Genomic DNA, 72,089 nt, shown 5'->3' on the forward strand with positions numbered 1-72,089 from the left:
AATTGTTAAGTCCTTTACGAAACACCCATTATTCGCACTTTTCAACCCGTTCCGGACGAACCTCTGACTGGCTTCTGATGTAGCAGGAGAGTTGAAGCGTATCTGTACTGGGTTGTCCACATGAGTCAGTGCGTGAGTGAGCATCCTTGTCAGTGCGAATGTATGTGTGTGTGTGTGTGTGTGTGTGTGTGTGTGTGTGGCTGCCACGCAAGCGGCGGCCCGTGCGTGCTCCGGAGCATCGATCACGGCCGGTGCGGGCGCGCTGTGTCGGCACCATATTGGCTGTCCTATCGCGCACAATATCTGCCGCCTTCCGGCTGGCCGCGCAGCTCTCGGTTTTTATCCCCGAAGGAGCCATCAATCAGGCTCGCCGATTGGGCAGCGCGGCCAGGTCAGCCCCGACACCAACCCACCCTCCGCCACACACTCGCACGGACGCACACTGTTGTCCGCTCTCACTGTGCCACTGTGCAGCTGATAAATCGCCGGACCGCTTCCGGCCCGCGGGAGCTCAACGTCGCCTCCTTAGTCTAGATAAGGAAGTGCCCCGTTGCTCTTCTTGCATCCGGACTCTTTGCTGACACCGTTCGCCAAAACTTTGTCTCGAAGATATAGTTTTGTTTGAGACTAGCCATTGATACTGCAATTCTCGATTTACTCCTTCCGGTAAAAACACTGATGACCGCACAGGGAAACTATGATACAGCTTGAGGATATATTTTGGTATGATCTTATTCCACCAATGTCTGATATAGCTTATTGACATTCTGAAGGTATAACGGCAAAATTAGACTTCAGTGTAGGTTTGATTTTTCTCATTCATCTCAGTAAAGCCTTCTACCACATCACACCGTGCTGCAGTCAACGCATCAGTCAATATTGCCATGAGGTTCATCAGGCGTATGATATGTACTGCTACACTACTGTCGGTACAGCACTACCTGTCCTGATACATAAAAAGGGTGTCTACTGATGAGAAGAGTCTGGGGAAACTAGGGGACTAAATTTTCGCATTGATAATAGTATCAGTGTTTACTCTTTCGGTCGATATACGTGAATTATAACAAGGATATCCCTAGCATGACTACCTGGTGCGTGTATCTTGACTTTGAGATTAGCTGCGAGTATGGTATGCTATAGCATAGGCTTCGGTAAAAAAGAGTATGAATAAGTTATCGACACTCACCAATGGAAGCGTGATCTGCGCTCTCAGAATAGCAATTTCTATTAAGATTTTTGACCTTTTGTAGCAGAAGAATCAGCGTCTTTTTTTTGTTTCATTGTCTTTTCGAGGCTAATGTTCTATCTGACAGACGCTTGTTGTTCACGGTCTGTAACTGACACATTTATCTGTAGTAACAATAGCATTTTGTTCAATATCAATGAAATTTATTATGGTTAATGTTTTCTTGTCAGTAGCGAGTACCTATATTGCATATGATTCAGTTACGTAATAATTAAATGTAGCTCTGGCCATTTTGTGTAGGTTCATTATTGAAACAACGCCATTGATGACATAAATCATATAAGTTCCTTTAACAATCGCTTGATGCTAACAGTATTAAAAAGAATAATCTCAGTAAACTGAAAATTGCGTCTTCTAATATTTTCCAATTCATATTAGGCCAGAGGTACAGTTTTTTTTATTAATAGTGATATCTATATATGCGTACGCTGCCATTGCACATAGGCAGCTATCCGGGAGCTCAAGGCCCACAGAAAAAATATTAAGCATTTTGCTTAAAGGATTCTAGCATAATATTAAAGAAAGATTTTTAGTCCATCGTGAGTAAGACGGATCTTTTCACGTTGGGATAAGTATATTTCTGGCAATAGCGCCCTGAGAAAAATTAGCAATGGCTTTTAACAAACATTTCATACATTAGGAATAACGGCACTATTATCGTTGTATGAAGCAGTACTCAATTTAAATTTATTTAAAAAATTACGCGATAATGGCTGCTTGTTTAATGTGACTGACACATCCAGAAATATCTGTTGACTGCGGAACGTCAAATATACCTCACGTAATACAGGAATCAAGACGTGAGAGAACAGTTCATTAACGGCAGAACGTGTTTACGTAGGTAGAAAGATTTTCCCCCTCAGGGGATCCATACATCTGTGGGGACGTTTCCTACATCTGTATCACACGGTATGGCTCCAATTGAACTCGTGGAAATCTGGAATCTAGCACGTTGCGTTTATTAATTTCCGCTTAGTGACAGTAGAATTCTATTGTTGTACAGCTTATGCACAAAATTAGATTCCACAATTGTTTTGCATATCACATTTCCGTTCTCTTGAATTCGACGAATGAAATACATTGGTAACCAAATCAGCAATAAGATGGTCATCTGCTAATATTTGTAACGGAAAATTAGACAATGGATAAGAGGTAGACAAACGAAACATGCATTTTCCCGTACCAACATTTAAGAAAAAATAATAATGAGATGCCGTTGTGTAGCTATATACGGACAAATGATGCATCGTTTCATGAAGGTTCCGTGTCTCAAATGCTGTATAAATGCAACGATAATATGAAACCACGTATTATGAGTCCTCGTTAGTAGCAGATGCAATGGAAACATTACAATGAAAATCAAGACGTGCTGCTGACATGACTTTGAAAGAAAATGCAAACATTCGTACATATGTTTTGTCACCAACGTCTTTCTGTTACTGGATTTGAGAGACACTTTCAAAATCTCTCAGGTTCAATACAGTATACGATTCCATCAGTTTACTACGTGTAATGTATGAAGTGTTCCTTACCTATATTTGTCCATGTTAACGTATGACGCAACATTACCATGAGTGCTATTTACACAGTAGCTAGATATTCCAAACATCTTACGACTTATTGCATTGGAACATTTTCAAACTTACGTAGTGTTATACGGCAGTCTCCTTTGGCAACTATTGGCCAGAAAACCTCATCAGCTGTTTACCTTGAGGCACTCCTTGAATTCCGTTTTAAATTTTAATGCGAAAGTTGAATCTTTATTGGTAGATAGTATTCTATCCCAGAGTCATTTTACTAACATTTGCTTGTTTCCTCCATTGTGTATATTGGTACTCCTAGAATTACTTATGGTTTCAGTTATCCTACTAATGTGTTATTACCTTCGAACCCTCTGATCAGCAACATTTTTCACTCCCATGATGTCTCCGCAGATATCGTAGATTAATCCCCTGTACCTTCACCCACACGAATCTCATGACTATATTTATCACAATGTCAAAGGCATTATGTAAGGTACATAATGGACAAAAATACTGACTTTTCTCTATTCTCATTTCTATCGCTGGCAGCAAGTAATTCTGAAGCAAATTGAACTTCCTTAAATACCAATTTCAACTGTTCACTGTATTTCTACAAGCCAAATACGCTAGATTCATTATTTGATGGTTTTCACAGTTAGGTATTAGTTCAATTTTCCTCATTGTAATGAAACCGTTTTCCTATAATCCTCATTACGAGATGTAAATTAGACTTTATTATAACAGTATCTTAAATAACCACTTAGTTCCTATTCCTACTACAGATCTCGGTAGTTAAGGAGACATGTAATCGATATCTACAGAATTGTTTGAGCTCAGTTTTTCTGTCACTTGTAATTCTTCCTTTCCTTTATTTACAGAAAGCTTTCCAATCTGCACGTCGATGTTACACAAATATACTTCATGAACTGGATGAGTTCTTTTTCGTCTGAGACAACGAAATATCTCAAAACTAGACATCGGATTAACAAAACGAAAAAATACGGGTTCAATATTCAAAAAAATGCTGTACGGCGATACCAATGTTGACTTGCCTACCCCACGCTCTGCAGATCGGGTGGGTGGCCACTTTGAAACATTAAATGGGAACATCACATATTTATAGTAGACTTAGATTCTACAGAAAAATATGTAACTTTTCTGCGTAATATATTTGACGTCACCCGAAAGATGGCGCTGTAATCGGCAAATAACACAGTTCAGTTGCTAACTGGAATTATGTAGAGAAAATTGCACTGGATCAAAACTATAAAAACAGACGTTTGTGACACGTGATGGTTTTCCTCTTCTCTTCGTGCAGCTGTTGTGAAACATACGTTCCTTCATTATCTCACTTTATCTCATTGCATGCACGTCACCCTCATATCTTAAATAGGTCCCTTCAGCGCTTGAGTGGAGTCCTAGGCAGCCATTGCACCCAATTTTAAAGAGTTTGCAAATGTAAAAACGCATTACGTAGGCTTTGTGTGCGGTCGATTGTAGTTCATACATTGATGTGCTTGAAACGTAGATAAGATATCGTAAGATATCGAAATTTTAAATAATATTGACAGAAGAACGACATCTCCTTTTGTTCTCACGTTATTGTTTTCTATACCCAGCTGACGGAAGCGCGCACCATCCCCAACTCAATCCATGTGCACAAGGAATGATTTGGTGGTAAACAATCATTGTTGAAGATATTGAGAGGATTTTTTTTCAAATGACTGCACGCAAAGAAGTCAGAAACCTGTATGATAAATACTCAAAATATTTTGATTCGTCAAGATATGGAAGTAATTCAAGCTCAGCAGTAAGAGATTTGGCAGAACTGGATGCGTAAACACGGCAAGGGTGCATAAGGACGTATTCAAACATGTCCTCAGCACTGGGGGAGTGGTTAACGATGGCACGTTAGTTCATCCACAGCAGTCAAACCACTATTGTCATGCCAATCGTTTCCGATCACCTACCTTACTGTCCTGGTTAGATTGATAGCGTTGCTCTCCTGCGCCTGGTATCAGTACAGTTCCTCTTTCTAGTTGTACCTTAGAGACTTCTGTGTTTGTGTATATGCATGTGAGTTCATGAACACTTTACTTTGTAGAGCGTCGTCATTGTCGGCACCGCAGCCTTGCAATTTCTCAGTGCCACACATTTGCATCGCTGCCTTCATCTTCACTGCTGCAGCAGTCAACTCGGCGCCTCACTCCATCACTAAGTGCTCGATTTAATTGGAAGTGACAACCAAGTGTTCTCGTCACCAACACAGTACCTCGTCGCCATGCACCCCATCCCCAATATCTCTCCAAAAGAAAGAGGAAAGCCTTAAGGTAAACGGATCCTGGCTTCCCGTACTGCAGCGAACGACCGTCGCAGGTAGCAAGATGACCGCGGAGAAGCCCTCGGACGTTGCCGCGCCACGTACATGTAATCTGCGGCCGCGACCTCGGCTCCAGTTCACCACCGGCAAAGGAGGGTAAAGCTTTGACAATGCCAGCCACTCTTGCTGGCGAAACGTCAGAAAAATCATTAGATAGTCGTCGGCCGAAGAACCCGAGACAGAAGCCAATAGGCAGTTTATCAGAGACCAGTTTGTTGATATCGTATCTGTAGAATGTTTGACTTTGTTGACGAAGCGAACCCTCACCTCAGCTTGCACCGCTTTATTACTGCCAAAGCGGAATACTCGAAGGTATTCTTGAAGTTTTGGAAACAGCTGAATATTGGATGGGGTTAAGTCAGGACAGTATGGAGGACGATGGAAAATAGCTGACCCAAGGCATCGGATTGTTAAAGATATCGCAGCACTTGTGTGGCAACACTTTTCACCACGTTCTCGTAGTTTGGCGACTTTTTTTAGAGGGCTTACTCGAAGAGCGACGTTTATGATGACGTGCCAACAACACGAGATAACGTGATTCAGCGAATCCCCACTGAAGTCAGCAATCACAATTTCTCAGTTTTCTCGAATCATTTTACTAGCGGATAAATTATAGATTGAAGCTGGCGGCGCCATTTTAGAGCTCTCACGCTGAAATAACTCTTACAGACGAATACCCCGTTGGTGAGAAGTGAGGCCGGCAGGTGTGGGCGAACGTTTCTAGGCGCTTCAGTCTGGAACTGCGCGACCACTACGGTAGCAGGTTCCAATCCTGCCTCGGGCTTGGATGTGTGTGATGTCCTTAGGTTAGTTAGGAATAAGTACTTGTAAATTCTAGGTTACTGATGACTTCAGACCTTAAGTCCCATAGTACTCAGAGCCATTTGAACCATTTTTTGAGAATTGAATGGGAGAACGTACCTCAAGCAACCTTTTTCTTTCACAGTTACCAAACATGTCTGTTATTATGTTTTTGATCCAGTGCGTGTTACTCGAGATAATTCAAATGGCTCTGAGCACTATGGGACTTAACACCTGAGATCATCAGTCCCCTAAAACTTAGAACTACTTAAACCTAACTAACCTAAGAACATTACACACATCCATGACCGAGGCAGGATTCGAACATGAGACCGTAGCGGTCTCGCTATTCCAGACTGAAGCTCCTATAACCGCTCGCCCACAACGGCCGGCTTTACTCGAGATTTCTCCCGTTATTCCGAACCTACAGCAAAAATGAGATGTCTCTAATTAAGATATCGAAATTAACCCTTGCCTCACCCTTGGAGGTGTGCAGGTAAACATTGCTAATGTCGGATAGCACTTTTAAAGTACTGAACACGTTTCTTTTCGTTTTTCAATCATATACTTAATTTATGAGATTTTACACTGTCTCAAAATAAAAAACTCACCTTGTATGTTTATCATCTCCATTTTTCCATGAATTTGTTCTGTAACACACTCATGTTTCTCACAACCACTGAGGTTTTATATCTTAGCTATTCGATTTAATTTCATTTCTATGGAAACTCTAATGTTCACTTTGTAAGATGTAACCTTTCAGGGCCAGAAATTTCCAAATCAATTAAATGTATGGGCTGTTATGACATAGTATAATGGATTTCAGCTTAAAACACAACGTTAGGTCCCCATCAGCGGAGGATATTTTCAACGAGGATAATAGCTGCTTGGACTGTCCGATGCAAATCCTGGCTCGCCACTGACTGCAAAAAAATTGGCGTGTTTTCTAGTAGCAGCGTGACGCGACTTGTACTCAATACGCGAACGTAATTGGCCGTTGTCGACTGTCGATCTCCGCTTTTCCTGTCACCCGATGGTGATCCAGGTGTTGTTTGGTTTCTCGCCCTCCGCCTACATGTCGAAATTCATGGAGTGTTTTTAATCTCTTTGGTCTCTCTATATGGCCTTTCATGGTATCCAACTGTGGCTGATTGTACTTGAATCCTATCAAAATAAGTAAAAATGAATATAGTGATCTCCTGGCTTCAAAGCATGTTCAACAACAGATGATCTGTCAATCTCCCGTCTTCTGCAGTGCGGTTAGAGGCGTCATGTCGCGGACTGCGGGTCCCTCTGGAGGTTAGAGTCCTCCCTCAAGCGTGGGTGTGTGTATGTTGTTCTTAGCATAAGTTAAACTAGTGGGCCGATGACCTGAGCAGTTTGGTATCTTGGGAGTTCAGACGAATTTGAACCGTTTTTTTTTTTTTTTTTTTTTTTTTTTTGCAGTTGCACTTGTGCTCGTCTAGTCGCTTTTTGACCGTTCTTTTTATAGTACCCAAGTACACATCCCCTGAACGGAGTCCTATACATTACGGTCTTCCCAGCATTTGGCGAGCATCCGTGGCCGATTTTAGGTGATCTTGTATTTTATGGGCGGGTTTGTAGATTATCGCCATGTTCGGCTTTTCCAAGGTTTTTGCCGGCCGTTGTGATCGAGTGGTTGAAGGCGCTTCAGTTCGGAACCGCAATGCTACTACGGTCGCAGGTCGAATCCGGCCTCGGAAATAGATGTGTGTGATGTCCTTAGTTTAGTTAGGTTTCAGAAGTTCTAAGTTCTAGGGGACTGATGACCTCAGATATGAAGTCCCATAGCTCTCAGATCCATCTGAACCATTTTCACGGTTTTTTCCTGTGCCGTCTGTAATACCCTTAATGAAAGGCAGGAAAATTGTCGATTACACCGGCATAATAACCCGGAAAATTTTATTAATTGTGAATGTTCGCTTAACCTCCGCTCTGGTGTACTGTCAGTAAGACCACTCATGAGACATTATGATACCCTACCGCGAAACTATGTGTTGCGGGAAAGTGTATCAGCTGAGTAGGTGGAAGTGGGGGAATCATTGCAGAGACAATACCTTCCGCAAAGAGGGGAATCCACTGAGGTAAGCGTCTTTGACAACGGACAAATTGTTATGGCCTGGCGACTGGGAACGGAAATGTCGGAAACAGTGGAGGTGGTCGAATGTTCTTATGCTACTGTCGTGAGCATGTATGAAAAATGGCTGAAGGACTGTGAAACGACGAGTAGACGACAATATGTTGGATGTTTACGCCTCATCACTGATCCTGCATGTCGGAAGCTTGCCCTCTCTATAGAACAGGATAAGCGGCTGTGTGTGGCAAATTTGTCGACAGAGTACGGTCCTGGTGCATGTAGAAGAGTTTCCGACCACAGTGTACATGTTTCACAGGAAGACAGGATTACTTGCGATTAGGCACAGGATCGTCATGATCAATGGAATCGTGTTACCTGTTCGGATAAATCCTAAAACTTGTTCAATGTGTAAGTAGGTTGTTTTTTTTTCTTATTGGTAACGCCACATAGCGCTCTGTATGAAATATCACTGGCTGTGCTGTGCGCAGTCTGTGGCTGGTTTGCATTGTTGTCTGCCATTGTAGTGTCGGGCAGCGGCAGCTGGATGCTAACAGCGCGTAGCGTTGCGCAGTTAGAGGTGAGCCGCTAGCAGTGGTGGACGCGGGGAGAGAGATGGCGGAGTTTTGTAATTTGTAAGACTGGATGTCATGAACTATCATATATATTATGACTGTAAAGGTAAATACATTGTTTGTTCTCTATTAAAATCTTTCATTTGCTAACTGTGCCTATCAGTAGTTAGTGACTTCCGTAGTTTGAATCTTTTAGTTAGCTGGCAGTAGTGGCGCTCGCTATATTGCAGTTTGTTTGAGTAACGAAGATTTTTGTGAGGTAAGTGATTTGTGAAACATATAGGTTAATGTTAGTCAGGGCCATTCTCTTGTAGGGATTATTGAAATTCAGATTGCGTTGCACTAAAAAATATTGTGTTTTTGTGTTTCAGTTTAAGTACAGTCGTGTATAATTGTTCAAAGAGGACGTTTCACATAGACCAGTCTTGTATAAATTGTTCTAAGGGGACGTTTCATATGTCTACCCTTAGCCGAGGATACCTCACTGGAATCTTCTGATTTTTTCTTCTAGTTTGTGTAATTAGTGTAGCTTTTGTTTATTGCTGGCGCGTAATTATAGAGAGAATTTCCTTTGTAGTTGTAGTTTTTCATTGTTGTACAGTATAACAGTTGTGGAATGCATGTAGATTTGCAGGAAGTATTTCGGAGCTGCGCTTGCAATTAACGAGATATTATTTTCAGTGCCACGTTAATGAGTTCTCTTATTTTTGCTCTTCAAATTGTGCTTTTCTGTGTTATCGTGTGAAATATTGTGACAATAATGGCGTGTGAAAAACGTAATACTAGGCTCCAAAGTAAACTGAGAAATGACAGTGAAGACGAAAGCAGCGTGTTAGCGCCACCGAGTAATGAATTAACTAATGTTCCAAGTAGTAATTTGGTAATGGTACATAGTGAAATGGAGTGGGCTGCAAACAATGGTGTAGACAGTGAAACAATTAGTGAACGGGGAAGCATTATCGATCGATCGGTCGGCAACAGCTTGCCTCACGAATCCGAAATGACAGGACTCAATCTTGCAAATACTGTAGATTCAGGTTTTGCGTCCTCACCGTTTTCTCAAATAAGTCAAGACACATTTTTTTGCTTGTCAAAATGTGAATGTTGCCGGTTCAAATGCACTGCCGAAAAGCACTAAGGAACATGTTTCAGACACCAGTGCACTGTTATTACAGTTAATGCAACAAATGGGACAAAGGCTACAAAAGTTAGACACAACGCTTGAACAAAATCAGAAACAAATGGGACAAAATCTTCAAAAGTTAGACACAATGGAACAAAATGAGAGACAAACACAGCAAAAGCTTCAAAAGTTAGACACAATGGAACAAAATCAGAGTCAAACACAGCAAAAGCTTCAAAAGTTAGACACAATGGAACAAAATCAGAGACAAACACAGCAAAAGCTTCAAAAGTTAGACACAATGGAAAAAAATCTTCGGAAGTTAGACACTACACTTGAACAAATACGTGAAGATTTAACTACTGAGATACATAACATTGAATCGAAATGTCAAAAAATCTGTAATGACATAAAAACACAAATTTGTGAGCATTTTCAACCTATTTTTTCGCGGCATGAAAACGCATTACAGATTCACGAAGCAGCCATAAAAGAATTGCAAACTGTTGTTCGTGAAAATCACGACACCTTGCAAGCTAAAATGGACTCAGTTGCATCCACCGATTCGGTTACGCAACTTGCAAGAACTCAGGAAAACTTAAAGGACGCAGTAGATTCGATTTCAACACAAATGGACACTCTGAAACTTAGTTCAGAAAAACACACTGAGGAAATGTGTTAACTATCAGAGAAAGTAGCCGAACTTTCAGATCAGTTCACTAACTTATCTACAAAGGTAGATGATGATCTGAATGATACAGAAGAGTGCGAACAAATTAGGAAATTCAAACAAAATCAGAATCAAATTAATACACAACACCAAAGAGAAATCCGGGAAGTGCAAGATCAGCTGACACAGGTAATACAAGAATTACGTATTTCAGAGGACACTCGCGCTCCAACACGGGATGAGGGACTTATAAATGCGGAAAAGTCACAAAATAATAACATAGGGCATTTCGGAAATTGTGAAAGAAATTGGCAAGGTACACCGAATTTTGAGATGGAACTGCCGACACGACGTAACAATGAACGATATGCTACCCGCCGACACGATGATTTTGACTATAAGCTGTTCATTACTGCACGTAAATTCAAAACATTTAAGAATTCTGGCAACGACATTCATCCAGAAGCGTGGCTCCATCAATTCTCTCATTGTTTTCCTCCCAACTGGTCATTAGAGCACAGATTAGAATTTATGTGTGGCTACTTGGAGAATGAACCAGCTGTAAGAATGCGATCAGTCATTCACGATTGTCATAGTGAAGTAGAATTTTATCATGCCTTCCTCTCAGCATATTGGTCTCAAGCTACACAAGACCGAGTAAAACATAGCATCATAATGATGAAACATTTCGAACAGTCTGAATTTTCCGGTCTTGTCAAATATTTTGAAGACATGTTGCATAAGAATCAGTATCTTTCAAACCCATACAGCCCCTCAGAACTCATCCGCATTTGCTTAATCAAATTACCTGAACATTTACGACAGATTATTTTAGCAGGACGATGCAAAGACGACATTGAAGCTTTTCAGGTACTCTTACAAGAATTAGAAATTGGCACTGACAATCGCGGAACGCGAAAAGAGGAACACAACAATTACAGGTCACATCCGTCGCAATTCCGCGGCGAAAGAAATAATAATTGGACACGACAAGGCTATTCCCACAACACAAATCGTGACCAAAACAGACACCACCCATATGACAACCGTTGGAATAATAATAGTAACAGCGAAAGATCGTTTTTCCAAAGTAATGAATATAACAGAGACAACCATAGAAACAGACAATATGGAAACCAATATAATTATTATCAAGGGAGACAGAATATCTTAAGACGCAACGGTCCAGCGCGCAGTTACTATTCAGGGAGAAATTCTCCACCACTTAACCGACAAGAAATAAACTACAGGAACTACCGACATGACGACAGACGATATAATCATAACGACCGACCGGAATTTCATCAGAACTGGCGGGATTCAAACAGAGCTGGGCCCTCTCGGCAAGGTGAATTTGTAGATGTTAGGTCTCCTAATCCCAATAACGACGCGCGCCAACAAAGAGACCGACAATGACTCGCACCGCAGGCAGCCGCGTGCTCCGGCTGGCGCAGAGAAAAATAACAAAGAAGCTAACCTTGAGAAAAATTGTAGCATTCCTTACCTTTATATTCAACATGATAATTACTTTGAAGTTGAAACTCTGCGCCCTAGAAAGGGTAAAGGATCGCACCACATTTCACATGTAAAACCGTTTATTTAGAGATAATCTGTTTTTTTAACTTAGTCCTTGCCATAAAACATTTCACTTTACATTTCTAGTATACTTTGTCACACTAAGAATCTGTTAACATGCAACAATGTTTTGAAGTTAACTATCCAGCCTAGAACTTAGAGAACTTATTTAGACAGTATTTACGAGTGCATTGTCATAGTGAACAGACGTCACAGTGTTATTGTGTGTGTGTGTACATTCTTGCTTGTTAGTTGCACGATTACGTAACGACTATAAGGCTTACATACTTAGAACATTTACCAGTACTGCTAATGAGATTTTAATGCAACATTTTGGTTTAGTTGAAAACACATTCTTTATTTGAAGTTCATTCGGTGAGATTAAAGATTACTTAGCATTTGGTTTCTCTAATAGCTACACAATTATATCACGACGCTACTGATATGTGACACGATTTACATTGTTGCTTTTGCGGTGTATCTGTTTTATATCTGCACAGTTTTTCTGTATTATTCTGGAAAGTAAAACATGTTTTAGTAGTAACTTTTGTGGTATAGCTACAATGAGACAGCCTTTATCGTAGCACAACAATACGTTACATTATAGTACTTTCCTGATCATGGTAAGGTACGTAATAACTACGATATCTATACGGAAAGCATTTCACCTTCGTTTATGATGAGGCAAGTACACTGACTTCAGCAGAACTTTGCTTACAGAGGACGATAACTACGACAGTTCCACAGAATTATCTTACAGTAAAACGCACATTTAGCAACACAGGGCACGCATTTGAGTGATTAATTTGGTACTTAAACCATTTATTTATTAATATTGTTGAATTGAAAAGAAAGTTTTTTGTGATACATTTCATTCCATTGCTGTAATCTGTAACACGTGAGGGTATAATTACATTAATCCTCAGGGGGTACACGCTTACTTAGTGTATCATGTGTTTGGCAAGCACAAGGAGCCCTAGCTAATATGGTATTTGCTTATACAACTTTACACATCGGTACCATATTTCTCTAACACATAAATTACACAGCCATCTGATCATTTAAATGAGAGACAAACATTTTTTTTATTACGTCAGTGACACATGTTTACGCAATTACACAGTTGGATAATTTCACACTTATGAAATTCTATTTTGTCTGTACTTTGTGAAATGTTCATATTTTTTCGGAACCATTGTGATACCGTGACAGTTTTGAATGATGTATTTGGTATGGGATCATGATTTTTAAAGTACGTTTGAGGTAGATGACACTTTTGACATGAGCAGAGAATATTTTTTAGGTTTTGAAATTATTGGAAGAAGCTACGACGATTTTGAGATTTGGCTGAGGTTTTATGATGTTATGATGACGATGTGTATTACGCTGTTGCGGTATGTGTATGATCAATAAGCTGATGCTATATGAGTTATTTGATTATGCTACTTATCTGTTATGATGGAATATTGAAGAAGTGTTGACGAATAAGGTAAGAAATAATGAGTAGAGGTTAGGGACTCTGGTTTGTGAAAAAGGTTGTTGGAAACCAAGAATCGTACTTTAAGAGTTATGAAATGTATGTAAATGCTTGAATGTATTACTATGCTGACGAAAATTTTTTGTACACTGTTATATCAATAGGATTTTGTTTCTACTGATTGTAACGCAAATTCTTGACCTGTGAATTTTTTTTATATGAGACTTCCAATGTAGCGGAAACTGGTGTCGTAAATATTTCGATAAGACAGTTGAGTGACCACCTGCACGTAATGCGTCGTGGGCACCCAGCTGCGCGACAACCACCTGACAAAAAGAAAGCCATTAGTGTGTGCCTTTCAGAGACACAGGTAAAAAAAAAGAGGCCATTATCCTCGCTATTGACATTCATTCCTTTGTAGAAAGCATCGCAAATACGCCACGCCCAAACTTGAAAACATATGATTACACTGTGAAGCTCTTAATTTACGATATTTACTGAAATGAAATGATGAGAAACATTTTATATCTATTGTCTTTCTAGCTGAGAGATTGCTCATTTTGTTTAATATCCAGTTTCTATCTGCACTGCTGCATTCGCTAAAACAAAATTTAATAGATGTACTAATATAGATAATTTATGCCTACAGATCCAGTAAATAATTATGATGTACTTAAAAAAACGAAGGAGCACAAAAAGACTTCCCTTCACAGTAACTGCAAGTACTTGGTAATTTTTATGGTAGAATAAGTTGTGGTGCACCACTTTAATTATACAGACATTAAGATGTGAATATACATTTCCAATATCTGCATTGTTGTCTTTAGCGTAATATTTTTTCTGCTTGAGCTTTGTCATGTTTAGGTATAATTTATAGCATTTTCTGCTGCTGCTATGTGACAGGCATAGTGCTACTGAATGTCACGTTGTATTACTAGGTTAAGCCAATTTTATTACTGATTTATTTTTCTTGTTTGCTGTGCATTGCCTTATATTAGTTGTAATATTGCTGCCTTTTTTGCCAATTTCCATTTTTTTATCATTGCTGTTTGTGTAAATTGTTTTGTGCTGCTGCATTGCCTCGTCCCTTAGTTAAGCATCTGAGCTCAGTAGCTTTAAGTTAGCTTCAGAGGGGGTAGACTATTTTTAGAAACTAACTATGATGAATTGGAAGAAAAGCATTGAGAAGCTATAAGAAAATGTTTGGCCAAAAAAGTAGTGTACAGTGGAGAAAAACTATTTTTGAAAGAGGATGTGAACAGAATACAGGAAACAGGTTTAGATTGAACTTTTTGGGAATAATGATGAACTAAGGGAGATGTCTATGCAAAATACTGCAGTAAAAAAAACCCTGTCCTGTCCTTCTGTTATCGCACTATGTGTTTGTGTACCCTTGTGTATTTATGTTCTTCCGGTCTTTATATGTTTATCTGATAAGACTTATGTTGCAGATTTTTCTAATACTAAGCTACATTCACTATGATGAGGAATACTGTTATCCTCAAATATAATTTGCATTAATAACATGTTATTTACTTTGTAAAGATGTTTACACATTATTTATTCTGTTTTGTTCTAATGCTCATGTGTGAAGTTGATGTTTCAAAAGTTATTCTGATTCTTTTATGTATGTACTTATGTCGTAATTTTTGTAACACTGATGTATTTGCTATTTCGATTCTTTTGTAAAGCCTGTACTACTGCAAATGTTATCTGTAGTATTATGTTCTTTAAAGATGTATTTTGTACCTTTGTTATTGCATTCTTATGTTATAAAATTGTAATTGACACCAGTTCATCAAATTAAGTAACTTGTAAATTACATTTCACTGCACACGTTTCTGTTGGTCATAGTATATGGACAATATGTGAGAGGTAGGGACTGATAGTGTTAGCACATGTGTTAATAACGCAGTAAGGGACTGGATAACAGCATTGCTGGTTGTATGGACATTTCACAAACAATTTTTCTGAGTGCACAAGTGGTGGTTATGGACTTGTTATATTATCCGCAAGACTCTTCAATGGTGATTGTGCGCCTGCACAGTAAAACAGATGGCTGCTGGCCACCTCTACAAGGACTACAGTGGGTCTACACCTTTGATGACCCACCAATACCATTATTTCTCCAAGGATTGCAATGGGTCTGCACCTCTGGTGGCCCACCAATACCGTAATCTCTACCAGGACTACAGTGGGTCTGCTCTGTGATGACCTACCTACCGATAGTCTTCAACGTCGACTGACTCTGTTGTGGCCCATTACCTGTCTGCATGTCAAGAGTCAGCACTGTCTTTCGTTGGAAGAACAACACTACTTCTTCAAGACTGCATGGAAATCCACTACTTCCGTGTGCATTTTCTTTTATTGCTCAGTCTTTGAGAAAAACACTACTATTTTACTGTGATGAATGATCAGGACTGTCTATATGGACTGTGAGAAAATTTTAGCTTTTGACCAACATTGTATCAATAAGTGTGTGCATTTGATATCTTTGTTATAGTAATTAAGAAAAACTTTTTCAAATCATTATTGGCCACTGCCCAAAACAATTTGTAAAAATTTTTTGTGGGGAGCATGGGGGCTATGTAAGTAGGCTGTTATTTTTCTTATTGGTAACGCCACATAGCGCTCTGTATGAAAAATCACTGGCTGTGCTGTGTGCAGTCTGTGGCTGGTTTGCATGGTTGTCTGCCATTGTAGTGTCGGGCAGCGGCAGCTGGATGCTAACAGCGCGTAGTGTTGCGCAGTTGGAGGTGAGCCGCCAGCACTAGTGGACGTGGGGAGAAAGATGGCGGAGTTTTGTAATTTGTAAGACTGGATGTCATCAACTATCATATACTCCTGGAAATGGAAAAAAGAACAGATAGACACCGGTGTGTCAGACCCACCATACTTGCTCCGGACACTGCGAGAGGGCTGTACAAGCAATGATCACACGCACAGCACAGCCGACACACCAGGAACCGCGGTGTTGGCCGTCGAATGGCGCTAGCTGTGCAGCATTTGTGCACCGCCGCCGTCAGTGTCAGCCAGTTTGCCATGGCATACGGAGCTCCATCGCAGTCTTTAACACTGGTAGCATGCCGCGACAGCGTGGACGTGAACCGTATGTGCAGTTGACGGACTTTGAGCGAGGGCGTATAGTGGGCATGCGGGAGGCCGGGTGGACGTACCGGTGAATTGCTCAACACGTGGGGCGTGAGGTCTTCACAGTACATCGATGTTGTCGCCAGTGGTCGGCGGAAGGTGCACATGCCCGTCGACCTGGGACCGGACCGCAGCTACGCACGGTTGCACGCCAGGACCGTAGGATCCTACGCAGTGCCATAGGGGACCGCACCGCCACTTCCCAGCAAATTAGGGACACTGTTGCTCCTGGGGTATCGGCGAGGACCATTCGCAACCGTCTCCATGAAGCTGGGCTACGGTCCCGCACACTGTTAGGCCGTCTTCCGCTCACGCCCCAACATCGTGCATCCCGCCTCCAGTGGTGTCGCGACAGGCGTGAATGGAGGGACGAATGGAGACGTGTCGTCTTCAGTGATGAGAGTCGCTTCTGCCTTGCTGCCAATGATGGTCGTATGCGTGTTTGGCGCCGTGCAGGTGAGCGCCACCATCAGGACTGCATACGACCGAGGCACACAGGGCCAACACCCGGCATCATGGTGTGGGGAGCGACCTCCTACACTGGCCGTACACCTCTGGTGATCGTCGAGGCGACACTGAATAGTGCACGGTACATCCAAACCGTCGTCGAACCCATCGTTCTACCATTCCTAGACCGGCAAGGGAACTTGCTGTTCTAACAGGACAATCCACGTCCTCATGTATCCCGTGCCACCCAACGTACTCTAGAAGGTGTAAGTCGACTACCCTGGCCAGCAAGATCTCCGGATCTGTTCGCCATTGAGCGTGTTTGGGACTGGATGAAGCGTCGTCTCACGCGGTCTGCACGTCCAGCACGAACGCTGGTCCAACTGAGGCGCCAGGTGGAAATGGCATGGCAAGCCGTTCCACAGGACTACATCCAGCATCTCTACGATCGTCTCCATGGGAGAATAGCAGCCTGCATTGGTGTGAAAGGTGGATATACACTGTACTAGTGCCGACATTGTGCATGCTATGTTGCCTGTGTCGATGTGCCTGTGGTTCTGTCAGTGTGATCATGTGATGTATCTGACTCCAGGAATGTGTCAATAAAGTTTCCCCTTCCTGGAACAATAAATTCACGGTGTTCTTATTTCAATTTCCAGGAGTGTATATATTATGACTATAAAGGTAAATACATTGTTTGTTCTCTATTAAAATCTTTCTTTTGCTACCTGTGCCTATCAGTAGTTAGTGACTCCCGTAGATTGAATCTTTTAGTTAGCTGGCAGTAGTGGCGCTCGCTGTATTGCAGTTTGTTTGAGTAACGAATATTTTTGTGAGGTAAGTGATTTGTGAAACGTATAGGTTAATGTTAGTCAGGGCCATTCTCTTGTAGGGATTATTGAAAGTCAGATTGCGTTGCACTAAAAAATATTGTGTTTCAGTTTAGGTACAGTCGTGTATAATTGTTCAAAGAGGACGTTTCACATAAACCAGTCTTGTATATATGTTCTAAGGGGACGTTTCAAATGACATCGGTGTTTGTGTTCAGATACATCGCAAACCAGGAGAACAGCTTTTCGGAACATGCTCCTGATCGTGGACGGGGACTGGTGTGGCCAATGTTATCCAAAGGGGGACATTGAACTGGACCTCTATGTAACCTGTTGCAGTAAACGAACGTGAAGTGGCAACTGTGGATCGCTTGTAAATCAATACAGAGAGTCCATATCTTTTAACGCTTGATGCCTCCCCCTGTTTCTATGGCATCGTCCATCTACCAGGATAAAGTGTCCCTGTCTCATGGCTGCAATAGAGCTACAGCAGTTTGGGGAGCGAGATAGTCAACTCACGTGGACATCTTGGTATATAAATTCACTCGATCTGAGCTCAGTGGAGCCCACCTAGGAAGCAATCAAGCACCGTCTAAGTGTGAACATACGGCCAGCCTTTAATTTATGGGAATTGTGTGACTTTTGCCATGTACTTAACAAGGACATCTCGAATCCATGTTACCCAAAATCCCTGCTGTCGAAAGGTGCACCAGTTCGATGGTAAGATGGTGGTCATACTGTTTTGACCCGTCATTGTACATGTACATAAAACTGTTGGACCTCTGCCATTGGTGTATAGTATGGAGATTCCTAAGCTTCCTGTGTTTCTATTTCACCTGTATCGGTTGATGTTAGTTCAGTCCCAAGGTAATTTTACTACTGTACTGTTGTCAAATCAGCACAAATAATAAATGTAAGTGCAGTGTTTCCATTTGTGCCACTATAACCAAACCACCATCACAGACCAGTGGGGGTTGTATGGTGCGAAATGCCTTAGTCCCTTATCCACAAAGAATGTTTCGGTTTGGAACTGAAGGGTTACACCCCCCTGCGGGTTCGGGGTAAGAATAGGCCCGCAGTATTTCTGCCTTTCGTAAGAGGCGACTAAAAGCAGTCTCAAACGTTTTGGCCTTAATGTGATGGTCCCTCTAAGGGGTTTGACAACTAACCTTAAACATTTTCTGTTAGTGCGTACGATTTGGGGAAGGACGTCTTACGTGGTGTATTATATATTCATCTTGAACTAAGATCTGGCACAACTGGTATTGTCATGGAGTTGGCCTTGCACCGAGCTTCCGGCCTCATCAGCTGCTGTGTGTTCCGGGCAGCACACATGCCCTCCATTACAAACTTCCATCTTTGCCCTCATGACACACATGGATATTCGACACCCAACATCCAGCACGGTAGCCAGTCCGTTGTGGTGGGGTCGTCATTTACCCTCTTGGTGGTAGCCCCCTGACTACACAGGGATCGCACTGCTGCTGCCTGAGCTGCTACCTCCCCACGTATGCCGAGGACTATACGCCTATCCCTCTCGGGCATCGGGACTCCCGGCAAAGGCCATCCTGCCAGGTGGTCTTTGCTGTGCCTGGGTGGCGCCCATGGGGAGAGACCCTGGTCGAATTGGGTGGCATTGGAGCGGATGACCCGCAATGAAACGTGGTACATCATCTCTCGCTGGTGGGCCTCCACCAGCAGTCTCTAAGCGGTCGAGGTCCAACCTCAATGGCAAGAAATACGAACCAAGATCATTTCCCTCCCTGGCCACTCCATGGGAGGAACGTGTGGCTACAGAAGGCAGTGGAGAATATTCACCCCGGTACCTCGTCTGTACGAGAGTTGATGCGGAATCGTTTATGTCGACCAAGCCCCAGTTTTTTGTGGAGCATTTAGAAGACAAGTTCGGGGAGGTGGAGGGCTTCTCCAAAATGCGCTCTGGTTCAGTACTCATCAAAACAGCATCCTCTACCCAGTCATGGAGGTTGCTCAATTGTGAAAGGTTGGGGGATGTTTCAGTTAGCATCACGCCGCATAAGGGTCTCAACATTGTCCAGTGTATTATATTCCACAGGGATCTTCTTCTGCAGTCCGTCGATGAACTATGTGCCAACCTAGAACGACGAGGTGTTCATTTCGTCTGGCGCGTCCATTGGGGTCCGAGGGATAATCAGATAGCCGCCAGTGCCTTCATCTTGGCTTTTGAAGGTGATGTTTTACCCGAAAAGGTCAAGGTGATGGTTTACCGTTGTTGATGTGCAGCCATATATCCCTCCTCCAATGCGCTGTTTTAAATGCTGTAAGTTCGGGCACATGTCATCCCACTGTACTCACAGCATCACGTGTCGACATTGTGGACGTCCTTCCCATCCCAATACTCCATGTGCCCTGCCTCCTGTGTTAACTGAGGAGAATACTATTCCCCCTTCCAGAAGGACAGGAAGATAATGGAATATAAGACCCTGGACCCTGGACCTACACCGAGGCAAGGCGGAAATTTGAGCGGCTACATCCTGTGCCCATGATATCCACGTATGTCGCTGCTGCAACACCGGTTCGAACCTCTACCGTGTCGTCACCTACAGTTCAATCTCAGCTCTGTCAGACTTCACTGGCCCCCTTGGTTGTGGGGGGTGGCACTTCACTCCCTGTTGCTCCTGCTCCATCTACTTCAGAAGCAACACCACCCCAACCATGAGGGACATCTGTTCCCCCTTCCCAGCCGGAGAAGCGTGAGCCTCCTTCGGCTCCTCTCGCCCGGAAGGGGTCCCTTGGGGCCCTCCCATCCCAGGCTTTGCCCAGTGCAAAAGCGGACACCTGTAAGTATCTCAAACAACCACCGGTCGCTGGTCGTAGGGCGTCACGGTCATCTTCAGTCCCTGAGATTGACCCAGTGAGGCCTTCTCAGCCAGTACCACCGAAGGCACAGCGCACAAAGCAGTCCAAGAAAAAGGCTCCCAAGCATCCTGACATTGCGGTGGCACCTGTCCCACCACAACCTTACAACTCTGCGTCTGAAGATGAGGTTGAGATTCTGGCGTCCGCTGAAGACCTGGATCTCGCCACTCCCTCGGACACAATGGATCGCTGTTGCACAGGTGATGATTCAGTAGCAGCAGGGGTGCAGGAGGCGTAACCTGCCTCCCATTCCCTTCACGCCTTTCCAATCCATGGACATATCATCCCCCAGTGGAACTGCAGTGGTTTCTTCCACCATCTAGCTGAGCTTAGACAACTTATCGCCCTTCACCCTTTCTTCTGCATTGCTCTTCAGGAAACTTGGTTTCCAGCAATGCGAACCCCCGCCCACCGTGGCTATCGGGTTTTTTATAAGAACCGGGCAGATTATCACAGGGTGTCTGGTGGCGTATGCCTATACATCCTTAACCCACTTCACAGCGAGTCTGACCCTCTACAAACACATTTAGAGTCTGTCGCTGTTCGGGTGTGGACGCCACAAGCTGTTTATCGCCTTCAAATGGCTGCGTGCACGAGCCCGCCTCCTTATCCGCCAAGGCACGCAGGAGTGCTGGGAGCGGTATGTGTCCACCATTGGCCTCCATGTCACTCCTTCGGAGGTCTGGGCCAAGATTCGACTCGTCTACGGATATCGGACTCCTGTCAGCGTCCCTGAACTCACACTGAATGGAGCAGTTTGTACTGACTCCGAAGTCATTGCAAACCGCTTGGCAGTGCATTTTGCTCTGAGTTCCGCTTCTGTTAATTACCCCCTGGCCTTCTGCTCCATTAAAGAGCGGATGGAACGTCGGAGCCTTTAGTTTCGCACCCACCATCCAGAATCGTACAATGTTCCATTCAGTGAGTGGGAATTTCACAGTTCTCTAGCCGCTTGCCCTGATACCGCTCCTGGGCCAGATGGCATCCGTTGTCAGATGCTGAAACTCCTTTCAGTGGACTGCCAGCGACGGCTCCTCGACCTTTACAATCGTATATTTGGGTCGAGGGTGAGTTTCTGTCGCAATGGCGGGAAAGTATTGTTATCCCCATTCTGAAACCGGACAAGAACCCTTTGGAGGTGGACAGCTACCGTTCCATTAGCCTCACCAACGTTCTTTGCTAGTTGCTTGAATGGATGGTGAGCCGGCGCTTGAATTGGGTACTGGAGTCTCGGGGCCTTCTGGCTCCGTCTCAGGGTGGGTTCCGTAAAGGCTGCTCCGCCGCCGACAATCTGGTGAGCCTGGAGTTGGCCATCCATACTGCCTTTGCCCGCCGTCAGCACCTGGTCATTGTCTTTTTCGACATGCGGAAGGCGTCATCACATCCTCTCTACGCTTCACGGATGGGGCTTCACGGATGGGGCTTCACGGATGGGGCCTTTGGGGCCGTCTGCCGATCTTTATCAGCAATTTTCTGTCGTATCGTACGTTCCGAATGCAAGTCGTGACCTCCCATAGTTCCTCCCGAGTTCAAGTGAACGGTGTGCCACAGGTATCTGCCTGTTTTTAATAGCCATTAATGGGCTCGCTGCGGCGGTTGGAACGTCTGTCTCAGCGTCCTTATATGCTGACGAATTCTGCCTTTACTACAGCTCTATTGGCATTGCAGCTGCTGAACGTGAGCTACAGGGCGCTATTCGTTAGGCGCAGTCCTGGGCTCTAGGTCATGGGTTCCAGTTTTCTGCAGCCAAGACCTGCGTTATGCATTTCTGCCGGCGACGCAGTGTTCACCCGGAGCCGGGGCTTTATCTTGACGGCGAGCTTCTTACAGTGGTGGAGACACATAGATTTTTTGGGGTGGGTTTTGATGCCCGGTTGACTTGGCTGCCTCATATTCGGCAGCTTAAACAGGCGTGTAGGCAGCATCTAAATGCTCTGCGATGCCTCAGCCACACCAGGTGGGGCGCCGACCAATCTACTCTCCTACGGCTTTACCAGGCGTTAATCCAGTCCCATATGGACTACAGGAGTCTGGCTTATGGCTGGACCCAATACTACACAGCAGGATACGACTTGCCACTGGTGCCTTCCGGACAAGACCTGTGGACAGCATACTTGTGGAGGCAGGTTTCCCTCCACTGCTGTTACGACGCCAACAATTACTGGCTGCTTATGCTGCCCTTGTTTTTAGCTTGTCTGGGCATCCATATTATCGTGTCCTGTTCTCGCAGTCAGTCGTCCATCTGCCAGAACGTCGGCCTCGGTCGGGTTGTCCAATCGCCCTACGTGTCAAAGATCTTCTCTCTGGGCTTGGGTTTTTCCCTGTTCTACCTCCTTTCTGGGCCCCTCTGCATACACCCCCGTGGTGTGTGACTCGCCTTTGCCTTCGGCTCGACTTGGCACAGGGGCCGAAGGACTCAGTCCCTCCGGAGGCCTTCCGCCGCCGCTTTTATTCCATCCTGGCCATGTATCAGGGCTCTGGCATTGTTCACACTGACGGCTCGATGGTTGCTGGTCGTGTCGGCTATGCACTAACTCTAGGGGACCATTCCGAACAACGTTCATTGCCGGCTGGCAGCAGCGTTTACACTGCTGAGCTGGTCGCTATCTTACATACCCTAGAGTATATCCGTTCTTGCTCAGGTGAGTCCTTCGTGCTCTGTAGCGATTCCCTGAGCGGTTTACGTGCTCTCGACCAGTGTTTCCCTCGTTCTCGTCTGGTGATGGCTATCCAGGAGTCCCTGCATACTCTTGCCCGTTGAGGCCGCTCTGTGGTCTTCGTGTGGACCCCTGGCCATGTTGGGATACCTGGCAATGAATATGATGACCGCCTGGCGAAAGAGGCCACCAGTAAACCATCTCTGGAGATTGGCCTCACGGAGACTGATTTGCGGGCAGTCTTATGCCACGAAGTTCTATCGGTTTGGGACACTGAATTGCGCAATCTGCCCACGCTAAACAAACTCCGTCCAAACAAGGCGACGACGACTGTGTGGCTGTCGTTCATGCGGGTCTCCCGCCAGGAGTCTGTTGTCCTCTGCCGGCTCCACTTATTGCGCCGTGAGGACCCACCTCTATGTCGCTGCGGCTCCGTTTTATCTGTGGTCCACATTTTATTGGAGTATCCGTTCTTAACTGTGCTCTGGAAGTCGTTCGCACTGCCTGACACGCTCTCTGCCCTTTTAACAGATGACCCTGCTATGGCTGGCATAGTTTTGCGTTTTATTCGTGCAGGGTTTTTTACCATTTAATATGAGTGTTTCTGTGTTTTAGTGTTGATTCTGGCTTTTGGCCTCCGCTTTTAAACTGAGTTTTTAATGTGTTCTCGGTGGTTGGCTTTTACTTTTTTTCTCTATGGTCGGCGAACCACCGTCACATTGTATGATTTTCATTTGTTTTGTCTGATCTCAGTCGGAATATTTCTTGTTCTGTGTCGTCTGACGTCTTTCGTGCTGTTTCTTTTTATTCTATTTAGGTGGTTTAAATTTTTTTTTGTAAAATTGTACTTATGGCCGTCACAGTCTGGTCCCTTTAATTCCACAAACCAAACCAACCACACTAAAGGGTTACACTCCGAAGAAGGAATCTAACCATCAGATTTCTTAAAGGGAGTCGGAGTAGCAGCTGGCAATCGAGTGCCAAAGAAGCGGAATTTTCTAGAAAGTTTCGCAAAGGTCTAGAATGTTGGAGAAAGTTGGAGAATATGAAATTCAGGTATTAGTTAAGAAGTCGAATTCTTCTTTGTACATTGTTCTTTATCTTAAACAATTCGCTTCTCTTTGCATTTATTTCATTTTTATCACTTTCACTTACCCTTGATCGGCTCTAATCGATTTCCAAAAGTTTACTGGCCCTAAATCATACTGATATGGGCATCTCGCTGTCACCTATATATTTCTTATCCACAACACAACAGGATAAAAGAACATTAGGGAACGATCTCGAACATCCTGGAAGATTCTAGAGCTTCTGGAACATTCTACTTCTGAAATCTTCTCTAGGACTCCTAAATGTTCTGGAATACTCTATAAAATTCTCGAGTCTTCTGGGAAATTGCAAAAAGCTGAACGTTCTACAACGCTCTGTTACTATCTCGAGCATTCTAGCAGGATCACTGTGGTCTGATTTGGGCATCATTGAACACTTCAGTGTATCCAAGAATACTTAAGAGTATTTGGGAGCATTAGTATTTCTGAGCGCGAAATATTATAATTTTTAAGATTTTTTTTTGAACGTTCGTTTTTACGATGTTGTCGAATGTTCTAGCGAGTTCTGTAATGTTCAGAGAAAGCAAACGAAAATAAAGAAGAATCGGAGCAGTTATTTGTCAGCTAGTACTTCGTACGATGCCAAAATGTTAATGTGTAACGGAATTCAAGATTTTGCTGATAATAAAAGGACTGAAGTATACATTTTAGTGAAAGATAATCACATAAGTCTGTGGTTACCAAGGACAGATCTGACGGACATAAAACATTTGCCTATGATAATTCAATGACATTTACGAGTGTCACATCCAAGCAAGTGATAACGGTGATATCCTTAGCATTGGATGAATGTTCCCTAAATTGCCATATATGACAGTTGCTGACCGTCATTGTCATCAGTCAGTGGTTTTTTCTTGCAACTGAGACATGTAAGTTCTATTATACAGGGTGAGTCACTATTTTCACCAAGAGTAACTCTGAAAGTATGATAGGAACTGAAAAGTTTGTGGGACAAATGTTGCACGGGACAACGGGGGCCGTAATATGACTTTGGTTTTTTGTTGCTAGGTGGGGTAGCTTCAGAGATATGTAGGTAACCTTTGTTTTCTAAATGGGATACTATAGTTTGGTACTTATTGTCTGATAGCGGCTATCGAGACGAATTCAGTGATGTGAAACACTAAGGTCTTTGAACGTCGACGAAGGCCAAAACGGTGGCGTGAACGTCCATTTACAGAGGGTGTTCTAAATAATGGCCATTGGTATAAATGTAGTGTTGCAAGCTCCTTATTATGGATCGAGTGCTATTTCTTATCACATCGGCACTTGTCGAAGCACGTGCTCTGACAATACTCTCTCACATATCTTCAGGTGTAGTTGAAACGTCTTTATAAACAACGTCTCTTACGAATCCCCACAAGGAAGAAGTACAGAGGCGTAAAGTCTAGCGAACGAGCTGACCACGACACATCTCCTCCGCGTCTAACCCAACGATCTGGGAATTGTCGCTGTAACCCGTTTCTAGCCATCAGCGAAAAATGGGCCAGACATCCATCTTGTTGATACCACATTCTCTTCCTTGTTCCTAAGGGTAATTCTTCCAATAACGGACCTAATGTTTCTTGCAGAAATTTTATGTACTTCCTACCATTAAGATTTCCTTCTAGGAAATAGGGGTCTATAATTCTGTCCTCCAGAATTCCACACCATACATTCACCGACCACGGTTTATGGTGAGCAACTTGCCGCAGCCAACGTGGATTTTCAGTTGCTCAATAATGCATTTAAAGCAAGAAGTTCAGTCCATCGGCAATATTCAACGCGACACATAGGATCCGTACCAGTTAATTCTTGGTGGAGACTGATATGGTAAGGATGGTATTTATGGTAACGCGGAACGTGAACAACTACAGTGGCTCATGCCAGACTCACTTCCACTTTGACGCGAACTAACACAAGGCTCTCGAAACACAGTGGCAAGAGTACGAATTTCAGTTTCCTCGTTAGTAACTTTCTTTTCTCGGATATGTTCCTGATGCGTTAAAGATCCAGTTGTTCTCAATTTATCATACACATTTTTAAATGTACGGCGTGTTGGGTGAGTAAGTTGAGGATATCTTTCAGCCTATACGTCTCTAGTTCTCAATGAATTTCATTGGCATTCTCCGTAAGTGAGAAGCATATCGACTTGTTCTTCGAAGGAATACATCACTCACATTCGCTTGATTCGACGATACTAGTCTTACCGTTCCTATTAGAGTTCTATTGTGAAACCCTCTAATGGCAGGTCAGATGGAGACGCCGTATTCGGCGAATGTTTACTATTTGCACGATATACGAAAGAGTATTGTCCGTGCATGTTCTTCGATAAGTGCCATGTGATAAAGAATACCACTTAAACCAATATAAGACGCTTGCAGCACTGCATTGATGCCAATGGTCATCACTTCTAACACCTTCTGTAAATGGACTTTCGTGCCACTGTTTTGGCCTTCGTTGACCTTCAAGGACCTTACTGTTTCATGTAATTGGATTCGTCTCGACAGCCGCTAACAGAAAATAAGTGCCAAACTATAGCATCTCACGTAAAAAATAAAGTTGACCATATCTCTAACGCAAGCCGACCTAGCAACTAGAAACCAACGTCGTATTATGTCCCGTTCTCCCGGGGTACATTTGTCCCACAAACGTTTCAGGTACTATCATACTTTTCACAGTTATTCTAGGCTGCAATAGTTAGTGACTGACTCTGTGTGTTGTTCCAGCTGTTGCCGTTTGACATCTACATTATAAGAATGTTTCAGGCCTTCGCGATACAGCTGAAATCAAAAAATTCCTGTCTTTAAGTGTTCTTTTTTCTTTGCAAACAGCTAAATATTCCAGCCGGAAACTCACTTTGAAGCTAATGGTGCAGAACTGTAATCAACAGTGTCTCACCGCTTTTATTTCTTTTGCTCAGTCACTGCTGACTAAGTTGGCAACCGTATACCTCAGAAAGGAGCAACGTAAACATAGTTTTCTGCTAAAAAAGGTTTGTCACGCACTATTTCGTGTCATATAGCTTGAGTGGAATGGAAGTAAAGTGTATCATTTTTTGAAGAATGCCGACTACGGTTATGTTTCCTTAACAAATACCTAAATCTTTCACAATCTGTGTTCTGTATACGGACATTTTAACTATATTTCCCTTTCTACTGTTGGACGACGTATATAAATTTCTGATGAAAAGTCTCGTCCTATATGTATGCTCGTTTCTTTCTTTCACATTACCTTTTATTATTTAGAGTACGTAATCGAATTTATGAGGACGCCAGCATCCTGTGTGGTTCTAGCTTTAAATATTCACGAATGTGATGTTATATCACCGTTATTAAAGAGATCCTGTTTGAACTCATAGCAAATAAAGTTAACTCCATTATTTCAGGAACAGCCTGGGGCAATAGCATTAAACAAGCGTGTTTTGTGTGCGGCACTGCCAGTCAGTGATCGTTACATGTTTGCCAAGTGTTGCGCACAGACACCTACAGCTTCAAAAAAGAGACAAGAATGCCAGAATGAGCTGTTCAACAGAGTAATTATCACTCGTTAATCTATTTCATACTGCTAAATTCTGCTCAACATTGATCTTTTATACTTACTATCAAGTTACTCCCTTGTCGCTGTTATGATACTTGTCCTTTCTATATTATTTATCTGAATTCCGTGCCTGGCCTCTAAATTTCACAAGGCTTCCATACTCCCTTTACTTCATCTACAGAAACATCTGCAAACTTAGAACACAACATAAATCCATTTATTGCTAATCTCTCAAGATCTTGTACTTGATGCGTTATCAGTCGGAAATACTTGTGGCGAAAGAATGTAACTTTACGTGACACTTCGTTTCGAAGTAGCTTTTATTACGCCAAATTCATTTTTATTTATATCATGTGATATTCCCTATTCCATGGTTAACTGTCTAATGTTAATTCTCCTAACATCGCTTCAATAAAAGTACTCAATACTTCTATTATTCTTCTCTTATTCAGAATCACATGTCATACACTTGTAGCACGTCATACTGCGAGCAATACATCCTAACCATCCTTCTCCACAACAAAGATAGAGTGAAACAAAATCATGTAAAAAGAAAAGTGAATGATGTCTTTTTTTGATTTGTCTGCACCTTACAGCGCAATTAAAACATTAGTCAAAAGTGGTTTTGGTACAGACACAATATATACAAAACTAAGTTCTGTATTGTAATGTGACATAAAATGTGAAATCAGAAATTGTCCATCACTTCTGAATTAAAAGTTATTAACTGTAAGTTATATAGCATAGTTGAATTTAATGTATAACTTTTAAGTAATATGTGTTTGAAAGGAGTGTGATAAAAATTAGTGCAGTGTCCTTTCTTTGTTCTTAACTTTAATGTGTACTACTTTGTAAACGTAATATGTAACCTTAGTGTATTTTACATTGTGTATTTAAACCCTCCAATCAAATACATTTGCTTGCTTGTCGTTCTACATTATCTCAAGTCTTTGAATTTTTCTTTTCTTTTTGAGGAATTGATCTGGCTAAACAGAGAAGTGTTTTGTAGGTATTGAAAATACAACATGAAGAAATCGAAACATGGATGTACAAACCATCCCAGTTCATTTTGTTATACATGTTGTGAATTCACCACAAAGAAACAAAGACGACCATTTTCTGACTTACTGAAGATATCGTATCATTTATTATTCAAATGCCAACTAGGAGATCAGGATAAAGTTTCGGTACCTCACATAACTTGCACTAGGTGCAATTCTAAACTAAAACAATAGTTGAATGGAAGAAAGGGCACTTACGTTTTGGTGTACCAATGATCTGGCGAGTTCCTCAAAATCATCATGATAATTCCTATTTCTGTTTAACTAATGCAACTAGCTTTTCATTAAACAATAAGAAGAATATTAAGTACCCTAACCTGCAATTAGACCTGTTCGCCATGGTGAAGATCTGCCAGTTCCAACTCCTGTACTAGTGTGGGAAGATGCTGCTAATTCAGATGATGAATCTACAAACGCTGAGGCTGCATACTGCCAATCAAGTGAAGTGGAGCACTTTCCATAACAAAGACCACATTTAATTAAGCAAGCAGACTTGACTTCATAGTTTATACCTAACCAAGGAGCGTGCAGAAATTTTATCTTGATGTCTTAAGGCATGGAACTTACTGTATGAAGACACAAGAATTACTCACTTTAGGCAACCTAATAAAGATCAAATTACTGTATGGTGACAGTGTTTTTGTTTGTAGTGATATCGTAGGATTAATGAAACAATTACACATTCCATGTGAGCCTGCTGTGTGGCGCTTGTTTATTGATGTTTCCAGAACTTTTGCATAATGGTAATACGATTCCATATGTACCTGGGACTAAGAAAGAGAACTATGTAAATTTCCCAGAGATACTTGAAGCTGTTAAGTATAATGAAGAAAATTGGAAAATATGTGATGATTTTACTGTGGCTGGTTTACATAGTGGTCTCCAAAGTGGTTCCAAGAAGTGCTGCTGTTTCCTTTGTCTTTGAGACAGACGTGCAACAGATAAACATTGTACAGTTAAACAGTGGCCACCATGAGAGAAATTGGTTCCAGGGAGAGAAAATGTGCAATATGTATCTTTGGTGGATTCGCAAAATGTTTTCCTTCCTCCAGTGGATATTAAGCTCAGCCTTATGAAGATTTTGTCAAGGGAATGTACAAATATGCTAATTATTTCATGTATGTATATGAAGTGTTTCCTGAATTGAGAGACACCAAATTGCCAGAGGGGATATTTATTGCGCCACAAATTAAGAAGTTAATGGTGATAAAAGCTTCGAAGAAAAATTTAGTCATTTAGAACTTGCAGCCTGGCGTTCTTTTAAGTTTGTCGTTTGGGTTTTCAAGGGGATACAAGAGCAAAAAACAGTGACATATTAGTGCGAACTTTTTTAGAGAACTTTAAAATCTTTAGCAGTTAGGGACGAACCCAGAGAGAGGTTCCATCCGGACATTTTTCGAATGGAAAGCCGTTATAAATGTAGATGTAACCATTCAATGTTAAGTGACTACTGTTGGTTTTGAAGTGTGAAGGATATATATCCGACAGAGGGACGTTGTCATCAAAGAGACTCAACCCTCCATCATCAACATCATCATCAAGTAAATGAATGTTGCAGTTTTTTTGTAAGAATTTACATTATTCCCAGGACACTAGAGTAAGATAGTTGTATGGCATTAAGTATGTTGTAAATTGTCTAAATTTAATGTAGACCACCCGAGTCTCAGTTTTTTAGATACAAGCATTTAAAAACCTTCACAACGAAAAATTGGAGTGTGATGGCTAAAATCTAACTGCATTTTTATGTTCAACAAGTCCAAATTAGTTAGGTCCACAATATTTTATCTCTATACCTGAAAAAACTGATTTTTGCTGTTTAGTGATAATGTATTTGCCAACACTTACGGTCGGTCTTTGCTTCTGTCAATATCGCTGTTTCATTCATGTTCTAAATAAATTTTACCTTAATCATATCTTTCATTATGTACCTACACAATTGCCCCCACACTGTACATTCACACTGTATGGATACTTAGTGTTTTTCCATATACATATTTTTGAAAGACTCATATAGCCATCCAAAACATATGTTTCAATTGCTTATCTTGAAAGTTCGTTCCTGTACGTGGAGTATGAATTCCCAATGAAAATTGATACAAGTACTGAGTAATAACAAATATAACATGATAGCTTGTATCTTTGACTGACATTCCATCCAACGCTTATGCTACAAACATAAATATCTTATGTTTTAAAACGTCAAAAATTTTTCATTAACTGGGTTCTGTTACTATAGTTTGTTCGTTAGTTACTACATATCTTCGTTCACATCACATACACGAATTAATTACATAACACAATATTATGGTGCAGTACATCCATATGATAGATTTATACTTGAAATTACAGAAAGGCTTTTATCATTTATGGAAGCTCATTTCTTCTTTATGAACAGGAGGGAGAATGACATTCAAAATAGGACTAAAACATTATGCATTGCTAGCCTCACTACGCTTGGCGCCGCCTCCTTTGTTTGGGAAGGAAGAAAGGGTATACTCCTCTATTTGTTCAAGGATTTGTGTGTAAGTGTTACTCGTACAATCATGGACAAGTTGCCAAGGAATTCTTATTTCACAGAAATGATGTGTACTGACTAATCATTCATGTAGTATCATGTTGTTTATTTATCTGCTAGTGGTGTTTGCTAGAGTTTACTTGAATTCACATTTAGTTTAGTGATAATTATGAAAGAGTTTCAACATAAACTTATATTTCTCTAATACATGGAAATGTCATTATTTATGCTTTCATGTGACATGATAAAATTTTATTGGTTTTGGTAAAATCGCATGCTTAAATGTTTACGTGTACTTTGCAGTGTTTGAGTACTGGTAAATGTCACGGAGTTATAATGTGACGATGCATATTTTACATTGTCTTATGACATTTCTATAAATTTCCTTATAACTGAATTGTTTAGTTGATCTCTGGCCCATTTCTTCATTTGGTACGTGATACTTTCGACGTAAATCTCTTATTCTACGCCATGACGATGCACTGGTCACTGAAAGAAAAAGAACTTAAAACTAATTGCATTACATAGGTCGATGGCCAGTGATACATTTGGTCATTACATCCGTCCACAGATATTTCCATACTTCGTTAAAATTTATAGACATTCGTTTATTCTGTTACCCTTTATGATCGTTTACCCTGCAAAGACAACTATTTGACATTCGCTATTGTATTTTATCGTTTCTTCTTAGCTTACACGTCTCGTATATTTCTTCATAATGCTTCCTTTAGCTTGTAAGTATGTTGTATATAGCTTAGCATTTAATAAAATGTCTGTGTACATATATAAACAGGTTCCTTAGTTCCAGAAAGAGATTTTCACTCTGCAGCGGAGTGTGCCCTGATATGAAACTTCCTGGCAGTTTAAAACTGTGTGCCGGACCGAGACTCGAACTCGGGACCTTTGCCTTTCGCAGGCAAGTGCTCTACCAATCGAGCTATTCAAGCACGACTCACGACCCGTCCTGGAAGGTAGGAGACGAGGTACTGGCAGAAGTAAAGCTGTGAGGACAGGCCGTGAGTAGTGCTTGGATAGCTCAGTTGGCAGAGCACTTGCCTGCGAAAGGCAAAGGTCCTGAGTTCGAGTCTCAGTCCGGCACACAGGAAGTTTCAGGTTCCTTAGTTCTTAGACAGTAAATGCAACTACTTAGTAGTTCTGGTTACTTCATATTTAAGTTAGGTACTTGTACATATCCAGTTCCTATTTGGTTGCATCTTCGGCCAGTCTGTCGTGCATACACATAGGTCAATGGTTCCTTTCCTACTACTGACGTCAGTGCGCATTGTTGAGCGCTCACAGCTGAGCCCTAAGCTAAATTTCTTTATACTTTCTCTTCGCATAAAGCGGTATACTACTTCTCATTCTGTTGATTTTCTGCTTACATGTACAAATCAAAACAATTACTCATACCTATTCCCATTACCTCATCCTAAAACACACTCGAGAAGAAGAAAAAATTACACTCAGGTATATGTACAACAGTACAATTATCTTGAGATAGAAAGAAAAATGTTACTTGCTTCATCATTCTATAAAAGCATTTATATCTTTTTGAGTGTGGAGACCCACGTCTCTCACTGTTTTCTCATACACTAATCTGTATGTTCCAAGGTAGGGTATTTTGGAAATTATATATGGTGCTGAATAGAGTAATGGCCACTTCTTAGTCATTTGTCAATTTTGGTTTATTTAGGGCGTGACTGTAAGAGGACTTGCTGCCATTCAGAAACTTGTACAACAGCTTCCAGTTTCTTATTGTAAATTTTCTTTCTTTACGTGACAATGTTTTGGAGTGTAATCGTGGCTTGTTTAATTTTGTTTTGTAGTATCATTTCTGTAGTGGGTATTTTGGTATGGGTGGCTCCCACGCATTCAGTTGTTTTGTCAGGAACATCAGTTCTTTAGGTGTGAAACCTGTTGAAGACTGTGGAAGGTTAGTGACACCTCGCTTGTAAGAAGGTATGTATTCTACACATTGGGTGTGTTTGTGAGAGGTGTGTGTCCTAAGAAACTGGGTAAATTCTTTAAACACTCTTTCTACCAGGCTTGCTTTTGGGAGAAAAAATCTTACTAATACAAGTTTTATGCCCTGTGGGGTCGTATATTGAGTTAATTTTTGCCCAACAGAATATGACACACTATCATATGTTGAGTGGTACCTTTGTTTTTTGTATTCTCCTCAGTCTTCCTCAGTTCTTTTTCTGATATTTGTGGCTGTCGCATTTTCAGTGGCAAACATTTAGATATGTAATGCTATTTTTCTTACTCTTCTTTTATCGACCAACCATGTCAGGGATACTGTATCTAGAGGGCTCTTTGTAAGTGTTATGCTCATCTCAGTGTATTTTGTCACATTGACTGTTCTGATTTTTGACGTATTGCACACTTTCTTAATACCTGTAGAATTTGCCTTTTCAAATTTGGAAAATAACTATGTGTTTGTAATTTTTTCAGTACATTTGCCTACCTCATAATCTCCCCATACTTCATGTGTGTGTCTTATAAATTCGTCGATATAATCTTCAAGAATTCTCACACCCAACTGATCAGATTCTTCATGCTTTTTGTGCAACAAAACCCTCTTTTACTCCTTATACTGCTCACTTACTTTTCCACCGTCATCAATCTTAAGGGTTTGCTCGACTTTACTCCACCTGAAATCTTGCTATTGTACAATTTTCTTTTACATACAAACATTAGATTAGGTTAGATTCAATGTCCTTCCACAGACTCCAAAAATGCATGTGGAACATGTCAGAAACTATAACATGAAAACATAAAAATTTGAATATAATACTTACTACCTTAATCATTTGGCAGGAGATAGTCGAGATAGGTTAAGACAATGTAGTAAACTGGAACAGCTAATATTTACAGAATCAACACACTGTCAGAATGAAATACTGTCATGCACTATAAATAAATTTATCATACACAGAATACCTCATCTTGGCTGTTGTGACTAAGTGTTGTCAAAATTGAAATATAACAGATATTTTTGCTTGAGCTGGCTTAACAGTTCTGTTAAGAAATTCATCTATGGAGTAGAAGGTGTTGCCTATCAAAAACTCTTTCAACTCTATTTAAACGGTGGTTTATCTGAAACCAAGTTTCTTATGGTTGCTGGTAATTTATTGAAAATGTGTGTTCGTGAATCTTGGACCCCTTTTTAGACCAAGGTAACTGATTTTACGTCTTTATGTAGGTTGTTCTTATTCTTAGTATCGATAGTGGTTAGAATACAAAGTCCCTCGAACAGGTTTCTACAAGGTGTTCTTGAATTTACACAACAAGTGATTCTTATCACACACTTTCAAACCCTAGAAACTTTTATCTGTTTCATGAGTTGCCCCAGAAGGAATTCTGTAGTATGTCTTTCCCAATTGAATTTATTATTGAGCTGCAGTCCCAGAAAATCAACATTGTCAACCTCATTGACCTGCATATCTTCATATGTTATACTCATGTTGGAATGAAATCTCTTATGGGTTGTGAACTGCATATAGTTAGTGTTCTCAAAGTTTAATGTCAGTGAAAATTCGATTAGCAGCTATTTCTAAACCATTACTTGACCTGCTAATTTTGCAATGTCTGTATCATCTGGAACCAAATCAAATTAGCATTTGGCAATGTAACAGATGAGAGGTCATTAATGTACACAAGAAAAAACAGAGGACCCTAGATGGAACCTTGAGGAACACCACATATAATTAATTCTCACTCAGACGAAGGCTGACTGCTTACTGCACAAGTATTTCACGACACCCTCTATTTCCTGTAAGATGGATAAGACTGAAACCATTTCACAGCATTGCAAGTGACACTATAATATTCTAGTTTACTTAAGAGAAAACTTATTGCAATCAGCCTGTTGTGTTATAACTTGCAATAATAGCGTTTTGATTTCTCCATCTTGTTCTGTTAATTCACGATTTCCCTCGAAACCTTGTGACAACCTAGACAAGGCATCTGCAATAATATTCTGACTTCCTTTAATATAAATGATTTCGAATGTGATTTTTTCTGAATATAAACACCACCTAGCTAATGTATGGTGCAACAGTTTATATGTTAAAAGAAATGACAGTGACATATCGTCACAGTACACTTTGACATTTTTACCCCACAAAATAAATTCTAACTTTGTAAACGACCATATTACAGGTAAACTTTCCAATTGTGACACAGAGTAAGATCTTTCTGTAACAAATAATGTTGAGTTGCGAAACTGATGACTTGGCGTGCTTCATTACCTTCTTCATCTCCCTTCTGGAACAAGCGTTCCCCCAGGCCTTGAGATGAGCCATCTGTGCTTAGACGAAAGTTCTTCGACATGTCAGAGTGGCTAAATATTTTTGCATGGACCAGTGACTCTTAATGTTATTAAATTCCACTCTGACACTTAACATTCCATAATTAAGACTTGTTTTTTCGTAACAAGTTGAATTACGTATCACTGTTCATCACCTGCAATTGCACGAATTTCCGAAAAATAATGCTATTCATAAATAAGCTTTTAGTAGTTTTTATTCCTTGGAGCTGGTCAGTTGCGTATGAGATCAAGTTTTTTGGATCTGGTAATGTGCCTTATTCTGACACAACACGTCCTAAAAAATTGACTTGTTCCTTACCAAAACTAAACTTCTTTGAATTGACTGTTACATCTTAATCTGCAAGCCACTGAAATACCTGTTCAATCAGCCTGATATGTTATAACCAAATGGGTGTGGCTATTAGCATATTGTCTTCATAAACAGCCACTTTCCTAAGCACTTCTGGTACTGAGACCTTGTCCAGTGTACATATGAACATCCCTGCACTAATGTTCAGTCTAAAAGGTATAACACAGAATGCGTAACTTCTGTAACCACGAAGAAATGCTATATATTTTCGACTTTCTTCATGGAGCCTTATTTGCCAGTTTGATGCTTAAGATCGTGTATATTGAAGTATTTTGTATTGCAAAGCTCTAAAAGCTGTTCATCCAAGTTGTCAGCATGCTGTATATTTTCGACTTTCTTCAGGCAGCTTTATTTGCTAGTGGGATGCCTTGAAATCGAGTATATTGAAATATTTTGTATTGCAAGGCTTTAAAAATCTGTTCATCCAAGTTGTTTGCATACTGGTACTAAAATCTTATTGATCCATCTAGTATCGAGAACTAATCTTACAGATCCGTCTAGTTTATTTGCTGGTAATGTAGGACTATGATAGAGTGATAATGAAGATTTTATAATTTATAATTTATAATTTAATAATATAATTGATCTCTTCCCTTACTGCCTCTCGTTTTGCCCATGGAATAGGATAAGACATAACACAAAATGTTTCATGTGGATAAACTTCAAATTTATAGTTATAGCATTTATTCACTCCGGGCTTCTTACTGAAAACATATTCATAGTTAAATAACAAGTTAAAAAGTTCTTTTCATTGCATATCATTTAGCATTTGTGATTCACTTAGTGTCTGCTCTACCATTTCGCAACTAATGTCAGTTATTGGCCCTGAACAGGATCTAATTTGTTTGTGATGTATTCAGTTGGAAAGGAATAATATGCCACTACATTTGAGTCTGGTTCGTTTTTGGTAATTTTATTGGTTGTTTCGACTAACTCAGTAGAAAAACACTGATCCTTTACATAAAAGTAGCATTTACAATTACCTATGTCAGTCTGTATTCTGTATGTCCATGCCAATAACACAATTAACTGTAAGTTAGTCAGTTATAAGAATATTCCACTTCACTGAAAAATGTTCAGTTTGTAATGGAATAAGTGCCTGATGTTTCTTCAATTTAGTCTTACTGCCTCCAGCAGTTTGCACCTTGCAACTTTGGACAGGAAATGTTGCAAATTTGCCTCTCTTCCTCAAGTCACAGAAAAATGCATTTGGTATTAGATTGATTGTTTAATGTGTACCTAAAATTAACTATGCGTCATTATTAAATATTTTCACCTTAGTGGTCGCTTTTACTTGTTTTTCCTGCATATTATCCGTTGAATCTAACTCACGTTGATACAGATCATCCTTAATGTCACCTTGTCTGTCAAATCTTATGAAACAAGTTTGTATTTTTACCTTGCCATTTTCCCAGAGAGGTCAATAGCCTGGAGCTTAACTACGACCGGTTAGAGTTTTCCGACGCCGTGGTGTGACTCAATTCATTACCTGGAGTAATTTCAGTTACTTGCACAGTGGGGGTACTTCACCAATTTGTGTTGTTGGCTGCTAGCGACATTGCTTCGCGTGGCTGCTGATGTTATTAGTAAAAACTGCTGTCACGTTACCTTGCTGCACAAAAGTTGGCTGCTGTACTGCATAAGGCATGGCATTGTTGCCACTCGTTGGCCACTGCTGTGGTTGACACTTTCCGTTTATATTTGGCATCTGGATTGTAATTTGATCGTGTTGAAATTACTGTTGTTGCTTTGAAAATTTCATTTAAATCGGTTTTTTTTTCCGTTCCCGTTACCGTACTCGTTACATCTGGGTACGTAACTTAGCTGTTATGTGTATCATCCATGATGTGTGTTTGTATCACGTCTTACTGACTGATTTACATAACTTTGTTGTTGTTGTGCCTGATTTTCTGTTACTTTATTCGGTACAGGTATTTCCTCATAGATCACGTCGACAGAATCAACCACTGACAGAAAATACTGTCATGCTCCGACATTGTGACTAATTTTTCTCTAATGTGCGATGGTAAATCACTTTCCAAAATTTTTATCTCGTCTACATGTGATTATTGGGATCGCCCAGCGGCATGTCTTGTTCAGGTATTTTTCAGTGTATCTGCGTAGACTACCGTATTTACTACTGAAACCGGCCGGTGTGGCAGTGGGGTTCTAGGCGCTTCAGTCTGGAACCGAGTGACCGTTACTGTCGCATGTTCGAATCCTGCCTTGGGCATGGATGTGTGTGATGTCCTTAAGTCAGTTAGGTTTAAGTAGTTCTAAGTTCTAGGGGACTGATGGCCACAGATGTTAAGCCCCTTGTGCTGAGAGCCATTTGAACCATTTTTTCCACTGAATGGTGCGGGGTTGCCCCGGGTCTGAGTCTTTCTTGTACTGCCTCAGACCAGTATTTGCAGAGGAAAGCTCGTTCAAATCGTTTATAATTACTGCAACGTTAGGCCAGCTCAACTGCCAAAAAAAAAAAGAACGTCAGCTTGCGTATATCCTACGACAATTCTGATTTTCTGTGCTTCCGCCCATTTGCGTGGAAATACATGACGAAAAGCATTGGTAAATACTACTGGGGTTATCCTTTTACCTTTGGGAGAGAATGTAGAAAACTGTCGATGTCTCCGCAAACACAAGTCTGCAAAAATAATTGTTAGACTCGTGGCATTTTCTGTCATGTTTATGTTGTTATTGTAGTTACTTGTAATACCGGTTGTTAATTGCTTAGATGTTGGAGTTGTGGGTAAGTTTACATTTTGCTCTCTGCAACTGTCACTGGTTCCTTCTGTAGGACTCCTAACGACTTGTGGATTAATACGGACAGGAGTTGTGGTTTGTTCTCTGAAGCCTGTGTATTATTTACAAGCATATTTGGTCATCTGGTAATATTTTTTTTCTAAAAGCTTCCGGATCCTATCTTCGGCAACTTGTGGGTTAATACTTTCCTTCTTCACTATTCCATTTTCTTTCTTCTGAATAGCTTTTTCCTACTACACCTGTGTATGATGTACATTCGGTTAAAAACTGTCTGCAATGGTATTACTCTTATCTAACGTACCTTTTTCAGCTTGACTAATGATATTACTTAGATTTTCAATGATCTTCCCTATCTCTGAAACATGCTGAGTAAACTTCTAATGTTGCTACCCTTATAGTAAGCTCTTGTAGAGCTAGACGTGCAACGTCATAGTCTTTGTTTAGTGTTTTAACGAGAGTGGTTATCCATTTTACTGTCAAACACAACGGGTATCGTGTGGCTTCAATACTTGTGTTGGGGTCTGTGATTTTCTTTACCTGTTGCTGTCCTAAATCGTGACTCTCATTAAAAAAATGTACCTTCAGTTTTAACTCCATAATATTACTGTTAACTTCAGAAAGTATTCCATGCTTGACTTGATTTTTCAATCAATCAATTCAGTTAGAAAATTTTTTGCTAAGTCTTTCAACTTCTGTGAGGACGTGTCTTGCAAGTACTTGACTTCTTGTTTTTGTTCTTGTTTCATTGTCTTTATATTTTGTGTAATTTTGGTAATCATAACTTGTTTCATATCACTAATATTGGTGTTCATATTATCTAATTTCGTGTTTATGTTAGAGTAACTGCCATAGCAGTGCGTCAGTTGTACTAATGTCATTGTTGTCAGCTGTAATTTCGAGGTTAATGTTTGTGTTGTGAACAAATTGTTTTTGTAACGTGTTGTCAATATTCATATTTGTATCGCACTCCAGTATTTGATTCATGTCGCTCTGGGAGATGCGTGACATTATCTGGTCAGTTGTAAACATTGTGACGTCAAGGTTATTCTGCTGTGGAGTGTCGCTATCATTTGTCACACCTGCGACACTTATCTCTGACCTACTTAAACTTTCTGTGGTAGGCATGCATGGCCCTTGAACTTCAATTGTTAGATCGCGCAATTCTACGCCATCTTGGCTGATTACGTTTTCGTTATTGCTATCAGCAATGGTCACATATTTTTCTTCCATATTGTATGAATATGCAAAAATAACGACTTCATAAAACATAATAAAAGTTCTTATGCTAATTATTACACTTCATAATTGTGTTACAGAAACTATTGTGTAGGTATTCTTCATGTTTTACTGACAATACGTATCACACTAAAAGATTCCTGCAAATTTTCCCCAATATAAGTGAAGGAAGGGAATAATGAGTAAAAGTTTTCTATCTATATCAAAAGAGGCTCAGCTAAGTGTAACCAAACAACCAACTTGCGCAGCCATCCTGCCTTTACTGCGCCGAGCAAAACTCCTTTCTATGGAAAGTTTTACGTACCTTGGTCCAACTCTTATTTATTTCCAAAATTGTCTCCTCAATTTTCTTTCTTTTTGATTTACTTCCTCCTTGCTGTGAGATATGTAGACAATTAGTTTTTATAACTAATAACAATGTCATAGGAATTTATTACTGTGTACAGTAGTTAACCAGTCTTAATTACAAATGGTGCACTGATGTAGTGAGCCTTAGGTTGCCATTTGTACAATAAAAATAATAATAATAAAATGATATATAATTGTGAACCGTGCTGCGCCTCGAGTTGGTGCAGCTTGTAGGTTTCCACCCTCTGTTCGATGCCAGACTGTTGCAGTTGTTTGTCTTCTTCTCGTGTTAACTGGCGCCACTCTTTTCGCAAGCTTGACTGTCCGCTAGTGGCAGCAGCGGCGGTTATCGATATGTAGTATCTGTTGCTCTGACTTTGGGCGGCTTCGTTGTTTTTCCGGGTCGTGTAAGCGTGCAGTTCGGTTGGCGACTGAGGAGGAGTCAGGTATGAGAAATGCGCGATCACGCCAGGACTGCTGGTGGCACATGTGGACTGCCAGATGGAAGGGCTGTGGTCACGAGGGTGTACGACCTCGCCGTAAACCGGATCTATCAAGCTTTAAGATGAGTGCATTTCAATCAAAGTGGAGTGGAGTCAGTCACCCCTGTGGGCCCCGTAGTATGTATGTGATGTAACAGATTATCATCGCACATTGATGTGGAGTTTGGTGCATCTGCGTACCACTTAGTACTTGACGACCCTACTATGTTAAAAGCACTTGGCTCAGTGATTAGATGGTGTGGTTACTGAACTGTAAATCAATAAAGCTGTGAAGAGATTTGTTTCACTCTGCAAACCAATTGGTTCAATGGCTCTAAGCACAATGGGACTTTAACATTTGACATGATCAGGCCCCTAGACTTAGAACTACTTAAATCTAACTAACCTAAGGACATTACACACAGCTATGCCCAAGGCAGGATTCGAACCTACGACCATACCAGAAGCACAGTTCCGGATTGAATCGCCAAGTTTCCCTCGGCCACAGTTGCTGGCTTCTGCCAACGGTCATCACAGATGCCACAGTGAGTTCATTGTGTGTTTGTGTGCCTAATTAATCTGATATCACTCATTTGGTACTTGGTTTTGGCTCGCTTTGCGGTTGTTTCCGCAATGACGTGTGGTTGCTGATTCTGGTTGGTTACATTTCGGTTTTGCCTCGCACGCAAACGAGTGGTGTTTTAGTTAGTGTTAGTTTGTCTAGTATTCTTCACTGTGACTTGTTTGTTCAGATTTTAGGGTTTGTGGAATCGGATGCAAATGTGGTAGTGGTTCCTTTCTAGTTCCAGGTTTTCTTAAAACATTATTATGGAGATGTAGTGCAGACCGCCGATTACAGATTTAGCATATCGTCCCATTGTTACATCAGGTAGCTTAGGCAAGAGTATCATTAATCATTGATTAGACTGCCACTAGTCTGAGTTACCATCTTCTGCAGCGAATTCAACTCTTGGGGGCCTATCTCATCGCTCGTAAAAGTGTTTGTTGCTGGTTCTTCTCAGAGCTCAATTCCTGGAACACCGTCTGGATCAGTTGCTTGTCCTTTTAATTAACGTTTGCGATTGTATTTGCTGTTTTGAGGCAAGTTTAAATATTTTTATATGATTGCCGTTCCTGGCGTGTAATGCGTTCAGCCGTGATTGTGGTCATTAGCTTTAAAATCCTGGTATCTGTATCTTATTAGTAGGCCTTAAAACCTTATTTACTGCCATTCTTGGCATGTGATGCCTTCTGCGGTGTTTGTGGCGAGTAGCCTTTAACATGCCAATATCTGTAATTTGTACATTGCAGCGAGTTTTAAACAATTGTTAATTTATTGCAAAATGGTTCAGATGGCTCTGAGCACTATGGGACTTAACATCTGAGGTCATCAGGCTCCTAGAAATTAGAACTACGTAGTCCTAGCTAGCCTAAGGACATCACACACATCCATGCCCGAGGCAGGATTTGAAACTGCGACCGTAGCGGTCACACAGTTCCAGACTGAAGCTCCTAGAACTGCTCGGTCATTACAGCTTGCTATTTATTGCCATTCCTGGCTTGTAAATCCTTCTGCCTAGATCACAGTGCTTGTTTTAAAGCATTATCTGTCGTATCTGTATTTAATGGTGATATGCCAAATTGTAACTTACTGAAAATCCCATTATTTACACTTGTTTATTCCTTCTTTAATAATGTGTGGTATTTTTTTAATTTATTGTTGAGTCTGGAATTAGTGATTTAAAATAAACTGTGTGTAGCTGTAAAACGCTACCAATAGTGTCTGATTACGGCCCCATCCACAATCGTAACCGAATCCGGCCTTCCTTTGATCACAAAGTCTCAACTGGTAGCAGAGCATGGTTACAACTGTGATATTGCCAATTCAGTTACTACTGGTTTGATTTGTTAAAGTTTGTTAGTGTTGTGCGAATTCTGCCTTTTGTATTGTGTTCTGCTTTAAGTGACCAACTCTGTAATGACGATAAAGCAGCGCCCCACGATTGGGTTATTGAGAAGGGACCAACTCACTTATGAGCTGGCGATAAGACGCCAGCCTATTGGGGGTTGTGTTCCAGACTTAGCAGCCCGCTTGCGTGCTGCTATTCATCAGTCTGTTGACGTCATGCCGGATGTTGTGGGTGAGACAAAGGCAGCCACAGAATTTTTGTTTAAGGCTCTTATAAGTCTTGAGGGTAACACCAGCCTTTTAGACGGCACTCAACCTAGTGGTAGCCAGAGAGGGCGCGGGAACAGTTGATACTTTTAACCAGCTGGATATCTGATTTAAGGGCATTACAGTTAGAGGATCATGACAAGGAATCAACCGCTGAATTTATGTCGTTGATTAAGGAATTGCAGTTTAAGGTGACATGTTTGAGTTTGATGGGAAGAAATAGGGGAGCATGAATGGTTACCTTCCATGCGTTGCACTAGCAAGCCTGGGAATAACGTCCTTGTGTCCTCCGAGGGGTTAGCCAGGGAGTTTGCTAAATTGTGTAATCCCCTGGCGCATGTGTTTCGAGACATCACAGAATTAGCTATAGACCGACTCGAGCAATTTGAAAGGTTGTTATGGTTGTTGGTCCACTTTGAGCAACGCGCTGATGCATTTGGTGTTCACGTCAGGTAATTTTGTCTCTGTTGTATCCTTTAACTAGAGGCGAATTGAGGACTCTGGAATCAAGGGCCATGGCAGGACGGTTTTCATTGCAGCAGTTGAGGGAACTGGTGATCAGCGAAAGATTGTCCAAGAGAGTTCGTCAACAGCTCGATTGTCGCTATATTTGGCAGATGCAGCAAGGAAGGGAGGAGAGGCAACAGTACGTGGAAAGAGTTAAGACGGCCTGTTAGGCCTTTTTAGTCGACTTGCCAGAACTGGAGCACATTTTATTTTGTGTGGTTGTCCCTCCACTTGGGAAGACCTTCGTGCCACCATTTTAGCGATATCTGTGTTGACAGTCTAGAACGATAGACACCATGAAGTTGAAATTGAGCCCGTGGGCGTCACCGAGGGGAGCTTAGGAACATCAGCTGAGTCTGTTAAATTGGAATCACGGCTTTGTTTCAGGTACGGTCTAACATAGCATTTAGTTCATACTTGCGTTCAGCCGCCGACACCCACAGTCTATAAATGCCGCCTGGCTGAGCAGCGACCCTGGGGTTGAGCCTTTAAACCCTAATGTTCCTGTGTCGCTGCTCAGTCATCACCTCCACTGCCTTATATTTGTTCTCGAGTAGGTGGCGAACCTGTTTGTGCCCTTCAGGAATCTGGTAGCTCCTTTTCATTGTTGAGCTTGAAATGTTTATTGAATTTGGTCTTCTTGCAAGACTTGGCCGGTCCCTTCTTCGGTGCACAGATGTTGGGCCTCTGCATGGTTGGGTCAGAGGAAGTATCTCGATTGAGGATTTCTCTTGGCCCTTGTCTTTGTCCTTGGTTTAGGAGCTACCGGTCGATTTCATTTTGGGATGTGATGTTATCGATAAAACTCGTCTTATCTGGGATTATTCGGGGTACTCCTTTTTCGAATCTCGTCAGAAGTTTTGTTTCTGTGAGTGTACGAAACGTAAGTTGCATCGCGATTCAGGAATGCTGACTGTTGATGGTAAGGTTAGTGAGTTTGATCTCACCCATCTTTCTTCCCAACAGGCCTCTGAACTAGGGGATTTGTCGGAGAGGTTCCCAGAGCGTCTCTGTGATATATTGGGGGCTACTAATGTTAATTTTTATTTTTAATAACCAACAGCTTCAGTTGCAACGTTTACCTAGATTTGCCTAGGTTTCAGTCGGGATAACCTAACCTTCTTGAGAATAAAAGTAACTACCATTTGTCCATAGCGGCCCTCGTCAAACTAAACTAAAAATCCATAAATTATCGTCAGACTGTCTAAACGTATCTGAAACTGTCTCAGCCTCACTTCGCGACCGCGATGCGACAGCCACGACTGTTGTACTGTAAGTACTGCTTAGTACCCACCTTCCACACTGAGGACGTTCATATATCACCACCGACTTTTGGTATCAACGGATTGAAGTTGACTTCAACAAGCGAATGGGACTGAATATGACGTTGTTACAACGTTGAGACTAGTTGCCAAAATAAAATCGACACCTTAAATACAACTGGAGGAATTTCTTAATTTTTAATGTAAACGTATTTATTGTTTTTGTACCTTCAAAGCAAATAGATAATGATAATGCGCCGCCCTTTCTTTCGACTCCGTTCGAGGCTTTCTGTTTTCAAAGCGGTGTTGAGCATGTAACTACCACTCCTTATTATCCGCAGGGGTCCTTTGCAGATAGGGTCAATCGAAACCTTTAATCCGCTTGATTATCTTTCATCAGAAGTCTCGCAGTAAGTGGGATTCTAGTCTGTCCTGGCTTAGCTTTGCATTCAGTACTGCCAGGCATGAGGCTTTGAAGGCCAGTCTGGTTTCTTTGATGTTTCCTTATCCCGTTTATTCTCAACACCCCCTTTTGAACTTATGGGGGATTCAAGATCTAATTCCTGCAGAGATCACCCCTCAGATCATAAGAGAAAACAAATCATGCGGAAGCAGTATTCTCAAGGCCCGCAACAGACAAAGTTGGTCGCTATAACTGTAATCTATGAGCCTTCAGAGGTAAGCCAGGAGATGATTTTCCCAGGAGGGAGGTGCTTGTTGGCAAAGTAGGTAAGTTTACTCCCCTTTTTCTGGGTCCGTGTATGATTATGCCGATTATAGGCCCAGTTAATCTTCTGGTTGAGGACAACCATACTGGTTGGCAATACCAGGTCCACCTTAATCACCTAAGTATAGTTAGGCTGGTTGTTGGGTTACCTAACACTCCCCCCTCCCCCCAAGTTTGTCCTTGGGATGGGAAAGTTGAGCCATGCTGTGGCTCGCGTTGGTGACGTTTGTAGGTTTCTGACCTCTGTTGGAGGCCAGACCGTATCCTTTATTTGGCATGGTTGCAGTTGTTTGTCTTCTCGTGTTGACTGGCGCTACTCGTTTCGCAGTCTTGCCTGTCCGCTAGTAGCAGCAGCGGTGGTTATCGCCATGTAGTTGCCCTATCTTACCGATGACGTCGTTGGTTTTCTGGGTCGTGTGAGTGTGCAGTTCGGTTGGGGACTCAGGAGTAGCCAGGTCTACACAGTGCGAGAACACGCCAGGACTGCTGGTGGCACGCATGGACTGCACGAGTGGAAGGGCTGTGGTCACGAGGGTGTACGACCTCGTCGTAAACCGGATCCAGGAAGTTTTAAGATGAGTGCATTTCAATCCAAGTAGGGCAGAATCAGTCACCTGTGTGGTCCTTGTAGTACGTATGTGACGTTGTGACATTATCATAGCGCCATGGATCTGTGTACCACTTAGTACTTGAAGCCCCTACTGTGTTAAAAGCATTTGGCTTAGTGATTACACGATGTGGTTACTGAAAGCACTTGGGTCAGTGATTAGACGATGTCGTTACTGAACTGTGAATTAATAAAGCAGTGAAGAGATTTGTTTCTCTCTGCCAACCGTAATCACAGTTGTCACGGTGAGTTTGTGTGCCTAATGTATTTTATGTCACTCATTTGGTACCTGGTATTGGATCGCATTGCGATTTTTTCCGCAGTGACGTGTGGTTGCTGATTCTGGTTGGTTGCATTTCGGTTTTGCCTCACACACAAATCGAGCGGGTTTTAGTTAGTGTTAGTTTGTCTAGTGATCTGTACTGTGACTTGTTTTTTCGGATTTTAGAGATTGTGGAATCGGACGGAAATCTGGTAGTGATATGCTCTAAGCACAGTATTCTGGCGACGTAGTGCATACAGCCAGTTCCGGCTTTGGCGTATTGTCCCATCGTTGCATCTGGTTTATTGGGTGTCAGGTAACTTTAGCAAGATAATCATTGGTCATTACTTAGACTGCCACTAGTCTGATTTACCATTTTGTGAAGTGAATGCAATTCTTGGCTGCCTATCTCTTGAAAGTGTTTGTTGCAGAACCTTGTCAGAGCTCGATTTATGGAGCACCGTCTGGATCAGTTGCTTGTCTTTTAATTAACTTTTGCTACTGTATTTGCTGTTTTACAGCAAGTTCCAAAAATGTTTATGTTATTGCCGTTCCTGGCGTGTAAGGTCAACAGCCGTGATTGTGTTATTTGCTTTAAAATACTATTTGGTATTTGTATTTTAGTAGTAACCCTAAAACCTTATTTGCTGCCGTTCCTGGCGTCTGACGCCTTCTGCAGTGTTTGTGGCGACTTGCCTTTGGTATTTCAGTACCTGTAATTTGTAGGTTGCATCGAGTTTTAAACAATTCTTATGTTATTGCCATTCCTGGCCTTCCGCCCAGATGACCGTGGCTTTCTTTTAAAACATTATCTGTTTTATCTGAATCTAGTGGTGATTTTCTAAATTGTAACTTACTGAAAACACTATTATTTACACTTGCTTATTCCTTCATTACTAACATGTGACACTTTTTTTAAATTTATTGTTGACTCTGTAATTACTGATTAAAAATTAACTGTTTAACTGTAAAACGGAACCAATAGTAACAGATTGCTGCCCTGTCCACAGTCATAACCGAATCCTGCCTTTCCGTTAACCACCACGTCTCAAATTGAAACGGAAAAAATTACAGGATAGTACAATTGCATTATTAGTAAATGTTGTGCATGTACGAAATTGTGCTATTCTTAATTCACTTTACCTTGCTTCGCTCGTCTCTCTTTCTGTGTGTTTATGTTCGTCACGATATATATATTAACTAAATTTGTCGTATTCTGAAAACTCTGATCCTTTTATTAATCTTACGAAATAGGACTGTAGACTTCCTCTCTTACATTTCATTGCAGATGCAGGCAGTCGACGTCAAGGACGCCAGTGAATGTCAAGATGAATGAAATTCTCGCTACTTGGCTCCAATTCAGTTCAATAAAGATACTTCTCTAATTCAGAATCATGCAGAGTACAAAACACTCGTAGCACGTCATACTTCGAGCAACACATCGTAACCGTCCTTCTACATGCGAGAGAGAGTGAAACAAAATCACATACAAAGAAAAGTGAATGACGAATTTGTTTTGCTTGTCTGTGCCTTACTGCGCATGAAAAATTAATGTATTTGCTGATGCCTACGTTTGATCTTTGCTTCTGTCATTTCCGCTGCTTCATTCATTTTTTTCATAATTTTTTCATTGACCATATCCGAGGGTCTTTCACCATGTACCTACAAAATACATATATAAGGTTAAACAGTATTCTAAGGTGTCAGCTGTTTATCCGTAGACTTTTCTAAACTTAAATCATTCCTTATTGTTTAATATAACAGTTGCAGGGTTGGAGTTCACGCGCCGCTAAATTTTTCCTCGCCGTTCAGCTGACTTTCGCTGACTCTACCTCTCCCAGCGACGTTCCTGCGTTAAGGAGGAGCTTAAAGCATGCACGCCAGACGCTAAGACTCTATTGCAATAGGAATGTACTAGCAGCGTTTTTAGAGCAAGTACTGCTTTGAAATACGCACTCGGCAGTGGTGCAATCGACGACCCTTGAATGCGCGCCAAATACCTTCCCACAAACAACAAAACACCGGGTAGATTTTGCTTTTGCTTATATTTTAAATGCCTTAGTTAACTGAATAACTCGCTGAGTCTGAAATAGGTTCTGTGATTTTATTTCTGCCTGTAGAGCATGAGAAAAAGGGAGAAATTCCTCTGCAGCTTTGTGAAATATTATGAAAAAGCCACTGTTGACAATGGAGTAGAGAAAATGGATTACAGCTTTTAAAAATGACTGTACTGACATTCATCATGAATATTCTCCAATAAAGAGATCAGCATCATAATTTCTTAAATTAGGATTTTGTTAATTAAGATTGCACTCTTCACATGCAACTCCCCAATATTTTTGTGGAAAATGGTTATGAGCTGTCACTTTCTTTTTCTCATAATTTAAAATTCTTTTTCACAAATATGATGAGTCTCTGAATTTTTATAATTAATTTTGTCTTCTTTAGTTAATTTTATTGGAACATTTGTTTTATATACTATAGCAATTTCTCTTGATCTTCTTTTAACACTTCAACGATTTTTTGTGCTCTATCATTACCTGTAATTCTTACTGGATTTCTTAATCACCATTAGCACGTGTAAAATAATACCTCAATGAATTTCGTAAATGTTTTTGATATTTGTTAATATAAGAGTTTGAGGAATTGGTTGACATGTTGGAATATATTTTAAAAAACATTCGAAATGAGCGTTAATTCTTTATGCAAAAGCAGAAGCTAGTCTATCAATTCATTCACATGATTTGAAAAAATCTTCATCATCTGGAAAAGTGCTAACTGTTAGGGTTTTTGATAAATTCTTTGTTTCTTTTCTCGTTATTTACTAGAAGCTAGCAAAAAAGTTCTCATTACCAATATTAATAGTATTACCCTCATATCTATTTATGAAATCAATTATTTGTTGTTTTTTAAGATTAGAATCATTTTTAGTCTTTCACTTTACAGACATTATGAAGTTCTCTTAGAGATTTTTTTTTACTCAAATGTTTATTTTCACAAATTTAGAGTAATTTTTCATTTTTTTGCTCTTTACAGGTATTATGAAGTCCTCTTATAGATTTTTTATTCAATTCACTTTCGTTTTAATTTTATGAATACTGTTATAGGATTTACAGTGAGATAAATTAATTGATCTTTTCAAGTATAGAATAATTCTTAATTTTTTCTGATAAGCAATTGATTGAACTTGTTTTAAAGATATATTTTATTGTTCTGGCTTCTGTACTTCTTTATTCATTTCTTTCCCATTAAAATGATCAATAAAATGAAATGGTTTCTTCTCTAGTTAAAATTTGAGCTATCATTTTCTTTACAATAATTTTCTAAACCTTTATAACTCAATCCAATCTCTCTTTGAAAGTATTTTCTAAGGTCTTAGAAACTTCAGCTTCATTTATAATTTTTTAATGTATTTATAAGGTTTTATTAAAACATTTTAGGTTAAACATACATTTTTAGGCTTAGGGTTGAATGGGTCTTATTTGCAAAGAATGAAATATATATTAGGTTTGGAAATTTTTAAATGTGGAAATGAAATTTTTATTTTTTCCATCTAAGCAAATTAGATCTTTTGCTCTTATTTAAGAAGAATAGTTTTTTTTTAGTGTTGAAAATTTTTACATGATAAAATGAGAATTTGGCTTTTCGGAATAGGCAGATGACATTTAATGGTTGGGGAGTACTGTGAATTTGGATTCTTGGTTAGCATCCTGGAAATTTGACTTGGAAATGCTCATTCATCCAGAATTGGCATACACATACTACTATAGTCATACCAAATGCAAGTGACTATACTACTATAGTCATACGAAACGCAAGTGACTTCAATAGCCTAAGATACTGTACCAGATCACCCTCCAACACAGTGTTAAAAGTTAGTTGGAATGTACTCAGCCCTTTTTTAACACCACTGAAGATTTTGCTCATATTCCTGGTACCCATTCTGAGCGTAGCGTGTGGAACGTCAAATGTATTCGACTCTGGCAGTCATCTCATCTCACCTCTGTTAGCTGCATCTATCGCTTGATGCACCAGCGTCGTATCTCAAGACTGTCTTGACTATTTCCTTGCTTTATTGTGTGCCATCTGAAAGGGAAAATCTCATACTTATATTTGGCCTACTTACATTAAAATCATTTGTGTATCACTGTGAATTTATCAATTGATGTTTAATGTTTCAGTTACTTTATTTTACTACCCAGTGACCACTGCTGTTGTTGTGCAACTCAAACTCACACTTAAAATAAATAGCAAAATTATTATCAAACACCACTCAGAATAGAATTAGAAACCAAATCAACGTAAAACGATGAACTGTGTCATTTTAAGCTGACACATGATACGACATTTTAGCCTGAAACGCCTATTTTTATTCATTCCAGAATGAAGTACGTTTTACAAGGTGACTCATAATTTTTCTGAAACATGAAAATTCCTACAATACTAATGAATGAGTGTATGTGAATAAAAGTAAAATGTTGATGGCTTCCCTTTAGGTTTTTTGTTCACAGCATCATGACAGAAGCTGGCAGCTTGTCGTCATATACGTAGGATCAGGACTGCTAATTGATCTTAGCATATACCTTAGTGCAGGTGGCGCCACTCAAATGGTTCCGTCGGTAGCCTTGCTACATCATTTTACGGGGGCATGTAATTATAGCATGACTTGCTCTACATCTAAGTGAAATAACCACCAGTGGTCTTCTTACATGAACACTTTGTTGCACGCCACTCTATTCAGAAAAGTATTGAACCCTTTCGTTGTTATCCCTATACATTAGTTCTGCAGTGAGTTGAAGTATCATACAAACTATACCTCGAGATTCGCCTGAGTTGTTTCCTTCAAATATTTCCAGAATTGTTAAAGACATTTTCATTCCGTTTTCACCCATATGAATTGTGAGAAAGTCCTCCCTAAACATCTCTGCGTAGCTATGTTAAATATGTAAATGTGAACCACGTGTATTCTAACAAAATTATGGTAATTTCTTCTTGCAATGCCGTAGTTTTAAAGAGACGAATTCCATAAAGTTCCACTCTTCAAAACCTGATTAGTTGTTTCGGAAAATTACAATGTTTAAAAAACATTGTCACGTAGAAGGAGGTGTAATTAGATGAATGACTGACACTAACTTCACTTAACGAAGGTTTATTCATCATTTGCACATACAAGAGCGCGAAGAGAACTACCTCCAGCCAGAACACATATGGTATACACACAGTTACAGTAAGTTCTAGTAAATTATTCTTGACATTTGTGGATAGTTCTAGGATGTACTCGAACCGAATATAGAAATTAAAAGTTCAGGTCACTCACGACCCAACTTGCAACAGTCTAGTATCATAACCACTACACCACAGTGACTGCTACTCAGCTTCTTCTTCCACATGTCTCCCCCCTTAACAGAACAGCGTCTTGGGGTTACGTCCTCCTAGACCAGGAACGAGTCATCGGTCGTGCATACTCTGACTCCCGATAACTGATGTTCGCTCTGGTGGTGATCTTCTTAGAACTTCCTTTGCCGCTACGCTCTTCGTCACCTTTCCGCTTGTTGCCTGTCGCTGGAGTTTCGAATTTACCCTGGGTTGCAGGTTCCTTATTGGGCTTCATTCGAAGGACGTGGATCGTATCTCTGATCTTTCATCATCTTGTCCAGGGGTCGAAATCTTCAACTTCATAAGTAACATCAGACAACTCTCTTACAACCTTATAAGGTCCAAAGTAGCGCCTGAGGAGCTTCTCAGAGAGACCAAGCTTCCGAACAGGAGTGAAGATCCAGACGAGGTAACCGGGCTGGTAGACAACAGGGCGGTGGCTCGCGTCTTACCTTCGACGATCGTTTTCTTGAGCCGGCAGCGAGCGGACTCGAGTTAACTGCCAAGCTTCCTCAGCTCTGATTAACACTTGGCCGATGTAGTCGTTGTCCACGTCATTAGGATGTAAAGGAAACACAGTGTTCATCGTTGTAGTCGCCTCACGCCAATGCACCAGGAAAATTTGTGTAAATCCTGAGGTGTCTTGTTTGGCTGTGTTGTAGGCAAACGGCACCAGAGGTAGTACCTCATCCCAGTTTCTCTGCTCAATATTGACCAACATTGATAGCATATCGGCCAAGCTGTTATTAAGGAGTTCAGTAAGCCCGTTAGTTTGCGGATGGTAGGCAGTCGTCATGTGATGAGTAATGTTGCACCGACGGTTTGTCTGTGTCAAATGGTTCGACTGAAAAATCTCTCGTGGATCCTGTCGTATGTCTTGTGGATCCTATCGTATGTCTTAATAAATCCTAAATGTCCGGCCTCAGGTGTGTCAAGGAATTTCTGTAGAACATCTAAGTGCATGTGTTTAGGGATCACTGGTAGCCACCTCTTTCCAAAGGGATCAAAGTTTTTCTTGGAACGTAATCCATTAACTACCTTAAATTGTCCTTTCAGATCCTCTGACCGATTTAATGCAAGCGTAATTTGACATATCTTGGCGTCCTTCTACTCAAAAGAGATATCCTGGAGTGCAGCGAGAACGTAATTATCTTCATGAAAGATTTGGTGGTCTTGCACAGGGTCTCTCTATACACTATGGTAATGTCACACTCTTGAAAATGTATCGGCCACCTGGTGAGTTGTCTTGCTGGATCCTTAAGACCTGTCAACCAACAAAGCGAATGATGTTTTGTAACAACTGTGAATGGCCTTCCATAGAGTTACGGTCGAAATTTGCACATGGCCCAGATCATAGAAAGACATTCTCTTTCTGTAGCTGAATAGTTTCTCTCAGCTTTTGCAAGTTCTTAGAAGCATAGGCTATACAACTTCTCATTTCCATCAGATATTTGCATCAGAACAGCACCGATTCCATACCTGCTGGCATCTGCGTGTAGTTATGTGGGTACTGTCTCATAATACAGACCAAGTACAGTGTCAGTCGTCAGAGCTTTTCGCAGCAAATCAAAAAATCTTGTCGAGCACCACCACAGATCAGTTTAGAATTGTCTTTTAACACCTCTTGGAGTGGCCTCGCTTTGATTCCAAATCCCTTAACAAAACGATGGTAATAAGTACATTATCTGAGGAATCGTCTCACGTCTCTAATACTTTTAGGAATAGGAAATTCAGTTATAGATATCATGTTTTCTGGGTCTGGCCGCACACCTTCGTTTGACAAAAGGTGTCCAGGGATTTTGATGTCTTTTGCTCTAAAGAGAGACTTTCTTGGATTACGTTTCAGTCTTCAGGTGACTTGGATTATCCATCATCCGTTAAAAAGCTGTTGATGCATTAGACAAAGCAAACGGCCTTACCCTATACTCATACAGGCCGTCATCTACTTCGATTTGCCAGTATTCCGAATACACGTCCATGCTTGAGAAAAACGTAGCCCCTTTCAAACACTCTATCAACTCGCGGAAGAGGATAAATGTCCTTTTTAGTTATCTTATTAAGCTTCCTGTAACCAACACCACACCGCCAACTGCCCTCCTCCTTCCTGACGAGAACCACTGGTGACGACCATGGGCTCTGCGAAGGCTGAGTGATGTCATTCTTCTACCCCGTCGCAAATTATTCGACATTTCGATGCTGACAGACGGTATGCTCTCTAGCTTATTGGTTGATGGTCTCCGGTGCGAATCCAGTGCTTCACCGTCGATTTGTCTAATTTGCTCTTCACCAATGGATTGAAGCATTCAGAGAAGTCTTGAAGAATGGCAAGTAGCTTCTTCTGTTGTTCCTTAGAGACGTTTGGTGAAAGTCGAGCTAGAAGATCTTGTCTCGTAGTGGTAGCGCTAATTTTGTCCCAGACTCTGCATGGGAGGTTTCTATGAGGCTCAGCTGTTCTGCAATTAACGTCTCTGCGTTTGCTACGCACATGCGTCTTGGAAGGATCTGCGGTTCTCGGCGGCAGTTAAGTATTCACAATATTCACAATTCATCGAATCCGTTCTTAAACGAGACGACAGAGGCGGCGATGACCAACTTGTTCTTCAGTGGTACGCTTCTCTTACATTCCAAAACAAAATCCATGGGTTAATTCATGGCTTGACACGTGAGTCTTACGTTTTTAGTGGAGACTGCAGGAATGATCACTTCATCCAGCACACATGTTCTCCACACACTCGGATTCTCATCTTCTTGTCCACAGTATTTCATCTCGTCTAGCATAATCTTCGAGCCACCACAATCTATAATTGCCTGAGAAGATTTCAAAAAGTCCCAATCGAGAATGACGTCATGACTACACTCTTGTAAGACGATGAATTCTAAGGGCTGTGTATGGCCACTTATACCTAAACGAATGACATATCTACCTGTACATTTTACATATTTCCCATTAGCAATTTTCAGCAGAGATGTTTTGCTGTCGACGAATAGGGTTTTCTGGAACTGGCGACGGTACTTCTCAAAAATGACTGAATATCATGCTCCAGAGTCCCCAAGAGCTTCGGGTGGTCGGCCATCAATGAGGATATCGACGTAGTTTCCTATATTTTTGTAGTGATCGATGGCGGAGTATTTTTCCCTTCGGCGGCCTCATCTCCAAGGAAGGTCACACCCTTTAGTTTTCCAGGTTGCGGCTGCTGGGTTATCTCCTGGAGCCGGCCGTGGTGGCCGATCGGTTGTATTCGCTTTAGTCTGGGACCGCGTGACAGCTACGGCCGCAGGTTCGAATCCTGCATCGGGCATGGCTGTGTGTGATGTCCTTAGGTTAGTTAGGTTTAAGTAGTTCTACGTTCTAGGTGATTAATGACCTCAGATTTTAAGTCCCATAGTGCTCAGAGCCATTTTTTCAATCGTCTGGAGCTTCTAAACGGCTATGGAGGCTTTGATGGGCGTGTTGGGGAGCGTAATCACCAGCGGCTAGCTTGCAGCGATGGTGACCTACGTCGTCCTGCACCCACTTCTTCTTGTTCATCTTCGTCGTCCCGGAGTTGCGTCGGCTAAGATCGGTTTGCTCTCTTCTGGCACGGGCGTCATCAAATATCCGCTGCCATGCGCAACAATAGCGCAGCACATGTCCCGGTCGTCCGCAGTGGAAACATACTGGTAGGTTATCCTGGGTGCTCCAGTCATCAGTCTTCCTAGGTGGCCAAACAGGTTTCCCATGCTGCATTCTAGGAACTTAACTTCGACTGAGTCTCGGATTTTTCACCGTTTTAAAGGGAAATGTAGGACGAGAGATTGGGTTCAAGGTCTGTTCCACTCCCTGCCTTGTGACCTCTTGAAGCGACTCGGTTTTTTACTCGCTGTGCAATCCGTGTGCCTTCTGAACTTCCCCTCTCACTCTCAGTCAAAGAACACTTGTGAACTTAGTTTGGATGAGCTGATTATTTGATATCTCTGCTGTTACATGCCATTGTTATCTTCGGTTCTGTGTGGATAACATATTTCTGAAAATCTGATGATATGTCTACCGACTCATAGATTGTAGAAACCAACTTGAATAGTCGCTTGTTAACCACTTTCCCTAACGATCTAAGAAATTCCTAATTCTTCTTCCTTCTGCGATCAGAAGTCTTCCAATGCTCTGTTAAACTCTGACTAATAATCAATCTCCTAACTCCTCCATATTGTCTCCAGCTTCTTCCTGAATCAAGCCAAGTGACCACATTCCTGTTCTCATAGAGGTCTTTAGTGAGCTATTTCAAAACATATACCCTTTGCTCTGTGTTGACAGTGGAGTTTCTATTCTATTCTTAATGACGGTACCCTTGCTTTTATTTTAAGTGATAGTTGTTTTGACTTTTGCATGTACTGAAACAATCCTTAGACGACTATTTCTTTTTCAGTTTTTCACATATTTCCTGCAGGCATTTTGCCTTGCCCTGAACTTCCAGTTTATTTCATCCCTATATGACTCATACGCCCGAATTCCTGAATCTACCTGAATATGTTTGTACTTCCTTCTTTCATGCATTAATAGGAGAATCTCTTCCGTTAACCAAGATTTCCTAGCAGTTAACCTCTTTATACCTATGTTTGTATTTACAACTTGTCCAATGGCCGTTTCTGGAATCAACCCTCCTCTTCAACTGTATTTCCTACTGTAGTATTCATTATCGCAGCATCTTTAGCCTCAGCTTGAAACACATCTTATCATTCCACTTCTTTCTACCCAAATTCAGCAGTTTGACGCTCTTCAAGCACAGCCTTCACTATATTATTACTATATTATGATCTGTGTCTATATCAGATCCCTGCTCTTCACGCAATCCAATATCTGATTTCCGAATCTCAAGCTGACCAACCAGTGGCGGACATACATGGGCTGCACGCGGGGCGCTTCCTCCCCCTCCCTCGCTCCCCCACACCATTTCGGGATCGCCCGTATTGCGACCCGCGCCGCCCAACCAGTAAGCCCACACTCTGTTCGTCGGTCGAGTTGACTGAATCGAGTTATCTAGCAGTTGTACTTTCCTATGTATCACGCGCGTCCGCGGCGTCATCGTATTTTATACGTTTCTGTCTGGCACATAGATAGCTAACGCATAGCTACGAGAAAAATATCGACCATTTTTGTGATCTCGATACGTTATCCTGTCTGGCATTTGTTCGAACAAAGTCACGAATATTCAAATGTTTTATGATTAAAATGAGACTAATGGGAGAGATTCAACAATGCAAGCAAACGAGCATAAACATCCTTAATGATCAATTAATGATGGTGATTCTTTTATGCAAGTGTTGTCTGTTTGTCCTAGATCTGACTATCCTACTTCGCACACGCTGTACAAAATATTTGCTTGTCTACCTCCATCTATTGCTACAGTAGAATGAAGTTTTTCAACATTGTGGTGTACAAAGGCAGGGTTGAGGTCGACAATGAAGGAGGATCAACTAAATGGCTTAGCTGTGTCGAACACTCAGCCTGACATTGATTGTCCTATTGACGATTTTATTATCCACTTTGCCAGGAAGAATAGGTGCATAGAATTCATAATTTTAGGAAGAGAACCATAATTGCAACGTTTTTATACTATAAGAGGGCATTGTCTTGTATATGTGTATAATCAGTTTAACTGGACAGTGTATTCGCTATCACTATGTGAAGTTTACTGTAGAATTCAATTAGTTTTTTCTCCTATCTAATCGCTATTAGCTAGAGCTTATTCTCCCATAAACTCATGTTCGACTCCTTAAACGCCTCTTATGTATCAATGCGCACATCCAGTCTCAAGAATAAGAAGATCGCATATACCGTTGATACAAATGTCCTGGGTTACGTTACCTAATTATGTCGATGTTGTTCTTCAGTGAATATTCTTCTAACCTCTACGTCAGTTTTCCTACTTTACTTCATGTATTCATGAAGTCAGTTTAAAGAAAAGTGAGAAATGACAATGGGAAATATTATGGGAAGTCTCCGATCGCTAGAGCGTGCAATTTTTATGAAATATAACTGCCCGGAATCAAATTATGAACTTCGACTTACGACTTTCTGACTAAGTTACAGCGAAGTATTTTGGCAAGAGTTATTAGTAGAATTATTTTTTACTGTTTCCTTTTTTATTTTCTGTTCCAAAACGTTCTGGGGCGAAGTTATACATAAATAACACACTTTTGTAGCGTTATGAGAGTTTCTTCTAAATTTGTACTATGGATTTCAAAAACCATCAGATCATTGCATAATGGAACTCAATTGTCCAGCGATGTACTCCTGATATTTTGCGATATAACACGCTACTAATTATAGCATCTTGAAACCACGTATACGCAGCAAACCTTCTAGTATGTAGCTTGTGTTACTTCAGTAAACAGATTTTACTAATTCAGAATTTAAGGTAGCTCTTGAAAAACTACAAACATGTAGACGTCAGTTCACTCAAAGTGCACGCCAGAAACGGAGTTCCAGACTTCCACTATAGTATGGACTTAAGTAATTACATATGTAGTAAGTTTATCAAAAAAGTGTTATGAGAACTCGCACGCACTGGTTCTGACAAAAGACTTGCATTAGACCAGTAGCGCTTTCTCATTAATTAGCTGTCCTCTTGACGTCTGCTGGGCTATCCCTGTAATGAACAGTTGCTTCGCAACGGACTTCGTATATGAAGGTTCGTGTTACGTTTCACTCTGCTGAACTGCGCGTGCACGGTATGTGCAGTGAGAACGAAGACCAGAATTCTAGCAGTTGATTAGCATTCTGTATTCGGTATTCGTGAGTTATGTGTACTGTCGGCCATATAACACCTGTGGGCTACTTATCTTGATTAATGAGAAACTTCAGACAGATGCTTTACGCGAATTTCAGCAGTGCTAATTCCAGTTGCGGTGCTATTGGAGCTTGTTTACCGTCGTGTGCACCACTTATTGAAAGGATGGTATGGATCATGTCTCAGTGCCCAGTATTCATCCATTCTTATAGCGGTAGGGATCGTCGATGCCAACTGTGATGATAGAGCTCTGGATGGAGTAGTTTTTCATCACTAGAATATCTTTGCACAAACTATGAAATGAAGAAGTACTAAGCGGAGTACATAAGGAAAGACGTCAGTGAAGCAGAAAAATGTTGCTGTAGCATCTGCCATGGCGTCCACGAACATTAACTTGGCAGAGGAAGGATCAGTGGAGAGGAGAGATAGTTGAACGCAGAGAATTTCGGTTGTAATAGTTACACCGATGTGAAAAGTTTATCAGAATATAAGCCCGATAACTTTACCATATAAATAGTAATACTGACGAGTTAAAAAATAATTCTATAGCAATTTGAGGATAGGTGACAACGCTTATTTTGTAAACACGAGACTATTAGTCGGTGCCGAGTGTCGTGCACTAATTTCCTAGGGTGTCTAATGAACTGAAGGTATGAGGACATACAGACTGCAATTCACATATAACAGGGGCACGCTAAAATCTGTAGCCCCACTGTCTAGTTTTAACATTTGACAAGGACCCTTAAGAAAGTCCACATCGGCCAACTGCACTTGTATGAAAGAAAACTTTTAAAAATATTTCTATGACCCTCAGTACGCTGTGACACGAAATGGAACAGAAATGATGGCGCTATTACATCGCGACCCACCTAATTACCGGAGAATAACGTACAGCAGAAGTTGTGAAAGTTTTCAAAGAGTTTAAGTGAACAGAATCCCCGGTGTATAATGTTTGTTGATGATATTGACGAAACAGCTGACAGAAAAAAGTGTGCAGAATGTAACTGACGGATTGGACACAACGAACGAAAGTATTAACATGAAATGATTAGTTAAACATCTAAAATATGATAGTAAGCAAATGATAAATTAGAGGTGCACCTGACATCAAAAGTGAAGGAAATAAAAACTTGACATATTTTCCCTTTTTAGGCATCTTAACTGCGTTTACATTTTTTAGCCAAGACCACTCACAACCGTTACCGTCGAGAAGCGTACCGCTCTATAGTTTCTGGTTCGGAGGGGAATTTTGACCTCGAAATTTCGGGGACGACGCCTATACGCTAATGTTCTTTACGTTATCGTTTCTACAGGGTGATTCAAAAAGAATACCACAACTTTAGAAATTTAAAACTCTGCAACGACAAAAGGCAGAGCTAAGCACTATCTTTTGGCGAATTAAGGGAGCTATAAAGTTTCATTTAGTTGTACATTTGTTCGCTTGAGGCGCTGTTGACTAGGCGACAGCGTCAGTTGATGCTAAGATGGAGACCGCTCAACAGAAAGCTTTTTGTGTTATTGAGTACGGCAGAAGTGAATCGATGACAGTTGTTCAGCGTGCATTTCGAACGAAGTATTGTTTTAAACCTCTTGATAGATGGTGCATTAAACGTTGGTATAAACAGTTTACAGAGAATGGGTGTTTGTGCAAAGCGCAAAGTTCTGGACGACCGAGAACGAGTGATGAAAATGTAGCACGCATCCAGCAAGCATTTGTTCGCAGCCCAGGAAAATCTACTCGCAGAGCTAGCAGAGAGCTGCAAATTCCACAATCAACTGTATGGACAGTCCTACGAAAAAGGTTAGTTATGAAACCTTATCGTCTGAAATTGGTTCAACACTGTCTACAGCTGATAAGATTAAAAGAATCGATTTCTGTGATATTATCTTTGCTCAATTGGAAACAGATGAATCTTTCGTTTGAAAGATTGTGTTTAGTGAAGAAGCAACTTTCCACACTAACGGGAAAGTCAACCGTCACAATGTCTGTATATGGGGCACTGAGAATCCGCGGGAAACAACTCAGTATGAACGTGACTCGCCTAAGGTGAACGTTTTCTCTGGCATTTCAGCCAATAAAGTTTTTGGTCCCTTTTTCTTCGAAGGTGCTACTGTAACTGGACTACAGTATCTGGAGATGTTAGAGAATTGGCTGTTCGCTCAGCTCGAACAAGAAGCAGAACAATTCATATTTCAGCAGGATGGGCGACACCACATTGGCACTTATCTGTCCGTAACTACCTGAACGTCAACTACCCGAGGCGATGGATCGGCCGTAAGGCAGCCCGTGACAGAGCACTTCATCACTGACCTCCAAGAAGCCCTGACCTTACCCCCTGCGATTTTTTCTTATGGGGGTATGTTAAGGATATGGTGTTTCGGCCACCTCTCCCAGCCACCATTGATGATTTGAAAGAAATAACAGCACCTATCCAAACTGTTACGCCTGATGTGCTACAGAGAGTGTGGAACGAGTTGGAGTATCGGGTTGATATTGCTCGAGTGTCTGGAGGGGGCCATATTGAACATCTCTGAACTTGTTTTTGAGTGAAAAAAATCCTTTTTAATTACTCTTTATAATGATGTATAACAGAAGGTTATATTATGTTTCTTTCATTAAAAAAATGGCTCTGAGCACTATGGGACTCAACATCTTAGGTCATAAGTCCCCTAGAACTTAGAACTACTTAAACCTAACTAACCTAAGGACACCACACACACCCATGCCCGAGGCAGGATTCGAACCTGCGACCGCAGCAGCCTCGCGGTTCAGGACTGCAGCGCCAGAACCGCACGGCCACCGCGGCCGGCATTTCTTTCATTAAATACACATTTTTAAAATTGTGGTATTCTTTTTGAACCACCCTGTATAATGGGTTGATTAAAAAGTGAAACCGGTTTTTACCCCATTTTATTCTCGGTAAGTCTCAATGCACGTGCTGTCTTAAGAGACATCGCTTAAACCTTGACCATTGTTAAGTCTCATATTACGTCACTGAAAAAGTGGTACACATTCGCAGCAGCTTGCAATAATTTCCTGGAAGCTTCTGATTAGACTCGTCTTCAAACCGCGTTCTTGGGGTGTTGCTTACTCATTCTACCCATTCACGCTGCACGATGAAAGCTGGTCAATTGATGCGTATATGAACAGTGTTCAATTTGCTCACAGAAATGAGTCTCTTAATAATCTCACTCGCAATTATAGGTATTCACAGTGTGACGAAAAGACTGGATGTTAGAAACTGTGGTATGTATTATAGGGAGGCAGCCTTCTGAGATAACTGCACTTACATGGTCCCATACTGTTGCGCTTGAAATCTGCAGGCTGCTCTGCTAGTTTGCCAGATATATTTTACAGAATATCACGACTTAACAGATTTGAGGTTTCAAGAACCAACTTCGTAACGACCTAAAGGACTAGAAACTATAACAGAATATCAGAAGAGTAGTCAGTTTGCTATGAACATAACTGGCACATTGGTACAACTGGACTCAAAAGTACTGTGCTAAACAGCGTGACTGCATTAACACACACTGAGAGAAAGAGGGAAAGAGCGACGCCTGAAAACAGCAGCGGGCTTGTAGTGTGCGAGAGACTATAAAAAGCGCTTACCGCTCTTCTTTGTTCTTAAAAATTGGAGACACACAGTCTCAACCACAAAAATATTTTTTTTTTTTGCAGTCGGTACTTTTTTAAAGTACTTTTTGCCGTACGGCTGTTCTCCACGTGACATACTCTCAAAAGTTACTCAGTTCTCTCAACGCGCCTGTTCTGCAACGGAAGGTAAACTATTTCTTTACTTTACGACCTTCCAAGCTATATTGGAATAGTAAGGTTGTTTAGACTATTATTACCAAAGCGCCTCTGAGAGACAGTAGCGGTTCCGATCAATGTAGGGTAGGTACCATTTTGCCTACTTGTTGTTTCTGATTCGTGATAGGATTTAGCATCTGATATTTCATTTAATAAATAGCTATGGGGTCTCAAATGATATTCAAATATGCGTTGAAGAACCGACCTTTGTATGGGAGTGCTAAGGCAGCATGTGTTTCGTGTAATTTTGAGCCACGTCAACGGATATCTTACATCTTTATTACAACTCCATATTATTCACATATTCACTTAAGTGAACGCAGTTTTGTGAGATGATAGATGAGAGCAACATTAAACCCTTGCACGTATGCCTAAGCGGAAATGCTTAGCTAAGCATTTGTGTGGTTCAACAAGCAAGTCGCCGAAGTGGCGTTAAATTCAAAGACTAGCACCCGGCGAATGGTCTACCCGACGGGACGCCCTAGTGACACGACATTTGCATTTCTATGGTTAAACTGACTAATGTTTCATTCAGCAGCATTTGTGCTCGTAACGAATATTGACTTATTAGCCATTATAGGCTTTAATTTATTGTTTATAGCTTACAGAAGATTCGAGATCTTCTGCGGAGCAGCTGTTGTATCGTCCCGTTATTATTTACTGTGACAACGTTGAATTACTATGTCACAATGAGCAATAGTAGATCATTTCAAGTGCCAAGAGTATTCCAGTTATGTATGGATGTCTCTGATGAATTATACCTGAAAATAGTCATATTGCGTAAAAATATTATTTCCTTTAGGCTTCATTCTCTAGTACGGAGAGCATCCTCAGTCAGTGTGCTGGCGTAAACTGAAGCCAGAACAGCGGTCAGCAAATATCAAGCGCAAAGGTCGATCAGCAGGTGCTGGATGAAGAGACAGACCAGAGACACACTGACAAACAACATGCCACCAACGCCATCTCGACAGCATGTACTTAGTCACTGCCACTGACTGGAGGGCCTCACTCAATCATTCAGTTTGGAATCTTTAAGTTTCAGAGCGGGTTTAGTTCGGCACAGGCTACGACAGTATCAGCGACTATATTAGTGACTATAAAGAGACTGGTTTAACTCAGCTCGACTTAGTTAATGCCTTTGTCAAACATCAAAAGGGGGCGTAGTGCCTCATGGTGTGGTTTACTGTTAACGTTCCGTAAGTGAACATTCCTAGAAGCGTTATCCAATGTATTGTTTCCTTCCACGTACAACTTGCGAAAAGACTATGAAGGTGAAGTTGGAGAGATTCTAGTTTAACGAAAGCTGCGAAGTGACAGGGACAGAAAAGTAGCCCGCACTGTACACCATGAGATGTTTTATGGAGTCGATATGTAAATGTAGGTCTAAATTATTTTCCGTTCTCATTTGTTGTACGTATTGTATATTAACTGATAGACTTGGCCTACCAAAATAGAGCTGCCCGATTATCGAGATCATCGAAGGCAAGCCAGCAACAATAGTATCGTGTTTAATTGTTGAGTTCAGTTAATGGCTATTGTTAACGTAATTGGTCACTACAGCTCTATGTTTATCATATTGATTCATTTAGTAGCTGACATTCTTGGATGGGTTTGTCGAAAGAGATGAACGGTGTAAAAAAGAGAGTTATACACAAAAATCCTAAGTACTGTCTTCCTGCGAAAATTCACTACGTAAGTCGAAAATTCAAATCAGGCCTTTTCATCAAGAAATAAGCACAATGACTGTGCAATTACATCAAGGTACTACAGAGCAGAAAGGTAGGCCATTCCCGTGCTTGCCCCTTCTTTGGTCAGCTGCAATGTACGCCACCTGGCAACTCGTGCGGTCATATTCACATAGAGTACAACAATTTTTTCAGATCCTCTCTTTTTATTCGATTTTGAAAATGACATTGGCAGAGTTCAAGATGATTCTAAAGGTCCAGTAACTGAAATATTCCATACGAAATGTTAACCAAGGAAAGTACCGATGACAATAATATGCAAATCTGGCTAATGATTATTGTCAGTGATATTTACAGATTAAGAACGTGATTACCTCAATATTCTTCAGTTGTGCATGCTACTGAAGTTTAGACATTTTCAAGAAATTTAATTAAATAGATGAGAACACTTGCCTTACGACACTGACGGGCCGCGTGGTGTGGCCGAGTGTTTGTGGCGCCATGTACGGGTTGCACGGACCCTCCACCCGGAGGTTCGAGTCCTCCCTCGACCATGGGTTTGTGTGTTGTTCTTAGCATAAGTTACTTTAAGTTGTATGTATGTCTAGGGACCGATGACGTCAGTAGTTTGGTCCCTCAGATATTCACGCACATTTGAACATTTGATACTAACAGTGAAAATTTAACTCAGATTTTGTGAAGACGATCAGTCCCGAGAAGGATTCTTTTTGCCGAAGCCTATTTTATCATGCTCCATTTGGCACTTTCAGTCAGAGATAAGTGATCCCGTTCTTACATGGAGTTTAAAACCGATAGAAGAAAAGAAAATGGAATGGAAATCGGTAGATCTGATACACTTGGACAGACAAACAAATGACTACGATTTCAGAAAAACTAAACGATTTATTTCGGAGAAAGAGCTTCGCAAATTGAGCAAGGCAGTAATGTGTTGCTCCTTCTCTGACTCTTATGCATGCAGTTATTCGGCCTGACGTTGATTGAAAGTTGCCGGATATCTTCTTTTCTTCTTTAAGAATTTTATTCTTTTTTTGGTGTCATCAGTCTTCTGATTGGTTTCATGCAACCCCCCCCCCCCCCCCCACGAACTCCTAATCTTTACCAACCTCTTCATCCCCCTCTTCATCTCACTTGCAACCTAAGTCCTCAATTACTTTCAGGGTAAATGTCAATCTGTCTTCCTCTACAGCTCTTACCTAAAGTAGCGCCGTCTAGCACCATGGTAGCTATTCCCTGATGTCTTAACAGAGTTCCTATCATCCTGTCCGTTCTCCTTGTCAGCGTTTTCCACACTTTTCTTTCCTCGCAGATTCTGCGCAGACCCCCTTATTCCTCACCATATCAGTCCACCTAATTTTCAACATTCGCCGATGCAGGACGTCTCAAATGAAGCGATGGTCTTCTGCTCCGGTTTTCCCACAGTTTATGTTTCACTACCATACAATGTTTTGCTCCAAACGCACGTTCTCAAAAATTTCTTCCTCAAATCAAGGCCTGTGTTTTATATTACACTCATACTCATAAATTAAGGACAATGCCGATACATTGTGAAACAACGTACTGGTGGGCGGTTTGCGGATTTAAGTCACCTCGGGTATGACCATGCTGTGCAGTTCACCTGCGGTCGTCCCACGTTGGCTTTGGCAGCAGTCCACATACGCAGAAGTGTGTTGGTGCATGTCAAAGGACGATGCAGCGAGTAAGTGTGCAGACGTTTTGAGACGTGCTAATGATGACTGTATGTTGAAAATGGCTCAAAGAATACATATTGATGACGTTATGAGGGGTAGAATACTGAGGCGACTGGAAGCTGGTCAAACACAGCAGGTCGTAGCACAGGCCCTCCGTGTGCCACAGAGTGTGATCTCAAGATTATGGCAACGATTCCAGCAGACAGGAAACGTGTCCAGGCGCTACAATCTACAGACGACTGAACAGACATGGTTTATTTCCCGGAGACCTGCAACGTGCATTCCTCTGACTCCTGGTCACCGGAGAAGCCGTAAATCTTGGTGTCAAGAACACAGTACATGGTCATTGGAACAGTGGTCCCAGTTTATATTCACGGACGAGTCCAGGTATAGTCTGAACAGTGATTCTCGCTGGGTTTTCAACTGGCGTGAACCAGGAACCAGAGACCAAACCCTTAATGTACTTGAAAGGGACCTGTATGGATGTCGAGGTTTGATGGTGTGGAGTGGGTTTACGATTGGTCACGTACATCCCTGTATGTCTTTGTCAGAGGAACTGTAACAGGTCAAGTATATCAGGACGTCAATTTTGATCAGTATGTTCGCCTTTTCAGTAGTGCGGTGGGTCCCACCTTCCTGCTGATGGATGATAACGCACGGCCCCACCAAGATGCACGCCTTCAAACCCCCAGGACTTTTCAGGAGCTCCGACAGGCACTGGTGCAAGAATGGGAGGCTGTACCCCAGCAGCTGCTCGACCACCTGACCCACAGTATGCCAACACGCTGTGCGGCCTGTGTAAGTGTGCATGGTGATCGTATCCCATATTGATGTCAGGTTACACACACAGGGAACAGTGGCAATTTGTAGAACATGTGTTTCCGGACGGTGTTCTCAATTTATCATCAATACCATCGACTTACAAATCTGTGTCCTATGTGTTCCCCATGTGCTATATGCTATTAGAGCCAGTTTTGTGTTGTGTCACGTTGTGTGGCACCACATTCTGCAATTATCCTTAATTTATGAGCATTAGTGTAGTAGATTCTCTTGGCCAGGATTACCCTTTTTGCCAGTACCAGTTATTTTAGATGTCATCCTAGCTTCATCCATCATTGGTTATTTTGCTGACTAGATGTCAGAATTCCTTAAGTTCGCCTACTTCGTGACTATACAACCTGATGTTAACTCTCTTGCTGTTCTCACTTCTGCTACTTCCCGTTACCTTCGTCTTTCTTCGATTTACTCTCAATCCATACTCATTGCTCATTACACTATGCATTCCATTCAGTAGTTCATGTAATTCTTCTTCAAATTCACTCAGGGTAGCAATTTCATCAATGAGTCGTATCACTGATATCCTTTCACCTTGAATTTTAATTCCTCTCCTGAACCTCGCCTTTGATTAATGAATTGTTCTTCGACGTATAGATTGAACAGTAGGCGCAAAACACTATGTTCCGGCCTTACACCCTTCTCAATCTGAGAACTTCGTTTTTGTTGGTCCACTCTTACGTTTTCCTCTTAGCTCTAGTATATATTGTATATTATCCATCACTCTCTACAGCTTACCCGTATTTTTCTCAGAATTTCGAACATCTGGCACCATTTGACATTATCGTAAACTTTTTCCCTGTCAACAAATCGTATGCATGTATCTTGATTTTTCTTTAGCCTTACTTCCATTATCAACCTCAACGCCAGAATTGCCTGTCTTGTGGCTTTACGTTTCCTAAAGCTAAACTGATTATAATCTGACAAATTCTCAAATTTCTTTTCCATTCTTCTGTATATTGTTCTTTTCAGCAACTTGGCTCAATGAGCTGTTAAGCTGATTGTGTGATAATTCTCGCACTTGTCGGCTCTTATTTACTTCGGAATTATGTGGATGATATTTTTTGAAAGTCAGATGTTACAGTATGTTCCAAACTCATACATTCTACACACAAATGTGAATAGTTGTTTTGTTGCCACTTTTCCCAATGAAGTTACAAATTCTAAGCGAATGTTATTTATCCCTTCAGCCTTACTGGATTTTAGGTCCTCCAAACTTTCCTAAATTCTGGTTCTAATACTGGATGCTCTTTCTCTTCTACGTCGATTCCTGTTTCTTCTTCTATCACATTGACAAATTGTCTCCCTCATAATGGCCTTCAGTGTAGTCTTTCAGTCTATTAGATCTCTTCTCTTCATTTAAAAGTGCAATCCCCGTAGCACTCTTAATGTTACCACCCTTTTTTTTTACTTTCACCGAAGGTTGTTTTGACTTTTCTACATGTTGAGTCAGTCGTTCTGACAACCCTTTTTCAGTTTATGCACATTTTTCATTCAGGCATTTCATCTTAGCTTCCCTGTACTTCCTACACAGTTCCTCCCTTAGCGACTTGTATTTTTTTATTCCTGAATTTCTGTGAACATTTTTGTATTTCCTTCTTTTGTCGATCAACTGAAGTATTTCCTGTCTTAACCATCGTCTCTTTGCAGTTATCTTCTTTGCACTTATGTTTTTCTTTCCAACTTCTGTGACTGCCCTCTTTAGACACGTCCATTCCCCTTCAACTGTCCTGCCTACAGAGCTATTCTTAATTGCTGTATCTACAGCCTAAGAGAACTTCAAGCATATATCGTCATTCCTCAGTACATCTGCAGTCCACGTCTTTGTATATTGATATTTCCTGACTAATCTGTTAAACATCAGCCTCTTCATCAATATTACATTGTGACCTGAGTGTGTCTCTTCTCTCTGGTACCCTTTACGATCCAATGACTGAATATTTATGTGACCGTGATGTAATAAACTAGAAATCTTCAAGAATCACCCGGCCTTTTCCAAGTATACCTCCTCCTCATATGATTGTGGAACAGAGTGTTCGCTATTACTGCTGAAAATTTATTACTTTTAGGTTAGAGGGTCTCAGGAAACTACAGAAAGAGCGTCCGCCTAAAAGGGGCAGATAAAGCACATTATGGTAGTTGTAGAAACTATCGGCGTTGGGAAAGAACCAGAGCTCCAAGCCCTAATAGAAAGCACTGTAACTCAAATAGTTATAGGTATGGAAAACTGACTAAAGCCGGAAATAAGTTTAGACGACATTTTTTCAAACGACCTGACAGTGTTCAAAAAATTGTTCAAATGGCTCTGAGCACTATGGGACTTAAAACATCTGAGGTCATCAGTCCCCTAGAACTTTTAACTACTTAACCCTAACTAACCTAAGGACATCACACACACCAATGCCCGGGGCAGGATTCTTTGGGGAACGTCGGATGTGGCTTCTATTACTACGAACTGTGACCTTTCTGACAACCGAGCGAGGTGGCGCAGTGGTTAACACACTGGATTTGCATTCGGGAGGACGACGGTTCAATCCCGTCTCCGGCCATCCTGTTTGAGCTTTTCCGTGATTTTCCTAAATCCTTTCAGGCAAATGCCAGGATTGTTCCTTTGAAAGGGCACGGAATAACCTTCCCCGTCCTTCCCTAACCCAAGCTTGTTCTCCGTCTCTAATGACCTCGTTGTCGACGGGACGTTAAACACTAATCTCCTCCTCCTCCCACCTCGTCTCTGACAAGAAATCTCGAATCCAGTCGCACACCTGAGGCGATATTCCATAGCCATGCAGTTTCATTAAAAGACACTTGTGAGGCACTGTGTAGAAAGCCTTCTGGAAATCTAAAATTATGGAATCAATTTGAAATTCCCTGTAGATAGCGCTCATTACTTCATTATCATAAGGAGCCAGTTGTGTTTTACAAGAACGAGGTTTTCAGAATCCGTGTTGAATACGTGTCAATAAATCGTTTTCCTGGGGGTAATTCATAATGTTAGAACAAAGTATAGCTTCCAAAACCCTACTGCAAATCTACGAACGTGATATGGGCCTGTAATTCAGTGGATTACTCTTATTCCCCTTTTTTGTTATTGCTGTGACTTGAGCGATTTTCCAGTCTTTAGGTACGGAACTTCCTGTGAGCGAGCAGTTTTAGATAATTGCTAAATATGGAGGTATTGCATCAGAATACTCTGAAAGGTAGCTGACTGCTTTTATTAAGTGGTGTAAGCTGCTTTGCTACACCGAGGATATGTACTTCTATGTTTCTCGCCTTTGTCGTTGTTCTTGACTGGAATTCAGGAATATTTACCTCGTCTTCTTTGGTGAAGGTGTTTCGTAAAGACGTCTTTAATAACTCTGTCTTAGTGGCACTGTCATCAGCGACTTCACCGTTGTTATTACGCAGTGAAGGTATTGATTGCGTCTTGCCACTGCTGCGCTTTGTGTATGACCAGAATCTCTTTGGGTTTTCTGCCAGATTCCGAGAGAGTTTCATTGTGAAAGTTATTAAAAGCATTTTCCATTGAAATATTTCGAATTTCGGGGAAAACTTTACCAATATTAGAGATTGTGCTATTTTTTTTTTTTATTTGAGCTTCATTTTTCGTTGTTTCTGCACCAGCACGCTGCCCCTGTTTGTGTACCATGTTGGGTTAGTGTGATATATATCTCTCAATTACCATCGATAATATCCCTTTGAAAGCATTCCATACCTTTTCTGCCCTTACGTGATCAGATCGGAAGGAGTGCAGATTGTCTCTTAACAATGCGTTAAGAGCATTTTTACCAACTTTTTAAAATAGATGCAGTTTGCGTTTCTCGTTGATGGTTGTGGGTGTTACGGTATTCAGCCTAGCAGCAACTGCCCTGTAGTCGCTAATCGTGGTATTCGTCACGATACTCCCTATTAGTGCAGGATTATTTGTTGCTACGAGGTCAAGTATGCTTTCGCTTCCATTTACGCTTCTTGTGGGTTCATGAAAAAAATTGTTCAAAATAATTATCTGAGAAAGCATTCAGTATAATTTCGGATGACATCTCATGCCTGCCGCCGGCTTTTAAACGAATAATTTTTCGTCATATCGAGGGTTGATTGAAGTCATCACCGACTATAATTGTATGGGCAGGATACCTATTTCAAATGAGATTCAGGTTTCCTTTGAACTGTTCAGCAACTATACATTCTGAGTCGGGGGGTTCTGTAAATCGATCCAATTACTAGTCAAGTCCTATTGTGAAGTACAACCTCTAGCCATACTATTTCGCAGTAACTATCTACTTCAATTTCATTACCGAGTAAACTACTTCTGAGAACAATAAATACTCCATTACCAACTGTATTTAATCTATCCTTTCTGAACACGGTTAGCCGGCCGGTGTGGCCGAGCAGTTCAAGGAGCTTCATTCTGGAACCGCGCGACCGCTACGGTCGCAGGTTCAAATTCTGCCTCGGGCATGGATGTGTGTAATGTCTTTAGGTTAGTAAGGTTTAACTAGTTCTAAGTTCTAGGGGACAGATGACCTATGATGTTAAGTCCCATAGTGCTCAGAGACATTTGAGCCATTTTTGGCTAATTATTGAGTGACTGTAAAACTAAAGTTGTTGTCATCTTGGTGATTAAGTGCCAAAATTTGCGCCTTAGTTTGCAAGCAACGAAATACTACGCTGTCTCGTAAATCTGCATCAGATTGCGTGGAAGTGTAGTTCCGGTGGGATTTTGCCCGTTTAAAAACATAGTTGCAAGGAACAATCTTAGCAACGCATGTATTCTGGTGTTTCAATGAATTGTTATATATTGAGTTTGAAAAATTTTTACCCATGTTTTTGTTCTTTTGTGTAATAAGAATATTCAATTGCAGGTGTGGTGTTGTAGTTGATTTACGTTTCAGTTGTGCGGAGTGCAGTGTATTTCGACCAGTGCGGTGGGACGTGGTACCGGGCCGTTCCCAGTTGAATTGTGATTCGTTAGACCGGGTTCCATGTCGCAGGCCTTTTGTCTCGTTCTCGTCCTTGAGTTGTGCATTGTTGTTCTCTTTGCTCCTGGCTTTGTCAGGTCGTTAAGATTTGTAGCCCGTTCCTCCGCCGCTTTGACGAATGCACCTTTCGCTCGAAATATGAATTTAAACCTTTAAAACTGCGTTTCACTCTGTAATTAGCATCCGATAAGATCGCTGAAGGCTCCGCCTTATTAATTCTGTGTTCTC

Source organism: Schistocerca gregaria, chromosome 1, assembly GCF_023897955.1.
Source record: "Schistocerca gregaria isolate iqSchGreg1 chromosome 1, iqSchGreg1.2, whole genome shotgun sequence".
In the NCBI taxonomy this organism is placed as follows: Eukaryota; Metazoa; Arthropoda; class Insecta; order Orthoptera; family Acrididae; genus Schistocerca; species Schistocerca gregaria.